Genomic DNA, 72,089 nt, shown 5'->3' on the forward strand with positions numbered 1-72,089 from the left:
GTTGTCGTCACAGATCACAGATAGCTCTATGGTTTTTGTTACAAGGTTTGTAGACCTAAAAAAATCTTTCTTGCTGCTGTAGGTTGCTAAATAGCCCTTTTTGCTATCGTAGATCACAAACAGGCTTTGTAGCCACTGTCATAGGTCTCTAAAGGCACCCTAGGTGTTGTTGCACACCTCCACAGGCTACAGTACTACTACCGCAGACAAAAAAGGGACCCAACAATCTAGCCAATAGGCTAACGATGAACAAACTAGGGCATGAAACACAATGCATAAAGTTATCGCAGCATATGATCAAAACCCTAGCAAAAAGAGGGAAAAAAAGAACCCCCTGAAGGGGAGACTACTTAACGATGTTATTTTATATTAGTTGATTTTTCTATAGAATGGAGGAGAAAAGAAGAGAAAAAGAAAGATGAATGAGATCGAAAGAAAACCAAGAAATGGATTCTAATGGCTCTGATACCAAGAAGAATTGTCAAGTCTCTAATTAAGAGCTTGACAGATATTTATAATAATAAAAAATGTGAATGGACAAAAATGCCGTTACATAGGTGAATGAACCTAAATGCCCTTACACAAAAAGAACATAGAAATAACAGAATTAGACTACTATTATCTATTATTTTCCAATAGATTAGACATGTTAGAAATTGTTTACCAGATAAATAGTTCCCTTGTACCCTTAGGCATACTTTAAAGTGCAATAAATATACTTTGAAAATTAAAATCTAAGGGTATTTTGTAAAAACAAACTTTTTAAAGGATATTTTCCGTACGAAATTTAAATTCCAAAGTGTATTTAATGCACTTTAATGTGTGCTTTAAGGGCATATGTTGACAAGACCCATAGTTTAATTATGAAAGATTCTTACCTTTGTTTTCAAAATGATAGATTTATGTAGAAAATTCAAAGATTTTCAATAATACATTGAAAACAAGTCTGGATGAGTTAATAGTAATTTATCTAACAAAAATTAAGAGGACGAATTTTCTAGAAGAAAAATTTAGGGATTTTTTGTTAATCCCTTAATGATTCCAAACAAATTTGATTAATTCAAAGTTTTTTCCAAAGGACCTGGGAGACAAAGCCATCTTCCAATGAGTTCAACTTTGAAATGGGTAACTCGCTTCAAATTTTGAAGAAACCCTCATCTTTACAAGACACATGCTAAAAAGTTTGTTGCTTGACCAACCTCTCTTCCCTCCATGGGGGGGGGGGGGGGGGGCGGTACACTTTCCCTTGATGCACTTAATAGCCACCTTGGAATCTGCTCTAACCTGCAGGTGCTAGATATTCTCTTATGCCGCCATATTAAAACCCTTTAGGAATGCTTGAAGCTCGTGGAAAAGGATGGACTTACAAATAGTTTAAGGGTCTTGTTAACGTGTGGCAATAAATACACTTGGGGACTTGAATTTTGTTTCAAAAGTACCCTTAATTATTATTTTTTACCAAAATATCCCCATTCCAATTTCCCATGTGTATTTATTGCTCTTTCATCATGTGTCTTAAATTAATTAGATTACTTGAACAATAAATATCTTGCAATTTAGTAATGCTTTTTTTTTTAAATAACTTTTACTGTCTAAATCTCACCAGTTATAGAATCCATCCAAGAAGACTATCTAAATCTCACCATTTCTAGAATCCATCTAATAATTCTTCTTCCACACTAGCTTAGTAACTTCCAAACATATTATCCCTAATTTGTAGCCAATGAGAATAGGATTGTCCATGGATAAGCTTGATCGGACATTAGCTAAGCCCAAACCAAGTCCACGCAATCTCTAGAAGTTTTGTAGATGGGTATTGTGATCTTCCGAAACTCAAAGTAAAGAAATTTGTTTTCTCACATGACAAGGATGGGTAGTTTCAGCACAATATAGTATTAGGGTCCTTTGGAAGCACCAACACTAATGGGTAAGGTCGATTTGTTTCCTATTGGGTAGCCGCACCACCACCATCACTAGGAGGTATTATTGAAAATTTGAAATGTTGTCGTGGGGGCAACAAAATTCCACATGAACGCCTTACTAATGGAACCTCGATATATTTGTATAATAAAAAACAATTTTAGGGCCTACTTTGTTATAGTTAGGTGGGGTAAATGTTCCATCCGCACCAGTTTTGTGTGGGATAAACAACCCACTAAGTTACAATTTTGTGGGGCCCATTTTATTTTATTTACAATTCACGTCTTCTAACTTTACTATATTTCATTTTTTACCTCTTTAATCACTTTATTGATTTTCATCTTTTACCCCTTAACCTGAAAAACTTTTAGTAATACCCTTCCAACTTTTTACCCCCTTATCATAACTTTACTAGACTTTTTTATTTACACCTTTAACCTACTTTAATTTTGTTCATCTTTTACCTTTTTAACCTCAATTTTTTTCTGACACCCCTCAACTTTTTTTTTTCATTTTTACCCTATTAACCCCAAAAGCATGTCTGTGCCATACTCTAGTCTTTATAATTAAACACAATAGTGGGATTCACAATTGTTATAGTTTTGTAAGGATAAAAGTCCCTTTAGCTACAGTTTTGTGGAAGGTAACCCTCTCATCCAACCATTTTATGAACTATCTCACGTTATTATTTTCCTTTTCAACCCCTTCAACTTCATCTAATCCAATTGTTTGTTGTCATAGATTATCGAATAAAATAACATAGAACAAATAAAAATAAAATCTTGGCAAGCAAGTGTGGCGCCCCGCCAAACGCTAACACAAATCCCCATGTCAGATCTCGAGGTACTAGGTGGCACCTCAAAATTTCGGCATGGTCTCATCTGTTTATGTTAGCATTCCAAGGCGTTCAATCTTCACCTGATAAACGACATACAATCCTGCATATAAACAAATAATATATAGTACTAGTGGAAGCCTATATACATCTAATAACGTACAAAAATCAGAGTATGGAAGAAGAAGTTCATATACACGGTTATACAGGAATTCCTCATTCTAACAAAATTCCTAACGCTCAAAATAGAATCCACAAAACTACCTGGAGGAACTGACACCACTAGGGGTAATAACCCCAATACTCATCAGGTAATGGACTCTGGTCGTCTATCTAACCCACCAGATGGTCCTCACTCGCTGGTTCTATGCCTGTCTCGCCAACTGCAGGCTCTGAAGCTAAAAAAAATAGGAAGGAATTGGTAAGTAACAATGGTTACCCAGTAAAGAAACAAAAAATTTCTGCCAATAACCTCTTCTAGCATGAACGAGTAAGCATACTAACTCATTTTAACACATGCAAAGTTTTATAGAATAAACTACAATTAATTGGTACATATAGCCAGGGATGAGCAACTAAACATTTTAAAACTGACATCACATAAATCAACAGTACTTACTATAGCATTTTCTTTATATACCAATCTAATTGATCAAATGGAAACAGTAAACATGGATTTCATTTTGTATATCAAAGTAAAGCAACAGATACATAATACACAATGGTGGAGTATTGGAATTAGAGAGTTGGGATTCACGACTGGATTGCTCTCAGTCAGGACATGATGTTACAATTCTTCTCTGGTTTTTAGTTCCTGATTTTGTGGTCGGTCGCTGCACTTACCACGCTTGGTTGACCATTTATCCGGCTCAGGCTGGCCGTTTGATGTGACCTTAAGCAATGGGTCTCTTTTCGATGTGTCAGAACGTTCGACTACTATAGATTGTTAGTGATCACTGATTAATCATCTTTGTCTATGCCTATCAGGCGTGCATGTGATTCCCAAATATACAAACCATTCGTATACGCCCACCTTTACATTACAAGTTCACTGGTGAAGATAGAGAGGAATAAACCCGGATTCCAGTTGTGACTCCATTCTCATACGTGTCCCATACCACGTATGAGCTTGGTGGTCCCTACCGTACATCCGAGGATAGTACACCACTCCGGATGATATGACGCACTATCCCTTCAGGCATTCATAAACTCTTTAACAGCTCACAAAATAGCTACATATATATTATTTTCATTTGAAAACAAAAGATAAATTAACAATACAAGGTTGAGAATGGATATCCAGTTTCCTACTATGCAAGTGTGGCCACCCGGTCTAAAATAAATAACATAACAGAAAAATAAACAGCGCCTCGCGTTAATAGAAATTTAAATAAACATGCAACCATTAACATTATTCCTAGATATCTGTTCACCAACCTACACACAACACAACAACGTAAAATGCAGACACCACCCCTCGGGTGTGACTCTGACATTTTACCGTTTCATACATTTTTCCTTTTTTCCGATTTTTATAGTTTTCAATCTCTTCAATAAAATATCCATTTTCTGATATTCATCAACTCAATATGAGTTCATTGAATATTAAATCACATTTTTCAACTATAGAATTTATTTTTTTATCAATAATATTGAAAAAGAATACAAATTTTATATCAAAACAGAGTCCGAGCAGTGCACAAGACTTAATTGATGGAAATAACCCGTTAAAATACCCTACCACGTATAATTTGTTAAAAATTACAATTAAACATATCAAACATGCAATTTCTGCGTGAATTTTTAAATAACAAAAGAATTCTATATTTTGGAAATACATCAAAATTTTTTCAATAAAATCCTAAATGCAATTTTCACAATCTACGATTACTAATAAAAATTGAAAGTTCCTTACAATCACTAGGCGACGAAATTAAAGCACGTGCACGGAAATCGAGGTGAACGGTACGGAAATCGAGACGGATCGAACTTCGAAGCGGCTGATTTTCAAAATCGGCCCGGTGGCTTCGAAGATCTCGACGTGGTCGTCCTTTCTCCCTTCTACGATGGAGGACGATTTGACCCCGAAACGGATGAAATCCGAGGTCGAAGTTTTCGAAAGTTCCGTATATAAATACGACTGATTTTTGAAGATATTGGTTGAAATAGAAAGTGAAACGAAGAAAGGTTGGGTGGGTTTTGTAGATGTCGAGGCTGCGAACGTTTCTCCCTTCTACGTCGGTCGTCGACGGAGAGCCGTTTGCGAGAGATCTGAGGTTGAAGATCAGTTAAAAAAATAAAAGAATTTCGTTAATTATCGCGGCTTTGGACAGGTTGGGGAAGATGGTGATTAAAAAAAATATTAAAAAAAATAAAATTTTATTTATATAAACTTTGGGATGAAATCGGTATTTTGCCTATTGTTTCAATCGAAGATAACTTGACCATCCGGAATCCAAAACTGACAAATGAATACTCTATTTCGTCTAATTTTTCATTCCGGATCTAATGCTATAGTCAATTTCTACAAATTATCTCTCTATCAAAAGTTTACATTTTTGGCTTGAGGTGACCCCTAAGTTTGATGTCGTTTTCGTTTTTGACGATAATTCGACTTCCTAATCTCCAAAAATGACAAATAAATAGTCCATGTTTAATAATTTTTTGTTATGAACCCAATGGTATAATCAAATCTTAATAATTCTTATTCTAACAAAAAGTCACTATTTTAGCCTGGTCCGACTCGATAATCGAGAATTTTGCAACTTTTATATTCGGACTCGCATTTGAGCGTGCTTACAGGCTAAAGTATATTTTTTAATCATTTTGAATCTAATGGTGAGCTCAGGTTCTATTAAAAATGATTAGAAATATCCTAAAATTTTACCCCTAAATCCCACTTTCAAGATTTTCTCAAAATTCCACTATTTTTTTTTCTCGAGATACGAATTAAAAATCCGAGGTTTTACAGCAAGGGTCGATCCACAGAGACAACATTGATTTAGATTTCCAACTTAAAATAAGAAGGGATAAAGAAATCAATTAAAATTGATTTATAATGATCAAAACTATTGAAAATAGTAAAAGATGGAATCAACAATGTAAAAAGAACTTAGATTAGTCGAATCCACACAAAAAATCAATCTTATCAGCTTGTCTATGTTTAATCCTTTTTACGTCAATCCAATCAACAATATAATGTTATTAGATCGGAAGATGAATTTTATAAAAAATACAAATATAAACCTAAAACTTGTGATTAATCCTAGACATACAAAATCATAAGAACTACCTTTAATTACCATTAATAAAATATGATTTAAATTGAACTAATCTAAGTCTAAACCATCAAATCTAAGGTAACCCAAGATAGTTTCAATGATTAACTACTAAAAAGTGATCACATGTAAACATTAAGCATAAACAACACAAAACATAGATTATCCAAATATGATTATCTTGCTCCTGGCTTCCTCGACCTCTCTAATCGAGGGTCTAGCCATAGATTATTGCATGTTAATGAAAAAATATAAAATGAAAGAGAAAATAGAAAAAAAAAGAAAAAAAAGAAAAAAAAGAAACAATGCTTCTTATTAATTTTATCTGAAAACTGGTTATTTGCTCCTTCTAATTAAAAAGCTTAAAAGCTTGAAAGAGAAGAAAACTATAGAAGAAAGAAAAAAGATAAGCTAAGATGTCTTTTGGCTCTGATTTGGTCTCTATTTATAGAGATAATTAAGGTTATCTCTAAGTTTCTAATATATTCCCCGTATCTTCAACGTAAGAATCAAGAAATCCTAATTTATAGTGTAACGAGCAAGTTAGAGCCGTCTCAATAATTATTTTTCTGTCTCCACTACGCCATGTGGTCACTTTATCGCGCCACGATAAATGTGGGCCAAAAAAGCCTAAAACTTGGATTGGGCCTTTAACATGGACTTTGGATTGTAATTGAAGCCCGAAGTTCGCCTAATTTGTCTAGTAAATTCTTGTATCTTTGACCTATCAAAAATAAATAACTCAAATTAGGTCCAAATAAAGATTAACAAAAAATAATCAATAATCAAAGACTATGCAATGCATTATGTCAATTTAGGAGAATTGTCGAATAATTTTTCTTAAAGTTTTTGTAAATTGGGCCTTAAAGATGACTTTCTAGGCTCTGATCACACCTCCAAACCTAGATTGTACTACTCTCGAGCAAAAGCAAAATACAAGTCACTTTTATAGGTTACTTGACTGCATTTAACAAATGCAACAAGCCCTTAAACCCTTAGGTTACCCCTAATGGATGAGTTTGACTCGTGAGTCTTTATAGTGAATTTACCCATAAAATTCAAACAACTTTATTAAATATTAAGGTTGAGATCAAGATACATAGTGAAACACATAGAAAAATTTCATCAATCAATTAATTGGTTGTTATATTTGACAAGAGTCCTAATCATTATTCCTCATCTTAGAAAATCCTAGAAGTTAATTAACCTTGAGTATTTGTGCAATTTTTTTGACTAAGAAACCAAAAATGTCAATTTCTAGAATAAGGTTTAACTCCTACCTACTCAAAGTGGTCGGTTCAACCTAAGTTCCAACTCTAAACTAAGCAATTATGTTGAGGTAGTGAGAGGTATAGATGTTCACTTTAATACCTCTAAAGGACCTTATTTGTGATATTCCTGCTTACTCAAGTTTTTACCATTGACGGCTTTCACCCTATTGAAATATTCTCATGTGACCTCATTGGGCTCTCTTTTACACTTTTGTCTTTTCTTTTCTTCACTTTCACCATTTTTCATTTATCAACATTGTTTTCTCTTAAAAAAATAGGTAGTCTTGTTCAAGATACCCAGTTTAATCCTATGGTGCTGTTCAAAACATCATAAATCTCAATTCTATTTTTCTTCTAACCAACCAACCAAAGGACAAGGAATTCAAAGTTCACTAGACTTAGTTTTCCCTAATACTGTAAACAAATAAGAGGGTCAACACTTATTCAGTTAAGCTTCGATTTCTAATGACTCAATTAGAAGTGTCATAAATTTTTTTAAAAGCAATCATATTCTGTAATTTTCTAACAAGAAATACTAAAAAGGACTCAACATCAGAATTTTTAAAACATGACACTGATTATTGAAATTCAAATGTTGAAAGTACATACTTAGATCTTGAAAATAATATTTTCGAAAGTATATATGTTTTTTAAATGAAACTAATTAATCCTAACATTATGCAATGAAATTAACTCATATCCCTAAATCTAAACTAAATATTGTCTTCAATATGTAATGTAATGCAGAAAAAGGTCAAATCACACTTAAACTCGAATTGGCATTAAGTTCAAATTTTTGTTACAACTATATCTGAGAATATCACAAATTATAACAAGCATAATATCCAACAAATTCCTTAAACTACATACAAGAAAATGTAGAAATCCTAAATGCTGAAAAAAGTATCCTAATCTGAATCAAAGCTTTGAGTTGTTCTCATTCTCGTACAAGCCTGTTTATCCTAGATGCAGGCCAAAATTTGCCCCTGCTTCTCTATTAGTTGTTGGCCCGTCTGCATCTCTTTGTAGTGCTCAGTGATCTTGTGCACCCCTTGAAAAGTTTCCCAAAGACATTGCGATGCCCCTATTGTGGGATCTGATTGAGCCAGGCCTTTTTGGTAAAATCTGGGCTCGGTGTATGCTCGTCCTCAAAAGGAGGCTCATCAAACTCCTTATTGAGTCTCGCATAGTCATAGGGGTTATCATATTCCTCCATGTGTAGAGGGATATGACTTTAGAGTCCTTGCTCACATGTGGTGAATAATCGCTTCCCTTTGAAGGGTTGGATCCTCTCAATATGACCATGCAGAGCCATGGTAGTGAGATGTACCCCTATCCATTATTGAAAAATGCGACAAACGAGATGGGGCATAGCTAACAAACGGTTCTTACCCAATGGGTTCACCAATGAGTCAGGGAGGGTGTCAATCAAAAGACGAGACACGTAGAAACTCTAGTCTCGGGTCTAGATAACATAGAAAAGGTAGAGATGCTTGGTGTATATCAGGATGGAGTTCTAAGTACCTAAAGTGTTGGTTGTAAGTCGCCACCAACATAGTAATTGGTTCTCAAAAATACTTTTTGACTTCAAGCTTCCTTCTTCAATCCTTATAGCTTGAGTCTTGAGGCCCAAATGTGTAGCATAGTAGTCAAAGGAGAAGGACGACATGCAACACCCGTTCTCAACCAACCCGATCCCCAATAATGCCTCAATGTCTCCAGTATCAATGGTTAAGGTGATGCCTCGAAAAGTGATGGTAAAAAAATGGCACGAAGAGTTAGACGAAGACCAAAGAAGCATAAAACCACGTACGAGCTCTTCAATGTATGTCTCGTCACTATTGTAGAATAAACTACCCCAACCTCATGCAAATATCTCATCGCAAAACCACACTCCTTGATTGGAGTCGAAAATGTCTTCTAAAATGACTTTGGGAAAATGGTGCAAGCTTTGGGTGCCATGAAAGCAAAAACGTGAAGAAATGAAGTTTTTGGAAGAAAATGGGCTGTGTCGAAGCTCTTGTTGTTGCGACACAGTAACTTGTTCAAGCGGCACGGTGGATATGATGAGTGTGGAACTCAATTTGGCTACAATTTGGTTGCAACACTTCAAATGTTGGAATGCAGTAGTGGAATTAGAGAAGTTGGTAGAGAGAAAATGGGCAACCGAACAAGGTTGAGAGAGAGGATGAGGTTTGGCGAAGATGAAGTAGAGTGTTAGGGTTTAAAAGATGTATTTATTTTTAGGAAAATAAAATTTCCAACATTAAGTGATCTAGAAAATAAAATTTTCAAGAAAATATCAATTGGAAAATAAATTTTTCAGGAGAATATCAATTGGAAAATAAATTTTCTCAAAACAAAATTAAAAACTTTTCCCTTAAATCCTTACAACACTTTTCCTTCCCTCGTTGGGTTCGAAAATGAAAAGGATGAGAAATAGTCCTATTTGATGTTCCAAAATTAAATTGGAAGGCACCCAAAAGTGTCAAGTTTATTATTTTTAGCCAGACAGAGGCATAATCTAATCTTGATACATAGGATAGATAAGAAATAATCTCATTCCTAAGATGTGGGAAGATCAAGATATGGTTTAAACCGTTGGCATCGACTTGAGAAATGTTGCCATCAATGGGATTAAGAATCTCAATGGCACCATGTGGGTGTATATGATGAATAATGAAAGGTCCAATCCTTCAAGATTTCAATTTTCTTGGGAATATGTGCAATCTAGAATTCTAAAACAGCACCTTTGAACCGAAGTAGAAATTTTTTCCTTAGAATGTGCTTATCATGATAGGTTTTGGTATGATCTTTATAGTCATATGCATCGTTCGTTAATTCTTCCAACTCATCAAATTGGAGCCTCCTCGTTTCACCTAGCTCAGGATAATTAATTTAAATCAATTTATTTTAAAAAAATTTGGATAACTTAAATCAAGAAAACTGCCAAAGCTTCTTGATTCATAAAGTTTACACTAAAACCCATTTTTTTTAAAATCTAAGAATAGGCTAAGATTTTTTTCCCTTTAAAAGTTTTATCGTTTAAAGATCCTACATCATTGCAAGCATATGATATAATGTATTCTCCCCAATAATAACAGATCACGCCTAAGAGGAGAGATAAGGAGAAATAAATAACAAAATTTTAGAAACAAAGTTCGTTGAAGAGAAATCTAGTAAGTACTTTGAAAAATAAGTAAAAACTTTAAAAATAAAAACTAAAATTAATTAAACATATTGGCTTCATCAATCTCTCTAGATTGGGAGATTAGCCAAGACTCATTCTAAAAAAGCAATAGATAAACATATGGAAAATAACTTATCTTTATTGATCTCTGAAATAAATCTTGAACAAATACTTATTTTCCAAATTTAAAAAAATAATAAAAGAAACCTAAATTTAAAAAAGAAGAAAAAAATATTAGGAAAGAGAGAGAGAGACACAGGAGTAAGAGCCAAGAGAGAACCTCAAAACTTAGATAATTAATATATTTTTATAGATAAAAACTACTTTTGGCAACACATTTTCACCATTTCGTCTAAGTTTGATTTTATACGTGAAATAGAATTATCTTTCCCTCTTAATTACAGTTCTAATCCTACTAACATTGCTCCATTTTAATAACTGAGTCAAAAATTACGTCCAAAATGATAAAACTTAATATAGACTTGGAATCTGACTTATAATGCATTTTTGGTTAATTCAAAGTCTAAATTAACTTTGTTACGTGAAATACAAACTTGTTCTCTTCTGAATCTATTTTCTAACCTTAAAATCTCATCTTATTTCGAGAAGTTAATCAAAATTTATGAGTAAAATGGTATGACATGGTAGATTCAGAACTTTTTCCCAATCTTTGATTCTTCAATTCCCATTTGGTACGATTTTGGCAAAATTTTAATATATTTCTGATCTCCATTTGGAACGCATCGTCGATTATTTGGTCAGGATAGTACTTGAACAAGTACATGTCATCCCAAAAATACCATTTGGATTTGGCGAAAAATCGCATTCTCTTTTGTTTGCTTCATGAGACAGGTGTTTGTCATGTCACAAGGTAATTGCCGATGTGATCATACCAAGGGGTGTTAGGACTGGAGATTGATTGATTTACTCATCAAAAAAATTCTTAATAATGGGTAATAAATCTGAGCTCGTCTCAACTATCAATCTGGACAAGTGGTCTACAATCACATTCTTAGTTCTTTTCTTATCTCGAATTTCGAGATCAAATTCTTGTAACAACATAATCTAACGGATTAACCATGCTTTGGCAAGAAGGTATATCAACACAACATGGTCTGTGAAAATCACAATCTTGGATCCGATTAAATATGAATGGAATTTATCCAACACGAAAACAGCTGCTAACAGTTCTTTTTCGGTGGTTAAATAGTTGAATTGAACATTAGTTAACGTTTTGCTTGCATATTGAATCACATGGGGGAACTTGCTACCCCAATACGACACCTATGGCATAGTTGGATGAATCACAGATGACCTCAAAAAGAACAATCCAATTGGGTGGTTCGATGATATGTGTAATGGTTTAATTCAATTTTGAACTTCTTAAAAACTTTGAACATGGTAAAAAGAAGTCAAAAGTGTTGTCTTTGGCTAATAAGTCACACAAAGGTTTTGAGACTTTCCCAAAATTCTTTATGAAACATCGATAAAATCTCGTATGTCCTAAGAATGAACGAACTTCCTTGACTATCTTGGTGGCAGTAGATTCGCAATTAGATCAATCTTTGTCTTATCTACCCCAATTCCCTTTTTGGAGATAATGTGTCCCAAGACAATTCCAGAGGTAACTATAAAATGACATTTCTCCCAATTAAGCACCAGGTATTTTTCTTTATATCTAGTCAAGATTTGCTTGAGGTGGGTTAACCAATCGTCAAAATTAAATTCAAACACTGATAAATCATCCATGAAGACTTCTAAGAATTTTTCTATCATATCAGGGAAAATACTTAGCATGCACAATTGAAATGTAGCGGGTGCATTGCATAGCCCAAAGGGCATGCGATGATATGTGAATATCCCAAAGGAACATGTTAATGTTGTATTTTTCTAGTCTTCAAGAGTAATAAGGATTTGATTATATCCTGAATATCCATCAAAGAAAAATAGTAGGCATGCCTGACTATTATTTCAAACATTTGATCAATGAATAAGAAAGGGAAGTGGACTTTTCGAGTCATTGAGTTCAACTTCCTATAGTCTATACAAACTTGCCAACTAGTTTGGATGCGAGTTGGAATTAGTTCATTGTTTTGATTTGTCGCAATCATGACACTTGATTTCTTTCGAAAAACCTGAACTTGACTAACCCATTTGTTATATGAGATTAGTATATAATACATGCATCTAGTAGTTTGAGGACCTCCATATGGACTACATCTGTTAAAATCAGATTTAGCCTCCTTTGTAGCTCTCTTGATGGTTTATAATTATTCTCGAGGTAGATTTGATGCATAATCACAAAGGGGATGATACCTTTGATGTCAGTTATGGTCCAACCTATAAATTTACAGTGTTCTCGTAGGACATCAAGTAATTATTTCTTTTTAAATTTTTTTAGGTTCAATGAAATGATGACTGAAAAGGTTCGTGTCTCTCCTAAGAATATGTACTTAACGATAACTGGCAACTATTTCAACTCCAATTTTGGAGCTTACTAACTAGTGGAGATGGAGAAGTTGGGGAGTATGGAGACTCTCAACTTTTGGTTATCACCATTGATAATCCATCACAAGGACAAATTCAAGTAGGAAGTTGACCTCCCTATGGATTTATTTACACAAAAATCTAGGCCCGATTTGCCCGAGTACTCTTCTAGCATTCCTTGATTTTTCAAATGTATTGCTAACCAACACATCAATCATATTGATTTCTTCCAAATCATCCATATTGGTGGATTGGAATTTGTTGTGGAAGACATTGAAGTTCACTTTCAAGTCTCCAAAGGCCAAGGCCATTATTTTGTTTTGGCATCAAATGTTGTCAAAAACAGTATGTCTAGGATGACGAGAACATGACTATTAGGGTTAGCGCCATGTTCATTATCGAGAACTACAAGGCCCACTAGAAAGTAAAAGTCCTTTACCTTTATTATAACATCCTCCACTATTCTCTTAGGAACCTTTATTGATATGTCTACTAGACTCAATGTTATATTTGTGAGTTTAAGCTCTCCCTAACTCAATTGTTTATAGATAGACAACGGTAACAAGTTCACACTAGCCCCCAAGTTTAACAAACATTTTCATCATTATTGTGTTGCATATGTTCATAGAAATTGTTGGACATCCAGGGTCCTTGACCTTTGGAACAATTGTTTCTTCAATCAAACAAGATGATTGGGATATCATAACAACCTTTCTTGGCTCAACGGGTTTTCCTTTTCACTATAGTTAGATCTTTGAGAAATTTGGCGTAGGAAAGGATTTGTCTGATCACATCTAAGAAGGAAATATTGATATGAACATTCTTAAAGACTTCAAGGATACCTTCTAACTACTTCTCTTTCCTATTGTCTGTCAACCTATGTGAAAGTGGGGCTTTAAGAATGGATTTTTGTGGCGCATTTAATGGAGGACTTTCCTTTGCTTGGTTTTCTCTTTTGTCTCATGCTTTTTAGAGACATGATTTTCCACTTATTTTGGAGAATCTTTCTCCTCTTAAGGGGCATGAACACGGTTGTTCACAAGTTTCCCAAAGCTAAGTGTATTGATTGTTTGGACAGAGTCATTGGATATACTTGAATGACTTCTTATTTTGTACTATCCTTTTGGAATATTTTGATCTTGGATATGACCTCTTGGATTTTGGACTATTTGATTAGGGAACTGCCTTTATTCCTCTCACCAATAGATGGGGTTAACTGACCAAATTGAACCCTTAAATTTAAAAATGGCTTGAGTATTCACTTGACTGATTTGAGATTGAGTTTGGTTGGTCTGTTGATGCTATTGTATGAGTTGTTGTTACTTTAGTAATTCTGTCATCATTGCCTCTAATAACGAGTTCTTTTGTGCAACTAAAAGAGAATAATTTGTTGTTGGGTTGACTATGATTGTTCTTTGATCTAAATTCTCGGAGGAGTATGATTGTTGTGGAACCAATGCTTGGTTCATAATAGGATAAGGCTGTTAAACATAGTTATTTTGGAAACCTGGTGCACCACCTAATTGGATATGTTCATTTTGTCTGTAAGAAAAGTTTGGATGGAACCTATTATTCAGATGATAAGTTTGACTGAAAGAATTGGGGGTGGGTTTCCTATAAATGCTATATGAATCAATTGCATTGGCTTGCTCAGCCTTTACTACTAGTAAGCTAAGATAGTTCTTTATCTGGTGATCACAACTTTTGCATTTGAGATATGCATTATTCGTCTCAGTTGCGACACACATTACTGGATATTTCTTGTGGTGGTTTATTTTTACAATAAAAATGTAGTTATGTGATTTTCAAGTCTGAAGATCTCCACTACATGGATTTGGAGTCACCGCCATTCTTTTTTAGAATAGGGTGTGAATGGGCACCCGAAATAATTTTATTTTGAAAATTTTATTTCCAGTGACTCTCGTACAAATTCAGTATTAGCCTACCTAAGATCTAGGTAAGGGTTTAGTTAAAAAATAGGTAAGGTATTAACTACTTTATTTTTTCCACCTTAGGTGGTAACTTATGAAATAGTCATTTTTTTAAAGAAAATGTAAGAGAAATTTTGTGGAAATAAAACTTGTACCCTCAATCTTTAAGGGGTTTTATTTTAAACATAAATCATAGGGGTTGCCTTGTTAAGAGAATGACCCCATGGTGTCTGGGCCTCTAAAGATCAAATTTTTAATGAAGCTGGATCTTCAAAATAATAAAAAATAAAGAAGTGAAAAAAAGAGATAGGAGAGAGAGATGGAGAGGAGAGAAAGGGAGAATTACAACCTACACCCACCTTGAAGCTTGAGTGTCCTTCTCCTTCTTATTTTCTTCTTTCTTTGAATTTTTATGAATTACTTCGATAAAATCCTTTTTTTGTCTTTTGAAAAGAGAATGAGCTAGAGAGATGAGTAGACATATTAGTAGAGTTCTTAGGGGGCTTGATAGCATGAGTTGTATTGAAAAAAAATGTGGGGCTTATATAGTGTTGGAGGATGAATTTTGGGGGTAAAAAATTCTAATCCTAAAAATTCTTGGGGGGCTTGATAGCATGAGTTGTCCATTTTGTTTTATTTATTTTGGATTTTTCTAATTGTATGATGATAGAAATGAAATTTGTCTTAGGATTTTGGAAGAGTGATTGTGTGACTGACATGTGGAATGGGTACTTGGTAGTGTGGGATAAGGATGTGTTTTAGATTATTCTAATGAGGAGATGAAAAGCATGTGGAACATTCAGTCATAGGGTAAAGAATATTGGTGTATTTTAATGAAGAAATTGGAAGCATGGGAGACATAAGGTGATGGGAAATGAAATTTGGAATATTTTATTGAAAATATGAAAAACATGAGGATCATGAGGTCATGGGGTATTGCAATGATAGGGAATATTGGTGTTTTTTATGAGAATGTGGGGATATAGGGTGATGAGTTGAGATGCAAATAAATTAGGTTTGGGAGGTAAATTATGGTGGTGACATGTGGCAATCTTTTGAGCATGGGTTATATAAGGGCTTGTGGAACTTGACCTTGGTCAATGGATCTTGAATTGAGTGAAGTTGGGTTTGACAGTAAGTGGGCTTTGGGATGAGATTGAATTTGACAAGGATTTGGGCTTAGAATTGATTTGGGGTTAAGTTAAGACTTGAGTTAAGGATTGGGTTAGAATGATGGCGGGCTTAGAAATTAGGCAAGCCTTATTGTGGGTCCGTGGGACTATTGGAATCCTGTGGCCCTTATTTTGGATAAAAAGTTAATTTTTTCAGAATTTGCGCTCTTAGGCCCGTTGATAGTTTTTTGGTAGAAATTTTTTTATAAACCTTTTTCGAGTGAGACTGTTAAAATTGGGGTGTCTATAACTGCCCCTCTTTGCAGGAGTTGTGTGCAAAGAATAGACTTAGCCCATTGTTGTATGGGTCTGAAAAAATTCGTTAACACATGATTTTGAAACACTACATAAGTTAATGTGTTATTTTTTAGAAAGTGGCTACTCAACCACGAGGTTTGATAGGGTGGGCCTTTGAATTCCTCGATTTCATGGTACAAATCTTGTTTGAACTCTTGGATGAAAATTGGATGATTCTTGAAATTTTGGTGCTTTTAATCGTATTCCGACAAACTGAATTTAAAATACAACTTGAAAAGGATTTATTTATTTATTTTATTGATTTTTTTAATTATATGTTTTTTAAAGCATGAATTTATTGATATGCCAATTGCATAATACAATGAATTGATTGGAACCCTAAAACTAGATAAAATACCAAAAGGAGTATAAGACAACGAATCATTCTCGAGGGGCCCGTGGTTCATCACGGTTCTGTTGCCTTTGAATACACTCCAACAATATGCGTTGGTTGCATAGAATTTCCTCGTTTGAGACTCAATCACTTGGGTTTTTTTTTTCTCAAGTCGTAGATATGTTTCATGGCATCTATTCAGGCCTTCGAAGATTCTTATAAAAATGATCCAAACAATTGAATTGGCTATGCGGTCGAGCCATGTAAGATCATCCTCAAGATTCTAATCGAGGACTTGATCAAATGACTTGGTTGACTTGTTAAAATGATTCCACGACTTGTTGATGCACTTGGGTGTCCTAAAAATTGATCGATTGATGGTTGCCAAAAACCCTTAACACAATTGTGAAATGCGAGACTTGAATATTCTCACGATTAGTAACTTTGAAGCAAATTCATCTCAGGCAATCTTCTCTGAAGAATATAGTAGATTAAGTGCGGGATGACCATATTTTGACGATTTGAGCCGATGTTTTGAACAACATCAGTGAGGGTCCTCATAAGTAGCCTAGACATGCAGAATGCGTGATTTTGCTCTTGGAATGCAAGAAGAACTTGAAAGTGGTGGGGGTAGAAGTATGTAAAGGTTATTAGCCCGAACACATTTGAAGCAATCCATCACCAAACAAGCATCTGATTTGGAAACAAGCAATGGTACAAGACACTTTGAAAGCATCTCGACACTTTTTATGATTGAAAATAAAAAGTATCTGGTGATAATTGGGGGATTTTTAGGGAATAAGGAGTCGCCACCTAGTTTAGGTCTAGGAACCAAAGATAACTCCAATGATGGAATCGAGTTGGTCTACGTATAAGAGATAGGGCAAGGGATCGGATTTTGAAAGGTGTTAGGCATCGAATCCGCCCGATCGAGGTGATTGTTCTCTACTATGATCCAAGAAAATCCTAAGGTCGAATGGGGAAGACTAGGATCAAGGCTACCTAGGTCAAAGGTTAATCATCATCAAATTATGGTTGATTGGCCAATCGAATCTTACAGCGATGATCTTCGTAAATATCACACAATTCCTTAAATTTCACACACAAGGGGGGAAATAAACCATTTGAAAAAGTCTAAATCATATCAAATGCCTTAAGGCTCACGTGATAAGTTTTTATAAAAATAAAATTCAATTAAAGTTCCATATGCACAAATAATTATAAAAAGGTCAAATATCACCATATATACAAATAATTATAAAAAAGTCGAATATCACCATACCCACAAATATTATGAAAATGGGTGAATTCCATATGCACCAATACTTACTAAAAAGGTCAAAATTCCAAATGAATTAAATCTTAACACATGCATATATAATTTTTCAAATTAATTAAATATATATGCATTCATAATTTTCAAATTGGTAAAAAAAAATGTCACGTGTATAAAATTTCCAAATAAATAAAAATGTCACATGTATAAAATTTTCGAATAGGTAGAAATATCACATGCAAAAAATTTCTATTTAGTAAATTTCGTAACATGCATGAATAATTACCAAATTGTGAAGTAACGTGATATAGAATGAAGATCGAGGAAATCCTTACCTTGATTCCAACGAGGCATTTGGAACGATGCCAACAATATCGACTTCTTAGATCATCAAACGACAACCTTGAGTCTGACGAGGTGATTAAGCCGATACCTACAATATCGACCCCCTTATATCATTAAGCGGTGACCTAAAAAAATAAAAAATAAAACTAAAAAAGTGTATTATGTGGTTGCTATGTATCCCCTCAAGGTGTTTGAACACGAAAGAGAGTTGTCATTTGGGCGTGAGTAAGGTAGTGAATGAGAGAGGGGTTGACGAGGGGAGCTTTAATGGAGACAATATATGTTATGTGGGCTGTTAAACCCGAGATGAATGGAGGTGGTTTAATGGCTGGAACGAAGTGTATGGAGATGGGTTTATGGCTTCAAAACGTGGGTAATGGGATTGGTTTCTTGGTGCTAAAACATGATGTGGGGCTATTGTTAAGGAGAAGACAATGAATGTGGGAAGGAAGTGAGAGAGAGATAGGGATGGGTTGTGTAGTAGGTTGGTTGTGCGTCTGTGAAGGGGAGGAAGTGTGAGAGAGAAATAAGTTTGAGGGAGAGGAAGGTGGAGAGGGAAAAAGTGAGAGAGGATTTGTTGGGGGGTGACTAAATCGAGAGGTGAAAGGGAGATGGAGAAGAGCTATATAGGGTGCTGCAATGTGGGGGTGGCTGACCCGAGAGGTGAAGAGGAAGATGGAGAGGGATTGTAGAGGGTATTGGCTGCAAAAATCATAAGGTAGAGAAGGGATGTTTCGGTTGGACTGAGGAAAAAAGAGGAAGAAAACATCAAAGAGAGGGGGTGTTCGGTGTGTCTGTACGTGTACAGAAGAATGAGAAGAGGTTGGGGGTAGATTGGTTAGGCTACTAAACTAATATGAAGAGGGTGGTTGTGTTTGGTTGGGTGATGAAGATGATAGATAATGAGGTAAGTCCAACCCTTCTTTTCTTGTCTTTCCTTTTCTATTTTTTTCTTCTTCTTCTTTTGTTGTTGTCGTAAGCCCCCCACTTTGCTACGCGAGAAATACCAATGGTTGGCACTTATGGAGGAGATTAGTTGGAAACAGAAATCCAGAATTAGGTAGCTTAAAGAAGGGGACGGCAACACAAATTTTTTTCATTGCATGGCTAATGCCTGGAATAGGAACAATCGCATCACAAGAATAAATGTGAACGGGGAGTGGTTAGAGAGGGAAGAGGCAGTTGCTAAAGGTGTTGTAGATTTCTACACGAAGTTGTATACCGATGATATCCTTATCAGACCAAATTTGGAATTGTTGCAGTTTAATTGAGTTTCTGATCTTCAACGTGATTGGCTGGAAAGACCTGTGGAAGAAGATGAGATTTGGGATATTATTTCAAGCATGAAGAATGATAAAGCTCCTGGGCCGGATGGTTTTCCTGTGGAATTTTATAAAACTTGTTAGAAAATTATCAAGGGTGATTTTATGGTTGTAATAGAGGAATTCTTCAGAGATGGAGTGCTTGACATCAGTTCTAATTGAACATTCATTGCTTTAATTCCAAAGGTGGTGGGAACCAAAGATGTCAAAAATTTGAGACCTATCAGCTTGGTGAATACTAGCTACAAAATTATCACGAGCCTCCTTATTAGAAGACTAAAAGGTGTCATACAAGGGCTCATAGGGCGTAATCAGAGTGCATTCATCAAAGGGAGGCAGATTCTGGATGGGGTTTTAATAGTAAATGAGTGTATTGATTTTAGAGTGAGATCTGGTAAAGCGGGGGTGGTTTGTAAGATGGATCTTGAAAAGGCCTATGATCATGTCAATTGGCTTGGTGAATACTAGCTACAAAATTATCACGAGCCTCCTTACTAGAAGACTGAAAGATGTCATACAAGGGCTCATAGGGTGTAATCAAAGTGCATTCATCAAAGGGAGGCAGATTCTGGATGGTGTTTTAATAGCAAATGAGTGTATTGATTTTAGAGTGAGATCTGGTAAAGCGGGGGTGGTTTGTAAGGTGGATCTTGAAAAGGCTTATGATCACGTCAATTGGCAATTCTTAGAATACATGATGGGTAGAATGGGATTTGGTCAGAGATGGATCTCCTGGCTCATGGCGTGCGTTTCTTCCCCATCCTTCTCGATTTTGATGAATAGGACATCCCATGATTTTTTTAGGAGCACAAGAGGTCTCAGGCAAGGGGATCCCCTTTCTCCATTCTTGTTTATCATTGTGGCAGAAACACTTGGGAAGATGATGGAGAGAGGGGTGACAAATGGTTATTTCTCGAGGTTCGAAGTAGGAGAAGGCATTATTTCTATTTCACACCTTCAATTCGCAGATGATACACTAATCTTCTTAGACGATTCTATAGATCAAACAAGGAGATTAGGTGTTTTATTATGTTGTTTTGAAACGGTGTCTAGTATCCCGGTAAACATGAGGAAAAACAAGATATTTTTGGTGGGTATGGTTAGATGCGTCACTCTTCTTGCGGCTTCGTTGGGATGGAAGGTTGGTAGACTACCTTTTTCTTATTTGGGGATTCCGTTGGGGGCCCCATATAGGAGGGTGGCAGTTTGGGATTCGATAATAGAAAAAATCGAAAGGAAACTAGTATCGTGGCAAGCTAACTATCTCTCCAAAGGGGGTAAATTGACTTTGATTAAAAGTGTACTATCTAGTATCCCAGTCTATTTTCTCTCTGTACTCTCGATGCCTTGAAGTATGAAAATAAGAGTAGATAAGATTCTTCGTAATTTCCTATGGCATGATAGGAAAGGGAGTAGAAAACATCACTTAGTCAATTGGAAACAAGTGTGCTCAGATAAGGAACATGGCGGTCTCGGTATTAGGAGACTCGGGACAATGAACATGGCTTTGAAGGGGAAGTGGCTTTGGAAGTTTGGGACTGACGTGAATAGTTTGTGGAGAAAAGTTGTAGAGAGCAAGTACGGCTCAAATCAGACAGGGTGGAAAAGTAAGCCAGTTAGACATTCACATGGATGCGGGATGTGGAAAGGCATCATGAAGATCATTCCATTATTCAAGATGAGAATCAAGTTCAAAGTGGGTCAAGGCAACCGGGAGATTCTGGGAAAATATCTGGTGTGGCAACCGTCCCCTTATAGAGGTATTTCCAACTCTGTACTCCATATCCTCGAAAAAGGGCTCCCAATCACATCTTTCCGATGTTTGATAAAGGGAGAATGGGCATTGGACTTTGGCTTTCGGAAAGGCATCGATGAATTGGACATTGAAGAAGTTGGTAGATTAGTTGATGACGCTTTATGCATCGAATTGAGTGTGGGCAAAGAAGATGAGAGAGTGTGGACGGCTAGTAAGGATGGTAGATTCTCGGTTCGGTCCTTCTATCACTCTTTGTGCAACAATAGAGCTACCTCATTTCCTCATATCTCAATTTGGGGGCCGAAAGTGCCAAGTAAAATTGTTTTCTTCACATGGACGACGTCTTTAGGAAGGATTCAAACAGTGGACTTTTTGATGCGGTGTGGTCTGTACAGGGTGAGTTGTTGTGTGCTTTGTATGGATAATGGAGAATCATCGGATCATCTTCTCCTTCATTGTAAGTTTGCATATGGCATTTGGACTCACTTCTTTAAGCTTTATGAAGTACTAACTTGCCTACCTAGAATAGTAAAAGATCTATTCACATGTTGGTTGACAATTGGTTTCTCATTTGGTGGCTCGATAAGGTTGTTGTGGAGTATTACACCATTCGCAATTTGTTGGGGGGTGTGGCTCTAGAGAACTAGGCACATTTTTGAAGGGAAACAGAAAGATTGTACAGATACGATCATATCTATTTTGGGTCTTATTTTTTGTTGGTCCAAAGTCTATAAAGAGTTTAGAGAGATTTTCTTCGAGGATTTTCTTTATAATTAGGATGGGATTCGGTGTATTTCGCGTGAGTAATGTCTTATTTGTAAGGTTTTGCTAGGCTAGTCACCTCGACTGGCCTGGTGTTTTCTTTGAATGAAATATTATTTATCAAAAAAAAAAAAGTTTGAGAGGTCAAGAGAGAAAGCTCTCTTTATAGTTTTTTTTTTTTTTTTTTTTGAGTTGTGCTGGGGTGAGATGTGGACATGCATACATAACCATAGATGATTTTTACTCGTATTGCGAGAAAACACATCTATGATTATATGCACATCCCACGTCAGACTTGTGAGAATCGCAGTAAATGCTTCTTGTCATTTCAGCATTTTTTTTTCTCTTTCCTTTTTCTTTTTATTTTCTTTCCATTTTTCTTTCTCCTTTTATTCTCTTTCCATTTTCCTTTTTTTGCTCTTCTTTGATTGAACCAAAGAGATAATGGAGTTCATTACCTTTTTTTTTTTCTTCCAATTTTAGTATTCACATTTGTGGGTGTGAGAGTAAAAGGGGATGATCCCATGCTTTTTGCACTCGTCTTAATTTCAATTTCGGTTTCTTTGATTCGTTAAAAACCTTGTCTTTCAATTTAAGGTTTATAATTTAATTATGACAGGTCAAAATTGATGATTTAATTAATACCCGTGATCGATTGGTTGTATTTTTTATTATGTGGAATTGATGGGTTAAGATTTATGAAAAATTAAATTTTATTTTTCGAAGTCTGAATGATTTATGGATTTATTTGATGGTGATTAAGTTCTTAAGATTTAATTAAGGTTATGATATTTTTAGATTTCCTCCATGGACCTACTATGATCGAAAATCACCTACAATGTTTCCTCAGGACAAAATCATCCATATCTAATGCATGTTAAAACTAGTTACCCATAATACATAATGATCACAAAATCATGTTATTTTTATTATAAATTTTGGACTATACCAGATGGGTTCCGTTCAGCACCCTAAGCTTTACCCACATTTTAACAAACGCGTTTTGTCCTACATGGGTTAGAAGTTTTGGAATGGGCTGATTTTGGTGAGGATGATCTCTATGGTGAGGAGATCATCCTCACCAAAATCAGCTCATTCCAAAACTTCTAACCCCATCAAAAATGGTTTACAAAAAATGGACGGTCCCGATTTTTCAACTTGTAAACATGGGGCTAAAACATTTCGGATGGGCTGATTTTTGGGAGGATGATCTTCTAATCATAGAGATTATCCTCACCAAAAATCAGCCCCATTCCAAAACTTCTAACCCATGTAGGACAAAAAACGTTTGTTAAAGTGTGTGGTAAAGCTTAGGGTGCTGAACATTCCCATACCAGATATGATCAAGCCTTACTTTGTTTATGGATAAAAAAAATTATCTCAAAATACAATTGACTTGTATGAGCACAAAAATACTAACATTTTCGTTGTAGGATTTTCCAGTGGAATGTAAATGCATCAATTTTACACATCAAACTTCCTTTCAATTCCATTGTTAATTATGGTGGAGATATTGATAAATTATTTAGAATTCTTAAATTCTTTTTTAGAAAGGTGTTGTTCCTTGAAACAAGGGTTACCATGGCCTCCTTTACGACACACTTATTTTCCCAATTAGTTACTAATTTCATTCCTTTGATTGCACTTGTTGGATTGTTAGTAATGTTGTTGTCCTCTTGTAGGAAATGCTCTTTCAAGAGTTTAGATTGTTGGATGGTACTCATACTGACGTGAAATGGATGTTGGGTTATGGATAGTTACAACCCCAAACGATACTAGATTTGGGTAATGAAACACCTTTTCACACTACAATAACCATTCAAGATTAATGCTAAAGTTATTCATGAGTAAGTATGATACAATTCTTTTGAAAATTGCATACTTCAAATCTACACATATATTTGATGTGTTTTTTGATTTTTTTCCCTTGTGTTAGATCTTGATGAAATAAATGATAAGGTGTATGAAACAATTGGAAAAAGTGTTGTACTTACACAACAAAAATGATTCATTGGTGGGTCCTCATGAAAATTCATCTTCTAAGAGAATGAAAATATCATTTTAAAGATTCTAGTGATGCAACAATTTCAGTACTTGCCTTTGCAACTATGCGTATAACAACAACAATGGAGAGATTTGACATAGTTAGATTGCAAAAAGAGTTCAATGAAGGTCCTGATATTTCTCGAGAAATTATGCTAGAAACGATTGACTACTTGGACAAGCGTCAAAAATCAAAAGAGGGATTGGGTGTTTAGGCGGTTAGAAAAATTTATCATGTTTAGATTGTTGGATGCCATATTTTTTTAGGAGATGTATTTGCTATAGTTAAAAAATAAAAAATCATATTGATTTGCTATGATTATATTTTGCATTTTTTTGGAAAAATTGTCTTTATTATTATTATTATTATTTTTGGTATAGTTATTTTGTGTTAATCGTGTGTGACTTATTCATCATGGTTGTAAGTTCTTTGTAACATCAATGTTATATATTATGTTATTAGGAAGGAAATTTTTAGGATTTTTTTAAAAAGAGTTTTATTATGTAGGATTCATTTTATTTAATAATTAAAAATAATAAATAAATTATAATTAAAAAATATTATCATTTTCCAACTTGCAATCAAATAATATATTTGAAAAATAAACGGAAATGAATTTTCTCTTTGAAAATTTAAATTTCAAATCATTTTTTCATGAAAAATAAATTTTCATGCACAATCAAACACGCCCTAAAAATTATTTTTCATCATTGAATTTTAATTTTAATTTGAGAGTTATGTATTTTTAAAATATTATATCAACTTTAAAAGAAGTTGTTTATTTATTTACTTTTATCTGATTTTTTTTTAATGAAATTTGGACAGGTCTGGTATTGGATTGCTGATGTGGAATCGCTTGACAAAACCCCTCAGATATTGCCAAAAACAAGACTATAGATCACGCGGCGTTTGTGGATGGGTTTCTTCACCCTCAGGACACAATACATTCCCAAACCGTGTTGACTTTTGAAATTTCTTCTCCCGAACCAAAAATGGCAGATATCGTTGTATCCCCTCTTCTTCGATCACTGTCCGAAAAGTTGTTTTTTCTTCAATCAAGAACAAGTTCTGGGTTGCCCAGAGATTTAGTGAAACTCTGCCACATGTTTACAGAACTCCAGTCTGTGATTATGGAGACAGAGGAGAGCGAGTTTGCAATGAAGGCTTCTTGGCTTAAGATGGTTAAAGAACTAGCTTATGAGGTTGATGGATTGTTGGATGACTTGCTTTTGTTACTATCTTCATCATCATCATCAAATAATTCTTGTAATAAGGTACGAAACTTCTTCTCCATCTCAACAAAACAAATCAATTTTCCCTTTAAGAAGATGGAACTTGAACTTAAGGGAATTAAGGAGATATTGTATCAGAGTGAGGTCCATTTTCTTCCAGGATCTTTAGAGGAGGGAATGAGACCTACTGAAACAATTCGAACAACGTCGTCGTCTTTCGAAAATGAATCTGAAACTTATGGGAGTTCTGATGCAGAGAAGATAGTGGGTATGTTGCTTTCTTCTCCCAACAACATACAACTTGGAATTATTTCGATAGTTGGTATGGGTATGGGGAGTGATATTGGAATGAAGACAACAGTGGCTCTGCTGGCTTTCAACGATGAGAGGGTAGAACGTCATTTTGATTTAAAAGCATGGGTTGGTGTGAATGGAGTTTTCGATGAGGAAACGGTTATGAGGAAGATAGTAGAATATGCAACCCAGGACCAGGGTCCATTCTTGGAAACGGATTCTTTGTTATATCGCCTTTTTCAATTATTGCGGGGCAGGAGATTTTTTATTGTGTTGGATGATGTAAGGAATGTAGATGCTGAGAAATGGAATTATTTGAAACGTGTATTAAGTCCACAAGATTGTCAGGGATGCAAAATTATAGTAACTACCGGAAACGAGGAGGTCTCTAGGATGATGGACTCGAATAAGATATACCATTTGGGTAAGAGTAGGGTCCATTATCTTCCAAGATCATTGGAGGAGGGAATCAGACCCACTGAAGGAACTCAAACCTTGTCATCTTTCGTTAATGAATCGGAAATTTGTGGGAGAAATGATACAGATAAGATAGTGTCTATGCTGCTTTCTTCTTCCGTCGAGGAGGAACTTGGAATGATTTCAATAGTAGGCATGGCGGGGATTGGGAAGACAACACTCGCTCAGTTGGCTTTCAATGATGAGAGGGTTGAACGTCATTTTGATTTAAAAGTATGGGTGGGTGTGACTGGGGTTTTGAATTACCAAGCAATTATGAGTGAGATCATAAAACATGCAACCGAAAGCCAGGGACCTTTATTGGAATCTGATAGTTTGTTATATCGCATTTTTCAAGTATTACGGGGCAAGAGAATTTTAATTGTGTTGGATGATGTATGGAATGTAGATACCGAGAAATGGGAAATGTTAAAAAATGTATTGAGTCCACAACATTGTCTGGGATGTAAAATTTTAGTAACTACTCGAAATGAGGAGGTCGCTGGGATGTTGGACACAAATAGCATATACCATTTGGAGGTTTTATCAGATGATGATTGTTGGTTTCTGTTAAAGAATCGAGCACTTGATCTTGGGCAAGAAGAAGAGGTCACTCTGAAGGAAATTGCTGCAAAATGTAGAGGCTTGCCTCTTGCAGTAAAGGTTATTGGAGACCTACTGTTTCTCAATAGAGAGCAAAGCCAATGGTTGTTGGTCAGAGATACGGACATTTTCAATTTGCCAGAATATGAAGCGAAGATTTTACCTATTTTGATTTCGAGCTATTATCGTCTACCATTACATCTGAAGCAATGCTTTGCTTACTGTTCGATATTCCCAAAGGATTACAATATTGAGAGAGAGAAGCTGATCCAGCTATGGATGGCCGAGGGATTCATTGAATCATACCAAGAAGATGATACTTTGGAGGCTATTGGTAATAACTATTTCATGGAATTAGTGTGGAATTCATTTTTTAAAGTTGTAAAAGAAGATGCTTATGGTAATATAATAGAGTGCAAGCTGCATGATTTCATTCATTACTTGGCTCGTTCGGTTGCAAGGATTGGGTGCTCGATTGTGGTGGTTGGGAGGGCAGAAACAATATCTGAACGGGTTCGTCATTCTTCACTGCTTTGTGATTTTAGGATATCTGAAATTCCAGAATGCTTGCTTAAAGTGAAAAACCTACGTACGTTACTACTAATTTCTGCCACAAAATATTTCACTGGGGTCCCTTTCTCAAGCTTTAAGTGCTTGAGAGTGTTAGACATGAGCCGAACTGGCATTAAAAAGTTGCCTGTTTCCATTGGTGCTTTAAAACATTTGCGATACCTTGACCTCTCTCATTCATCTATTGAAAAGCTTCCTGATTCTATCACTGGCCTGAAGAATTTGCAGACGCTGAAACTCTCAGAGTGTTATCATCTTCTGGGTTTACCCAAAAACTTGAAAAGGCTGATCAACCTCAGACATCTTGATATTTGGGGGTGTCATTCATTGTCTCTCTTGCCATCTGGAATTGGGCAATTAACTTGTCTTCAAACATTGCCGATGTTCATTGTGGCAAAAAGCAAGGGATGTAGCATAAGAGAGTTAGGTTCGCTAAATCTTGGAGGTAAATTAGAGATTAAGAATCTTGAGCATGTGAGAAATGCCATGGATGCCCTTGAAGCAATTCTGAGGTTCAAGCAAAACCTTAGCTCGTTGCAATTATCATGGGGCAGTGATGTTTCTACAAACTTAGGAGGATTTTCTGAATTATTTTCGGAAGTCTTCCCATCACATCCAGATCTACTTGTTTTGGAATGCCTCCTACCGCATCCAAATCTAAGGGAATTGACCATAACAGGGTACATGGGAAACAATTTGCCAAGATGGCTGTGGTGGTGGCGTTTGGAAAATCTAGTAAAAATTTCTATTACCGATTGCAGAGGTTGTGAGCATCTCCCAGCATTTGGGCAGCTACCCAACCTTGAGATTCTCTATGTGAAAGGCATGGATGCAGTGAAGTACATTGGTAATGAATTTTACGGGGATAGTGAGTTCCCGTCATTGATGATACTCGAGATTTATAATATGCCTAATTTAGTGGAATGGTCAAATTTAACAGAAGCATTCCCTTGTCTTACCACACTTATAGTGGAAGGATGCCCCAAGTTGACCAGACTTCCGTTATTTCCGGTTCTTGAGGATTTGGCATTATGGAATAACAGTCAGATTCTCTTATGCTCACTGGCCAACCAAACCTCGCTTTCCTCCCTTGTCATTAATGATTTTCAAGAACTTGTCTCTTTGCCAGATGAGTTGGGAAACTTAAATTCTATTGAGAAATTGACAATTTATGATTGTAATGATCTTATTTATTTGCTTGATGAGGGCATGTGGGGATTAACCTCTCTTCGAAACTTACGTATTTTGTACTGTGGCAAGCTCAAGTCCTTATCTAGTGAGCTGGGGTACCTCATTTCTCTTGAAGAATTGACTATTGTGGGTTGTCCATACTTGGTTTCATTGCCTAGTGGGATGCGACATTTGACTTCCCTTCGGAAGTTGATAATTAAAGGATGCCCTAAGTTGGAGTATTTTCCCATGGAATTTGAACGCAACACTGCACTCCAGTTTCTGTCTATTGATGAATGTCCCCAATTGGAGAGAGGATTGCAGAGGGGAGGCAAGTACTGGCCTACGATAGCTCATGTCCCATCAATCGAAATTAATGGCTGTAAGATAAGCCCATCATCACTGGAATTAGAGAGAGACAGTGGAAGACAAGGAGAGGCATCATCAGCACTATCCAGACCTCATATTACACCAACCGCTGAGTCAGAAATTGTAGTGGCTGATTTTTGAATGAAGTTCTCCAAATCTGTATTATAAGGTTTGTTTCTTGCGGTTCCTTTTGCAAACTTAAATTTAATTTTTTAAATTATTTTGGTGATAGACTGAAAGAAGCATATGGATGAGATTAAGTTCTTCACATGGTCTCCTCAAAATTTTCATGTAAGGTCAGGGCTATGTAAAATTTCAATCGGTACAATATTTATGGTAACATATCTTATCTTTTCTTTACAGTTTCTAGTGTTGAACGATGGATAGTATCAAACCTCGATTCAGAAGGTCATCAAAGATATCAAGGCAAGAAAGTAATGCTATAAGCAAGATTGGATTGGTGGGCTTCGTACAGGCATCAGGTATTTCTTTGTTTTTGTTGGAACATAGTGGGAATCAAGTAATTTTTTCTTGGGATTTCTTAATTATGATTTTTTTCTTCTTCTTTAAATTTTGTTTACATCAGGATATTGGCTCCGACAACCTACATCTTGTTTGCTTCTGCTCTTCCTGTTATTGCCTTTGGAGAGCACAACTGAGTAGAGAAACAGGTTTCTCTTTCTTGATAGGATTTGCAAGTAGTGGAAATGAATCACCTGAATACAAGTTTTCAAATAAAGGATGAATTTGATGAGTAGATGGAAGCTTGAGTTGAAACTTTTGCTTCCACTGTAATTTGTCATATCATTCATACAGTCAATATTAGGTGGCCAGCCAATGTTTATATTATTAGGAGTCGCAGAGCCTACTTTCATAATGTACACTTATTTGTACAACTTCACCAAAGAAAGGGCAGATTTGGCTCAGGAACTTTTCTTGGCTTGAGCTGGATGGCTTCGAAGTTTCATTGCGGACAATGGAGTTCCTTTGATGGTTTTGTTGTGGACAGTGTCATCATTCATTGTACCAAGAACCAAGAGTACATATTTTCTGCCGTTATAAGATCGTTGTTGTTTTCAAGAAACAGCGTTGTCATTCATGGTTTTGATGAGGGTTTTACATTGAGAAGGGATTTCCAGGTAATGCGTCTAATCCTATATTTGGCCTCTGTTCTTTCAACATGAGAAAGAAATATGTGCTATTTTTCTAATTTTTAATATTTGGTTGATATATATATATATATTTGTATGATCCCAAGCATAAGAGCTTAATTTTCCATGCCATTATTGCTTAGATGCTTTTGGTGTATTGGTCAGGTTGTATAAAATAGTATCTGGGCCAGCGCCATGTCTTGGGTTCAAATCTCAGAGGACCTCGGGACCAAGAAAGAATGGTCCGACAAAGAAAATTTAACGAGAGTGAGCCATCGAAGATGTCAGTGGAAGGGGCAATATGGGTACCAAAGTGAAAGCCACCAAAGAGTGTGCTACCATGGACATCGGAATCGGAGTATGGGGTGTGTTGTGAATCCAAGAGAAATGGCTGAACTTTCTGCATCATTATTGCATAGGTACTTTGTTACTAATCTGTTACATTTAACAGTTTTATTTGATATTTTGATACATAGATGTCCGGTTTTTTTTATCGATTCCATTGTTCTGGTTCACGTACACCCTATTATGGATTCCATACTAATTTTTGGTCTTCTGTAATGTGTACTAGTTTTAGTCTTGGTTAAAGAAGAGAAGTTGGTTTCATTAAAGTTTGGATACAAGACCTGCACTTGAACCCTCTCTCTCTCTCTCAGTCGTTTTTTGCTCACAGACTCCTCAGTGCTTGCCACATCAAGCATACAAGGGTAGTTTTGTAACTAACAAGGGTACTTTTGCAAATTAGAAATGCCATTCAATACACGTAGATACATGTGATTGGTGGATCCCAGATTTCTGTGAGCAAACAAATTTCCTCTCTTTAACTTCCCTCGTGGATTTGAAATTGAGTTTTTTTTATTAGTCTCTGGCTTTTCTCTTTATTCTTGTTCTAGTTCTGTTTCTTGTCGATGGTGAACATTAAATCTATTAGGTGACTTAAGGGATCCTTATAGCACCTGTTCCAATAGTTTTAAGTCATGAATCTGAAGTCCCAACAGAAAGGGATAAAATTTGTTTTGTGAGTTTTGGTTGGTGCACTGTTTGCAATAATTTTTTTCTCTAATGATGCTATTGTGCTTGTTTTGTAACACTATTCACATTCTTGGTTCTCATGCAAGATTAATAGAAGCAGCACTGAAGATTTTGAAGCAAGGTGTGAGATGCCTCAGTGTGACTGAGTATGGTTTGGAAACACATGACAACCGTTTCTTGGGTAGACACAATGGGAAGTGGTTCAAGAACCTCCACTAGTCCTCAGGCTGCAATAACTCTTGACACAAGCAGCAAGTGCTCCTCCCTCTCCTTTCCTCTCCAGCAAGTGCTCCTCCTTTCCTAATGAGTTTACTTCTCATTAGGATTTCTTTCTATTATTTTCTATAAACCTATTTGGGCTCTTGTAATCACATTTACTAATAAATATAATTCAGTTTTTCTACAGAAGCATCTTGATCGTCAATCTTGGACTAGAAAGTCCACTTGTATTAGAATTTAAAGAATCCAAGTACTTTTAGGAATTATGTCATATGGTCAAGAGGTTAGAAAATATAACATTTTTTCTTTCAGTTGGCCTGTATGATCACAAAAAAAATCATTTTGTAGAACTTTGGAATTTTCAAAAAGTATTCTTGGATTCAACATTTTAAATGTTATGCTCATAGTAAACCAAGACCACTAATGAAATGTAAGTCATGGAGGGTATACATCAATAGGATGCCTCAACACTAAGATAAAGTTTTGTGATCATAATTATCTGATTTGTAGCCTCAAAGCATGCCATGATCTCTTTAGTCCCATGATGGATGAAAGATTACTTCACCCTTCTCCATGAGATGATCCCACCAACAATTGAGAAAAACATAATCAGATGTGGATTTCTTGGTATCAAAGCATCCTACAAAATCTGCACATGTATAAATGATGAGTCGCTCTAAATTGACTTCCTTCAACACTGCACTGGCATGGCAGTGGGCAGAGGCCATAGAATTTTTTCCTCATGATGCAAGGAAAAAAAAATCTATGATTCTCTGCCTACTGTCACATCAGTGCAGTGTTGAACACAGTGTCAAAAGAAGTCAGTTCAGCATTTTCCAATGACTTAAATATTGTTAAACATCCAGTTATGAGCATGTAATCCTCGGTCGCCTATCGGTACACCATCATTTTTCTTCGCAATTTTTCAATAATCCATCCTAGGATCGATTTGCAAAATTGATACCTGATCATCAACAGGTTTTGCTTTTATTTACATTTATTGGTGAGCTGCCAAATCATCAAAATCAAACTGTGGATCTGTGTAATCTTCGAAATCCAGTTTCAAATCCCTAACGCATGCCCACATCATCTCCCATCTTCTCTACCAAAAAAATATAATAAGAGCTGACTATTACCTCCGATAGTTAGCCCACAAGGCCAGCCCCATCACTACGAGTAAATTAGAGACCGCATCAGCTCCATGGCATAAAATGTTCATGTTAAAGGGATTGTCAGTGGTTACAAACTGTAACATGTGTAAAGGGCAATGTGACATAACAAACCAGTTCACTCCCCCTCCCAAGGCCAACCCCATCATAATGAGTACATTAGAGACCACATCGCTCCATCACATAAATTGCTCCCCATATTCCTTCTTGGTGGTTATATTGACAGTGGCAGCAAACTGAAACATGTACCAAGAGCGATGTGAAGGAACAAACCGGTTTACTCCCCATTCTTCTTGGTGGTGGTTGCATGTTTGTTCATTGGGGCCCAGTTACAAGGTGACATTGCAAATATGGAGCGTAATATTAACTTTATCCCTTCATTACGCATATCAACTTTCAAGACTATAATTTAAAACGAATTTTATATGCCTATCTGACAACACAAACACAAAAGGCCAGTCCCCACACTAGTTTAGTATGAACCAATGGATCATTAGTCGTTCGTCAAGCTTAAAACGACGCTGCTAAAATGGAACATAAACCATGTCACTCAAACGGAGCTGATCAAAAGTACAAGATAAAAAATTAAATAAAAATTTCTAGATTATCTTCCTTTCCCCTTTTTTGTTTTGTTTTTGTTTTTGATTTTGTTTTTTGTTTTTTGTTTTTTGTTTTTTGTTTTTTTGTTTCTGAAAGTTAACCTTTTGAAATCCCATGAGAACATCAAATGTAATTCCCTTTGCTAATAATGCCAGCAATGATTCTTCCTAGTTCTTCACCGCAATCCTCTTGTACGTGATGCCCTGCCTGCAAACCCCAATCTTTTTAATTACATTTGCGATAACCTTAACTAATAACTGGAAATTTTTTTTTAAAGAAAAGCAAATAACATGGTGTTTGCAACATTGAATACTTGAGATATAGATCCAATTCAACCCACCCACCCACCCTCGCCCACCCCGCACCCCAAAAAAAAAAAAAAATTCTCACAGGTAGTAGCTTCACTCACCCAATAAAACAAAAGATTCATTTCATAATTGTTTTCCCTCCTAAAATCTGTCATCTAAATCATTCTGAAGAAATTCATCATAATTCATTTGGTTTTCTTTCATAGGCCAAGTTCAATATCCAAACAGAAATAAGGTATTTTTCTTGTTTTAAGTATAGGAAATTAGAATGAATAGTAGGTACCGTGGGAAGCTCCACGAGTTTATGGTTCAAGCCCTTGCAGAAATCTTCAACACCCTCATAGCTCAACCAGCGATCTCTTTGACCCCAACATACAGTTGTGCGAACTTTCCATTCGTCACTGGATAGAATCGTCCTCATTGATTCAACATAGGCCTGAAAGGTCAAGGCAATTAGAAATTCTTCAATTTTTCCAGGGTAAAAATGGCTTGTTTTCTTCCAGTAAAAGAGTTGAATCAAAAACTTGTGGGAAAGGTAGATAATTCCCGAAACAGTATTGCCACTGAGTCCGACTTTGAAGCAGGCAGGCCACTTCAAAATGTCGATAGAACCCTCTTCGCAACATTACACGTGGCTTTCTTTATTTATTTCTCACCCCCCCCAACTTTTTTCATTAATATTTGGGATGCCTCCTTGGAGACACCATGTGTAATCCAAAGAGGAGGGTTCTACCGAAATTTTGAAGCGGACTCACTTTGGCATAAGGGACATATATAGACAAGGAAAACGATGAAGTGAAATTAAAATTCACATTGTTTCACACATTGCTGACGTGGATGTGTGTACAGAACCATACTGTTTTCGTTGAGATACGAGGGAAAAGCATCTATGGTTATGTGTGCACCTCCACGTCAGAAATGTGTGAAACGATGTGAATTTTAATGTCACTCCAGCATGACTCTATAAACAATTCTAAACAATATAGGATGGGTGCTAATAGCAGCTCTCAAATTTAAAGGAAAAAAGAAAAAAAGAAAGGAAAAAAATATTCTTGGAGTGAGAAAAATCTAAAGCAGCACACCATTTAATGTGGCATAACCAAAATGTTTCCTATAGTTAAAATACAATTTGTTCATATAACCTCTAACCAGCAGTTCCATGGTCATGTTTTAGACTGATAAAAATTATGAACTATTTGGTGTAGCAGATCTCCCAAGTGCATGGGATCTACCATTGAACCCACCCCTGCATGAGCAACAGTTATATTATGTCATTGGTCATCAATGTTGGAGGTTTACCAAATGGATAAGTTAGTTCTCATCAGTGCTTTCAAAACACCTAGATATAGTGTTGAAAGCTTTTGACATCAGTTTTCCAAAACGATAACATTCAAACTCATCTGTCAAAAACATTCTATGAATCCTCCACCCAAGTTTAATACAAGTACACCTACAAAACCTATGAACCTACAGCACCACAAGATTGCAGTCCACCAATGAACTTGACAATATTTGTGTTACGTGGACCGACTGCCCTTCTAAATGTCATTTCAATGAAATTTCAGTAGGATAAATAGGCTCATATTAATCAGATGTAGTATATAATTGAAGTAGCAAAGAATAATTCAAAATTTCCATTTGACCATGTTTAGACTGTTTAGGAAAAAGGATCGAGCAGTGATAACATAGACTAGAAAAAAAAAAAAAAAAAAACAAACAAAAAAACAAGCAAACTAGTAACTATATATATAAATTGCTTTTGAGGGGGTTCCAAACTCCAAATTTCTGTTTGATGTGTATGAGGAATGGCGAATCGGCTGATCATGCTCTCATCCATTGTGTGGTTACTCAACCAGTGTGGTCTCACTTTCTTGGTCTATTTGGGCTGTTTGGGTGATTTCCAAAGAGTTTTCGGGAGTTGTTTAAGATAAGGATGTATTGGGGCATTTCCTTCCAAGCTTCTAAGCATATTTTGTGGAGTCTATTACCTTTTGCCATATGTTGGGTCTATGGAAGGAAAGAAATAGGCGAACCTTTGAGGGGAAGCAATTCAATGAGCATGTTCTCTTCTTATCAATCTTGGCTCTTTGTTTATTACACTAATGAAGACCTAGAGGAGGGTGAATAGGTTCAAAAAAAAAAATATTTTGCCACTTTTTATTTCTTTTAAACATGTAAGGACACTAAACATCAATAAACTCAAGAATAACAATCACAGATATAAATCACACAAAGATAATAGTTTAGAGACATTAAAACCATCCATTGAGACAAAGATTTATATGTTTCGGTGACCTCGGTCCTTACTTCACTCTCATAAAGCTCATAACTAGAGCTGAATGTGATGCAGGACAACGAGGGGAGATAAAGGAAGATTTTGCCATTGGGGAAATAAATTGTAGTAATTTTCATCATCAGTTGCATTCCGCATTATAATGTCTTTACTCAATGTTTTTGGGTTACAACTGCTTACAATGAATGGCTAGCACGCCGTCACGACACAGTGCTTGAGACTTTCACCGGAGCCATTCGAGATCTCACAACAAGAAATCTCTACGAATCTTTTTTGGAACAAGAAAACAACCGTAGGTTGTGAGAAGTAAACCTATAGAAGGTAGATCTAAAAACTTTGCTATTTATCTCCTCTTTCACAACATAATCTCAAGTGAATAAATAAGGAGGTGAAAACAGATCTCTCAGGATAAAGTTTTCCAGTGAAGAAATAGGAGAGACAAAAATCTAACTAGCCCCTTTTAAATATTTGCTCAAAGAAGAATTGGTGAGTTTCTCTGTAGAAGACTCTTTAAATAGAGGCAAGGGATAAGGTTAGAGAACCCCTAACAAACTTAGATAAAATCCTATTCAAACGAACTAGAAAAACAATTCAAATGGAATAGGACTTTTACAAAATATTCACTCAAAACGGAAAAACAAACTAAAAAAACAGTTCAAATAGAATAGGATTTTTCCAAAATATTCACACAAAATGGAATAAGACTTCTTCAAAATCTGTTGAAACAACACCGCCCAATCGACCCAAGAAGGTTCGGTCAACCAATCAAGAAGCTGGGTCTGTAGCAACTTATCTAAGGTTTTAGAGAAGATGGAGAGAAAGGGAAGAAAAGAAATTTTGGAAAAAATTAAGTTGTTTATTTTTCCTTGTAACTTGTTTATATAATTACACAAATAAATAGGAAAAGACAGAAAAGGTCATGAACATGACTAAACATTAAAAAAAAAAAAAAAAACTAAATAAAGAAACATAAAACTATCACTGTTAACACTTCCCCTCAAGTTGGAGCAAAGATATCAGACATGCCCAGCTTGCCCATAAGACTATCAAAATTAGTATGATCCAAGGCTTTAGTGAGTACATCGGCTAACTGTTGTGTGGTAAGAACGAATATGATGCAGATGTCAGCGGAAGTAACTTTCTCCCTGATGAAATGACGGTCAACCTTAATGTGTTTGGTGCGATCATGTTGCACTAGATTATGAGTGATGCTAATGGCCGCCTTGTTATCACATTACAACTGAAAGGGCATAGGAGGTGAACAACCAAGTTCACGGAATAATAGTCATAATCAAAGTAACTCACATATGCCAAGAACCATGGCTCGGAACTCAGCTTCAACACTAAAATGAGCAACTACCGACTATTTCTTACTGTGTCAAATAACCAAATTTCCACCCACCATAGTACAATGCCCAGAAGTTGAACAACAATAAATAATAGAGCCCGTCCAATCAGCATCTGTCCATGCTGCAACACGCATATGACCATGGGAATGAAATAGTGAGCCTTTCCCCAGACATCCTTCCAGATTTCGAAGGATGTGTAGGGCAGCATCAAGATGTGTCGTGTGAGGGGCATGCATGAATTGGCTAACAACACTTACGACATAGGCAATGTTGGGTTGCGTAAGAGATAGGTAGATGAATTTAACTACCAAACGTTGATAACGACTAATATCTTCAAGGGCTTCACCGTCATTGTCACTCAATCAGTGATTGGGCTCAATTGGAGTATAAATAGGTTTAGCCCCAAGTTTATACACCTCCTAGAGCAGATCTAACACATACTTCTGTTGTGAGATAAAAATGCCTGTCTTGGATCGAACTACCCCAATACCCAAAAAATATCTCAGAAGTCCAAGGTCTTTTACTTCAAAGCGATTTCCAAGAAGATGCTTCAAAGTTTGGATCTCAATAGGTCAATTGCCTGTAATGACAATGTCATCGACATACACAATAGGAAATGTAGTCTGAAGTCCACTGTGTGATTAGCTTGACATTGCTTAAACCCACATCCTGCTTAACAAGGCGGAACCATTCAAACCACATGTGTGGGGATTGTTTGAGAGCATATAATGACTTCTTTAAGTGACATACTTTCGCATCAACATTAGAAAAAAGAACTCCTGGAAGAATATCCATGTATACTTCTTGCAAATCACCATGCAAGAAGACATTTTTCACATCTAGTTGGTGAAGCTCCCACGAGAAGTTGGTTGCCAAAGAGAGAAAGACATGGATAGAATTCATTTTTGCTACCGGGACAAAAATTTCTTGATAGTCAATGTCGTAAGTCTGAGCATAGCCCTTCGCAACCAAGATTTGTACCTGTCAATCGATCCATCTGACATGTACTTCACTATAAACACCCACTTGCACCCAACAGATTTTTTCCCCTGTGGTAAGGACACCAACTCCTAGGTATCATTCTTTGTTAAAGCTCGTATTTCCTCATCCATAGCCTATTTTCACTTAGAATTAGAGAGAACTCCTTTCACACTGGATGGAATGGAAATAGAAGACATAGTAATTACAAAGGAGTGATAGGATGGAAACACATTATGATAAAAAACAAACTGAGAAATAAGGTGAGAAGTTCAAGTACGTTTATCATTCCGAAGAGCAATGGAAATATTAGATTCTGAAGAAACTGGATTTGGCTCCTCAGTGGTGTCACATGGTGGATCCGCAGTGGCTTGTTTTCCCTTATGATGTAAATGCGTCCAAACCAATTAGGATTAGGTACTGAAATAATTGGTTCAACTTCTCTAGTAAAGTCGGAAATAATTGGCAAAGGTGGTGAAACTAGGAAAAAGGACTTCGGAAGTGACTTATGATTATTAGTAAATGGTAGAAACCACTCCCCTGAAGGGATTGTCAATCAAGGCTAAAAAAGTAACACTGATCTTCAAAGAATGTGATGTCCATTGTAACAAATCGATGACAAGTAGGTGGATGATAACACTTATAATCCTTCTGAGAATTAGAGTAACCAAGAAACACACTTCAACGCCTAAGGGTCAAGTTTAGTACGAGCAAGATTGAATACATGAGCAAAACATACACACCCCAAGACTCATGGAACCACAAGGAACAATGGACAATCAGTAGAAAAGAACAAAGGGGGTTGGAAGTTTACGACGTTGGAGGGAGTACGATTGATAATGTAACATGCAGTAAAAACTACTTCAGACCAGAAATGCTTAGCAACGTTCATCCAAATCAACAAAACTCTTCCTAATTCCAACGAATGACGATTTTTTCCTTTCGGCAATACCATTTTTTTGAGGTGTAAAAGCACATGAAATTTGTTGTTCTATCTCTTGAGTAGCACAAAATTTTTTAAAACCCCCATAGGTATACTCTCCTCCCTTATTTGAACGAAGTATTTTGATCTTTACTCCAAATTGCGTTAAAACCATCATATGAAAATCTTAGAATATGGAATAGATATCATCTTTTGCTTTCATTAAGTATACTCATGTACATCTACTATAGTCATCGATGAAGGTAACAAAATAGCAAAAATCCAACAAAGAAGTAATGAGAGATGTACCCCAAACATCAGAATGTACAAGAAAAAATAAAGATGAACTCCTTTTATTTAAACTTGTTGGATAAGAGGAATGACAATGTTTTGACAATTGATAAACTTCACACTATAATTATGACAATAACATAGACTGGAACAAAGAAGGAAATAGATGTTGTAAATACTAAAAAGAAACATGACCCAATCAAATATGCCACCGCATTATTCGAGATTTATTGACTACCTTATTACTACTATTCTGAGAAGCATAAGCATGTGGAATGTACAAAGGCGTTGGGAAGTTGACAAGGTACAAGTCATTTGCTTCACGACCACTGCCAATTACCCTCTTCCTTGTCAAATCCTGAAAGATACAATGATAGAGAAAAAAGGTAGCACTACAATTCAAATTTTTTGTAATACTACTAACAGACGCGAGATTAGTAGTGAGATTAAGAACATGTAAAACATAGGACAAAGGAAAACTATGAGGAATCTTGATGGTTCCTTTACTGACTATGGATGATAAGGAACCATCAGCTAGGCAGACCTTGTCCTTGTCTGAACATAGGCTATAAGACTGGAAAAAAGACGACATACTTTTCATATTATCTAAAGCTCCTAAATCAAGAATCCAGGAGTTGGAGTGAGATGAGGAAACATGATGAGCAATGGCAGGAGTATATGTGGGTGCAAAGGAAGAGGTAGTATGGGAACCATCCAATAAAACTCTCAAACGAGTAATATCCGCTGTAGAGAATGATGCATGTACTGCTAGAGAAGGTGTCTCAGAACTTGGGATATCTTCTAGCATGTCGGCATTAGAAGCATGATTAGCTGAGGAAGACCAACTCTTAAGCTGAAACGATTCAGGGCGACCTATCAAGTCCCAGCAGTTCGCTTGAATATGCCCAAATTTGCCACAGTGGTCACACTTTTGGCCCCTCTTTACTATTGGATGCCTAAGTAGGTTTATCAAACTTCTTCACTGTTGTCCGTCTCCCAGTCTACTAGCTGCCATGATAGATCTATCACTCAAAGAAATATCCAGATGTCCAATAGCCAAGCGTCGATTCTCTTCACTTTGAACATGAAAATACAGTGCTCAAAGGAGGTAGGGGATCTTTGTTCAAAATCTGAACTCTAACCATCTCAAGCTCGGGATTCAAATTAGTGAGGAACTAGAAGGTACAATGTGTCTCAACATGTTTGTTGAACTGTGCACAATCTTTAGGACTTTCCCAATTGATGGGTAAATAATGATCGAGCATTTCCCACATGCTGTGCAATTCAGAAAAGTAGCCTGACAATGTGTTTTCTCCCTATTTGAGATGTGATATATTTTGTTCCAACTGAAAGATTCTCGCACTATTTTGAGCCTAAGAGTAGGTTTGAGTCATTGATTTTCAAATCTGTTGTGCGGTCTTCAAGAAGAGGTATCCTCTATTAATATGAGGTTGCATTGGGTGCAACAAACATGACATAATTAAGACGTTCTCAGCGTCCCACTGGTTGTAGTTAGGATATGAGATATTAGGTTGTTTTTCTTTCCCATTCAAATAGCTTGCCTTCTATCTCCCATGGATGCCTAGCTTCTCAGACTAAGCCCACTCCAGGTAATTTATGCCGTCGAGTTTGACTATGGTGATTTGGATTTTCATCTCTAACTTGACTGTCCTAAAGTTACTTCTGACATGACTTCGAAGAGTCTAGATCACTAGAAATTACTCGAAAACACTAACAAACCACGTAGAACCTAAGAAAAGACCCTATCGTTGCATTCCTGATGAAAAAAGGGACCTAAGTGATTGGAAGCAAACCTAGGTGACTTATGGCAGATCCTAGGTGGGTTGGCTGATGTAATCTGTGGCAGAACCTAGGGTGGTTGTGATGGCCTGCGGCAGCACTTAGGGAAATTGCAATGACTTTCAGTCATAGCCACCAAGTTAGGGCTCGGGAATAAGTCGGCAAGGGAAAAAATCGAAAAAAACAAAAAATTGGAAAAAAAATTGAAATAGTGTTAAGATAATATATTTTTTTCTACTAAGTGATGTTATCATTTATATCATCAAATCCTATTCTAAACTTAAGAATAAACGATTTTTAAAAAAACTGTTTTAAAATAGTTTGCTCAGCTAAAAGAAAAAAAAAATCACATATTTTTTTGTTTAAATGGTGACTTTCGTTTAAATTTAGACTTTTTCAAAAAGTCGTGATTTAACTGCCAGTCTTTAAAATCGTGATTTAAACACGATTTTTCGAAAAAGTTGGTGACTTTGGTGACTATGCTTTTGGTGGCACCTATGGAGGTGGGCGACAACCCTAGAATGGTGGGGACTCTTCAATCTTCTCGGTCATCAGCAAAGCTTATAAGGAGGGAGACAAGGCAATGAATGTCCAATGTGGAACTAAACTCAACACACTCCCGCATGTGTGAGCTGGACTGGGACAAAGGACGTAGAGATATGAATTGGGTGACATGGAAGACAGAAAGGCCCGCTCTGATACCATGTAGAAACTTATTTAGGGTTTTAGAGGAGATAGAGAGAAAGAGAAGAAAAGAAATTTTGGAAAAAATTAACTTGTTTATTTTTCCTTGTAACTTGTTTATATAATTACACAAATAAATAAGAAAAGAAAAAAAAAGGAAATGAACATGACTAAACATAAAAAACTAAATAAATAAACATATAAACATAAAACTATCACTGTTAACAGGGTGACCTATGAAGAAGTGTAAAAATTTGTACTTTGCGGGGCTGGTCGACCGAGAAATACTCAGTCGCCCCATGAAGAAAAAAAGCTAGGTCGACCAACTTGCTGCCATATGAAGAAGTGCGAAAAAGTGTTCCTCGAGTTCGGTCGACTGGACCTATGTTGGTCGCCCAACCTTTTGTGAATCTCCAATTTTGGATTAATTATTTTTGGACACTCACACATCCCTTACCTTATTACTTAAATTGCCTGGATCTCCAATAAATGTAACTTTTTAAGGAGAAGCTTTACAACCTTCAAGCTTTGGACTTCGATACACCCCAATTGCATTGAATATTATAAATACAGGAACATACCTAATCCACTCATGGATTTTGATAAACAAACTTACAATGTTGTTGTAAGGTGGGATGATATTTGTAATTTAGAGGCTGACTAGAGGGGACTGTTTTTGTGCTCTTGTTTGATAAGTTTCTTCTGTATTCTTGGGGGGTCACCTTTACCCTCTTATCTTCCTTTTCAATAAAATTTTTAACTTCTCAAAATACAAGTATATAAAGGTAACTAACTCGATGTTTGAAAATTGTTGGAGTCCTATAAAACTAAGGAAAGTTCAATCTTAATTCTACAAGGCTCTACTTATTTTCATTAGGGAAGTGCACATGTGATGCACATACTCCTAAAGTAATGGCATTACTTGAGGGATTTTATATCTATATATAAGATAATAATATTTTATTTGAAAATTTAAATGAGTACTGGGAATAACTGTCGTATTTCATTTATTGTTATGTTATAAAGTTGATTTTTCAATAATAATAGAAGATTTTTGGGGAAAATAATAGATATTACTTTTGTACTTAAATAAAAATAGTTACTAATGGATATAAATGAGAAGAGCTGGGATACAGTTTTTGTTACAAACTGAGCCGTGGACACTAAGTTATGAACATTTGAAAAATCTAGAAAAAAAAGTGGAGACTACTAAAGAAGCATCAAGTTAGTTGTAAACAGAGAAAATATACTAAATACCTAAAATGTTTTTTGAGTAAATAAAGATAAGCATAGTTATGTATGGGTAACATTTCTAATCAAGCAGGGTACAATAGAGAAGAAAAAAGTGGACTTTGACTACAAAATAATAGTTGTGAATCCCACTTCACATGATAGTGCAGAAATCCAGAAAATAAAATTAATTAATTCTTGTCAAAGTTTGAAGTAAACCACTCGCAGTTCAGCAAAGCATGTGAAAAGAAAAGTTCACCTTCAGTTCCCTCTTCATGGACCTACTTAATGCATTTAATGCAAAGCCTGAAGAACCAGATGTGAGGTAAGGCCTTCTATAAACCATCGCATCTTCCTCCTTCATTTTGTAAGGCCCACAGCTGGTCAAGGTTTTATCACTGGCCCTGAGAGGATCCTAAAGTGTTGGGAAGCAACACAAAATCATCAAATATTGACCAAGTTACTTAATTTTTCAGTCATGAAGTATGAACAACCAACCAAAATACAGATCATAAACATGTAAAAAGTCTTCTAACCTGTGAAAAAATTTCACCGAGCAAAAAGTTGCTAAATATGGACAAGGCTGATGGGAGTTTTGCATGGTTGTCCGTCAACTTTAAAGTAAACATAAGAAACGTTAGTATTCATTCTTAAAGATCGATTTCTTACACATTTTTTTAAGGGTGATTTACCAAAACATGCAACGAAATTTGAAAAATTACCAAAATGGCACACTGCTCATTTTTTTCCAAAATCGGTAATTTTCCATTTCAGAATTAAAATATTTTCGTTGAAGTGGGGAAAAAATCACTATTTTATAAAACAAAACTTTTCTTAACTGTTTTACTGAAACTAAAACTCGGAAAGTATTTACTATTTTCTAGAATAGGGAAAAAAAAATTATTCCGAAAATGGTAATTTATCATTTTTGGAAATAAAATGAATAGTGTGCTGCTCTAATAATTTTTCAATTTTACTATGCCTTTTTGGTAATTCTCCTTTTTTTAACTTCCTGGCATAAATGTGCATCCTCTAAAACTTGGTAAGCATCAATCTTTTTTTTTTTGATAACCTTGGTGAGCATCAATCTTCTAGACACAAAATATAAACTACCAAAATTTTGTTTCGTGGGATGTTTTTCAATATGGAATAATCAATAAAATAGAATAAATGGCAGATATGCATATATGATCGGTAATTTGACAATCCTTACCGGAGGATTTAAAAGTATAAGATCATTCAGCTTTTCTTGATGATTGCTAGCATATTTGATAACAACTGGAGCAAAGTAGCCCTGAAAAATTATTTTACAAGTAAAAGTTCCTTATAGCATAAGAGAAGTTGCTTGTTTTCAATTCTACGTCACATACTAAGGCAGCTAGAAACATGCATCTTACAAGTTCTCACATTCAGCAATAGCTGCAATATACCTGAACAACAAGGGAAACCTTATCCAGGGGAAGCTCATTAATAAGAGATTCCAAGGATGACACATATTCTGTAGGCCATAACAAAAAGTGTATCCAAAAGAAAATTCAGATATATGGAGAAATTAGATCGATGTTCTCGTACACTAAAGTAAAATTACCATCCAAAGTGTAGTCAAAACCATATCTTGGTTGAGGCTTATCTGAAAATCCGAAACCTGAATGAGAATTAAGTGAAATTCTCTATCAGCTAGTAATCATATAGATCGTGAAGCACACAAACATAAGATATAATTCACATGAAGGGAAAAGTATCTATTTAAATAACTTACGTCACCACCAAAATAAGGCAAAAAAATCTGAAGGAAAAATATATCCATACAATTATAAACCAACTAAAACTGGCAAATAACCATTACTTTTGATTTATAATAATCAAGATAGTAAAGAAATGAAGTATAGTTCACAACAAGACCCATAATATTAGGATTTTATGACTATACATCATTGTATGAATGACTGGTTGAGCTTACCTAACCAATCAAAAGTGATGGTATGATGATCTTTCGAGAGTATAGGTAGAACTTTGCGATAAGAATATGCCTATTAAAAGATCACATGGAACACACATATTAACAAAAGGGAGTTTCTTCATTCACCTCCATCAAACCCAAGAAAAACAGAACTTCAACCTTCCATCTCTAACTAATTTACCTTGAATATAGATGAAAATAAGAACGTAAACTATAACAAGAACGACTCCTTTCAAATTAAAAATCCATTTGAGAAATTCTAATAGGTGATTTGTGTGGTTCAAGAAAAAGAAAGACCCTTGAAATCATTAGTAAGATATATTTATGTAAAATGAACAAACGAGAAAGGAAATTAATACTCTAGTCCCACTTAAAACCAACCCACTTTTGAAAAGAATGTTAATCTAAAGCCTTCAGACTAAAAACCCCTTATGAAACCCTTTCATCGAAATCAAGCAGATGCTCTTTCCAATGATTAGATAACTTGTACATGGAGAAAAACTTTAATTTTCTATAATAACAATAACAAGAACAGCATAAGCAGTATAGGTAGCAGCACCAATACTAGTACATTAATCTAAGTTCCAAGAGGAGTTGAATTGGAAATGGGGAAAGCATAACTAAAAGAAAGCAGCAAGTAATGACAAGATAATTATTAGAATTGTTAAAGGAAAATTGAATTCACAGCTTGGGGATTTGGTGCACCGGTTATTGCCTCAATCCCATATTTCACCAAAAATTATCCATGAAATTGTTAGCCTAACAAATAAATTGAGAGATCCAAACCATAGGCATTGTAAAAGGATTTTTACCTTTTGGATGGGTAAAAAGGCTTTGTAAAGGCGGGTTTCAATCCCAAGTTTATGATATTACTCACTTACAAGCCCCTTGATGAGAAGGATATCCAACCATCTACTATGAAACCAACAGTATTCCATAAGTGCCATCCTACAACAACACATACTAGCATTGAGGGAGTCCCTCTAGCCTAATAGTATCATTGAAGGCTTGTTGCATTTGTCTGAAAATCTTGTTCCAACATTCTAATATTTCAAGGACCATATACTCCGTTAGTAATTATGCTTCAAAATCATTTCCTGTTTTTAGAACTGCCAACTTGCCCCAATGCAATAATTCTCACAAGGTTTTATATTTAGGCTAGTCCTAGATGATGTATTCCCATCACTGTGTTTGGTTCGTAGGAAAATATTTTTGAAGAAAATGATTGCTTTAGAAAGTGTTTTCAAAGGATTCATTTGACTGGAATATGTTTTTCGGTTTTTTGGATGTGTTAGGTGTAATAAGTTATTATTAGTAGGGGTAGTATTGTCTTTTCCTTCTTTTGTTATTTTAGTTATGATATATAATACATTGTGCGGCTAGGGTTGGAGTCAATTTGACTCCTCCGACGTTTCTCCAATATCTTCTTCTATTCTCCTTCACAAACTCTTAATCTACATGGAATCAAAGCACATCCTAAGAGATCGAATCTTTTTTTTTTTCCCTTATTTTTATGTTTCTCGGTTGATTTGTAGGAAAATCAAATTCTTCTTGATTAAAGGTTAACGAAGAGTTCGTATTTAATCCTCCATGTGGAGGTACAATTGTGGTAGAGCGTAGATCCTTATGTGAGTAGATCTAAGAAGTTTTTTTTAATGATTGATATTGGTTTCTTTTTTCGGGTAAGTTTTGTGGCTCTTTGGTGTGGTGAAAGGTATTCGTAGTAGTGTCTGAGTTCTTTCTAGCCCTAAAATCAGTTCCTCAATTTATTCTGGTCTGTGCAATTTCATCAAGAGATTTTTCTGCAATTTTTTGGGTGGTGCAATTTCACTATGAGAGATTTCTCTCTAGTTTTTTGGACATTTCCCGCAGATCTTGGCTATAAGGAATCCATGACGGGGAGATGTTTTGACAGTAGAAAATTAGTCACAAATATTTGAAAACCCCTGAATCCCACTCGCAACGGACTTAAAAAATTTGTGTGGGAAGCATCGAAAAATTGTAGAGCAATTTTACCGTATTCTCGTGGTTGATTTATAGAGTAGAAAACGAATATGGGGATTTCTCAAGATCTTGTGGGGCTTCAAATGACTTCCATCAGATTTAATGGGAGCAATTACATTTAGTGGTCTAAAGCAGTAGAAGTGTTTTTGAAGGCAAAGGGAAAACGCAGTCACTTGCTGACAAATAAGCCTACTTCCAAAGATCCGAATGTGATAGATGTGTAGGAGCAAGAAGATGCTCAGATTGTGACATGGCTATAGAACAATATGGAACCGCAAATCAATGCACACTTTATGTTCCTTGACACTGCAAAATATGTATGGGAACGGATGAAACACATGTATTCTAGATCAAATAACATCATCTGGATTTATGAGCTCACACGAGTATTTTTCTCTGTAGAAGATGACAAGACCATAGAGCAAGTTTTTGCCTCTATGATGAGAATGCGTAAAGAACTTAACCAATACCAACTTATTACTAGTGATATCCACATGATGCAAAAAACAGAAGGAAAATATGGATGTCATTTGATTCCTCTCTTCTCTCCAACCAGAGTACGAGACAGTTAGATCTCAGATCCTGGGTAGTCAAGATCTTCCATCTCACACAAATATTTTCTCTCAACTTCAAAGAGCCACATTATCAGACATTAGCAATATTAGTGGTGATCAATCAGCTTTAATGGTTACTGGTGATCATGGAAACCATGGTCGTGGTGGTAAAGGTGGTAAGGGTGGTCGATGCAGGACGATGAGAGAAGATAAGAAAATAGAGGGGTTTAGGAAATTTGATTTAGGATTGAGTTAAGGATTTGGGCTAAGATAGGGTAAAACCAAAAATTATTTTCTTTTTCTCGCAATTACGATGGAATAGATTAAAAGGGTTAAAGGTTAAGGTTTATAGGGTAATGATTAAAGGATAAGAGAATGGAGAAAGGATTAAGGGTTGAGGTTTGTAGGTTTCAAGAATCAAGAAAGGGATTTCAAAAATCAAGAACAAGGAACTAAAAGAAAATCAAGAAAAAAAAAAAGAATAAAAAAGAAAAATAAAGATCAAAAGAAAAGAATATTATGTGGACTTTCTCTAAAATGGCCTCACACCACGCCCATTGTTGGTAAGATCAAACTCAACATTTTCCTTTATTCATCATCATTGTTCATTAATAAAAAAAATCTTAATACAGTCTATATAAAGAAAATAAATCAAGAATCCTAGTAAAACTAAAATACCAAATAAAGAAATCTAATTTTCGTAATTTTCTCTCTCCTAATTTTTAACTTAAATAAAAGACAAACTAAAGTTACTAAATTGCCCAAAATATTATACTCAAGCCATGGGCCAATAAAACATGAAAATAAACCCAAAAAATATAAAATTAAAGTCTTAAAACAAAAATCTAAATAAAAACTAAAATCTACTCTTCAAGATTTGATGTCCCCATCAAATTTCCTCAGCTAGGAAGATTTCGCCACTGGCGAAATAAAATTGTAGTAAGTCTCATCGGTTGCGTTTTGTATTAGTGGTGGTAGAGATTCAAGGGGGAAACCGTAGTGGAGGCCATAGAACCCGTAAGTGTACTCATTGTGGCCTTGATGGACATACAATAGACTAGTGCGGGGATTTACATGACAAACCCACTTCTCATCAAGTTTCATTATTAGTTGAAGATTCAAATCATACATTTATTTCTACTACTTTTGATCAACTTGTAGAGAATGAGTCCATTATTCTTTCCAGGGAAGAGTGAAAAACTCATTGCTAGATCTACTCAACCTTTTTCCTCCACTGTTATTTTAGTCCAAATAGGTATGGCACTCACTTGTTTACTGTCCACATCTAGTCCTTGGATCATTGACTCTGGTGCATCAGACCATATGATAGGTAACTCTAGTTTGTTGTCTTCTTTTCGTTCCTCTATCTATCCAAATGTTAAATTGGCTAATGGTTCATATTTAAAGTTGTTGGTTCGGTACATCTCAACCCCATCCTGAGCTTTCTTTGTCTTCAGTGTTCTATGTACCTAAATTTCCTTTAAGCCTTTTATCTGTTAGTCAACTGACAAAGAAATTACAATGCTCAGTAACCTTTTTCCCCGACCATTGTGTTTTTCAAGATCTAAAGATGAAGAAGACGATTGGTGGCATAAAGTAGGCGTGTTCTATATTTATCTAGATCATGCTCCTGCTAGTACAACACTTCATTCATCTTCCAGCTCTTTTCAGTGGCGTTTCAGGCTCGGTCACCCGTCTTCTCAAATTCTATGTAGTTTAATTCTTAGTTTGAGTAGTGAGTCTTTATTTGATTGTGAAGAGTGTTAGTTAAGTAAATATCATCGTGTTTATTTTTCATATAATGTAATTCTATGTAGTTTAATGCTAAAACTTTTGCCCCAGTGGCTAAGCTTGCTTCCGTTCGTGTTATTATCTCTTTAATTATTATGTCAGGGTGGTCCTTGTACCAACTTAATGTGAAAAATGCTCTTTTACATGGTGATTTGCAGGAAGAGGTGTATATGGAGCAATCACTTGGGTTTGTTGCTCAGGGGGAGGTTGGTAAAGTATGTAAGCTCAAAAAGGCGTTTTATGGTTTGAAACAGTTCCCCCGAGCATAGTTTGGAAAATTCAACAATGCGGTTCTTGAGTTTGGGATGTCCAAGTGTTAGACAGACCACTCCGTTTTTCATTCCCACTCCACTAGTGGGTATGTTCTTCTAGTTGCATATGTGGATGATATTGTATTGATAGGGAGTGATGTTGGGATTGAGAAGTTAAAGTCATTTTTACAACAAAAGTTTCATACTAAGGATTTTGGTAAGCTAAGATACTTTTTGAGTATTGAGGTTGTACATTCAGCTAGTAGTATTAGTCTTTCACAAAGAAAGGATACATGATTTCTGAAGAAAAACATATAAAAATCTTCTAGTTCACTTCCTTCTCCTTAAAAAAGAATAAGATCCACAATAGAGAGTCTCATAGGTCATGGAAGAGAAAAGCATTGGCTTAATTGTCCATTAGAGAAAGAAAGAGAAAAGGAGAAGTGGTTTCAAAGATGATGAGCATCAAGGGAAAACAACTTCAATTCTTTTAAAACAAAGTCCTTTTTGTCATTTTAATGTGCTAAAATATCATTTTCATATGAGCCCATACTTCAATAGAAAAAGCAAAATGAAACCGACACTTATCAAAACAATGATTAATTTTTGGAATAAAAAATATGTTTTAAGCAATTAAAATGTGATGGCCGAGGCACGCCCTTGCTAATTGGTTTTCTGTGAATGTATTAGTTAAGAGTAATGTGCTCTACTAATCTTACATTAACACTAAAGCCAAAGATTACAATAACACACTATACATCTCATAACTACTATACACACGCATATAGAATGAATGAGAAGTTCTTCCATGGCTGTTATTGTTGCGTACTTAAAAGGTGAAGCTCCTTCTATCAATTGGTACACTTCTAATCATCCGAAAATACATATTGTTTTTGTGTGACTACATTGTTCAGATTTTCCTAGGGATGCGCAACTCATATCCCCAAAAAAAACTTTCTTAAGAAAGAAATTCTGCTGTTTAGAATTTCATTTAAAAGATATATTTCATAAAACAAAAATTCTAAGCTTCAACCTGGCTTGACCTGTCAGTTCATTCGGTCATCCATAATTTGTAAGTTATTTTAGTAACACATAAGTAAAAACTACACCACAAAGAAGGATTGTTCAATCAAGGGATGATGAATAGCCTCATATCTAGTGTCAATGCAAGTAATAGAATTGTAACAATAACAAATTCCTGTGCTTGGTAAAATTAAAGTGGCAATCTTCAGGAAACTACCTACAATGAAGACAAGAGCATATAGAGAAATTCCTCTATATTATGTAAGAAACTATAACCACTCATGGAAAATCCTCACCTGCGAAGGGAAACCATGTATTAAAATAACCGAAGGATTAGCAGCACTTCCACTTTCAACGCAAAACCATCTATTGCACAACAGCATGGATATAGAGCATGTTTCAATTGGTAAACCCTGCAAATCATCCATTTTCATACTCTGTACAGCATGGCAACCTAAGACTAATAAATACAAACACTCCTAGCTTGTAAGTTCCTGAGTTTTACTCCAAATAAGTTGGGTAGTCTTCTAATCCATAAGACTCCTTAATTCACCTGAAAACATCAGCTGAAGCTTGAGAACTGGCACTCATTGTAAGTCCGAAAATTGGGTCTTTTGCTTTCTCACCAGTGCCAAGAACAGGATGAGCTTTCACCTAAACATCAAGGAGAACAAAGATTAAATTTTTTCGTATTTATAAATAAATTAAACTTGCTTATGCAAGTTATCATACATATTTACTATTATAATGACAGAAGGCGGTGTAGAAGGGGTTCAAAACCAAACTTTGGATTCCAAAAATGCCCCGATCATAACATTTGAACGTAATATAATCAGGGTCATTTTGGTCAAAAAATAAGAAAATTGCAATCCCATATCCCTAAAATCACGTTGATTAGTTTTCAAAATTGCAAAAATATATTTTTTATTATGTAATCTTCAAAACAACCCATTAATTATTATTTTAAATTACAAATAAGTCCTTCAGAGATGTGCGTTTGCACATGCCACCTTCTAGAAGGATATAACAAATATTAAGAGATGCATACAAGGAAAGAGAAAGAATGTTTGCGGAGTCTCTTTCATCTCATACAGATCCATTTGCACCTACAAACTACATTAGAAAGTTAAGGATGATGATTTAAATCCAGCACAGGTACGGATTTTCACTTTTGATTGACGAGCATGAAAGTACAATATGTCATATGTGGCAGCACATTTTTCTTACTATAACTGTATCTGCATGTTATAAGGTTATAATAATGGGATCTCGTAACAAGGACATTAAATTTTTTGATAACATTTTTTTTCTTTTAGTATTTAAATGATTTTTTGAAAACCTGGTAGTGTCACAGTCACTTATGACACACAACAAGCATATTGTTTTCAGCTATGACTATACATACTGCTCGGGTGATTCTAAAACTTCAATGCTAATATAAGCAATCTTTCAAATATTGAATAAACTGTAGAAGTATGTTGGTGTATTGGATCAGCAGAGGTTTCTGTAGCCAATCCTTTCTGGCAAAGTTTGATAATATACTTGTGCCCATGCCTAAGTTACATAGAAGGGACAAACAATGGATTATACATGTATCTCATGATAAGTACGTGCATAGATGTAAAGTTATATTTCCATAACAGTGTAGTCACTAAAAAGGGAAGAACTTAGGATTCAAGCACAATATGACGTGGGAAAATAAACCGACAACGCAACACCATATCCGTTGTGTGTCAAAAACCATCATGTGGAAACATAATAAGTTCACCCATCGTATGAGTATATGCAACTAGGATGTAGGCTTTAAGATGAGTCTGACTCTATGCTTCATACAGTACACTGAAAAAAAATCATCGGGAAGATATGGCAAATAATTCTTTTGAAGAACCTGCTCAAAACCATAAAATAAAAAAGAAATTTACAATGGAGCCCTTCAAGGAAAAAATTAAAAATTTGGCATTTTATCATAAATGATCAAAGAAGTTATGGATCCTTTATTATCTAGCACCATGGATAGGTGTTTGTACATGATGAGAATGACACAAAAAAATTAAAAAAATAAAAATTCAGGGCTATATTCTTTTTATACCAATTGATTTATAATGAGAATATTTCTTTGAAATGCAAGTAAACCACATGAAGGTGGTGGATCCACGAGAAAACTCTGTATTTGATACATTGCAAAAGAGGTACAGAGGTGTGGAATTGAAGAAGGAAATTAAGGTAAAATTATTTCACGGTAAATGTACAAAATCTTTTCCCTAGTGACTAAATTTTCTCAATCAACATGAAGAATTATCATCCTCCCAAATTCATCATAACCATGAACCTTGTCTAATCGGTAAGGAGAAACAAGAACACATGGAGAATTATCATCCTCCCAAATTCATCATAACCATGAACCTTGTCTCTATGATTCGACCTAAACAATAATGGGTAAGGAGAAACAAGAACATGGAGAATTATCATCCTCACAAATTCATCATAACCATGAACCTTGTCTCTCTAATTCGATGTGCTGCTAAATAATAATGGGTAAGGAGAAACAAGACTAGCCTCCCAAAGCAGCTTTTTGTAAATTTCCACAAGATTCCTTACCCTTTGAAAGTATTGTTAAACTCAATTTTCCTACAATCCTAAATGCCCAAACTACGAGATTTCAATCTCCAATGAAGTTTGTGTGATTTTTTGCATCATATTTACTCCCAATGATTTCAATCCAAAGTTCATTAGAAGCATTTAAGTTTCTCAATCACCATCTACCAAACAAAGCTAAACTAAAGAACATTTCAACCCTAATTTCCAAACCTTAGGGATCAGACAGTCAACCAATGGCCGTTATTTTCAAAACAATTTCAATTCCAAAGAAGTTTCTTTTTGGATTTTCACATTGATTGATTAACGATCAACTTTTATTTGTTCTATTTTTTCCCATCAATTGTTAGGTGGGCTATCCTTCCACAATTAAATTCAAGTTAGTCAGATCCCAACACCACCTGAAGCATGAAATAATTCTCGCTTCACTTCACTTTACAACTTCTTGATTATCTTGCTTATTCAACTATTCTATTAACATCAAAGGTTCGGCACATAAACCTTTAAACGACAAAAAGAAAATTCTTGGAAGTGCGGGGCCGGGTATTGTCTTCTAGATGAACATCATTTAGGTGCAAAATGACCATGATGCCTCTAAGTTTCCTTAAAGAAAATTAGCATTCTTGGTTTCTAAAGCAGTAATAATTGAGGAAAATTACAATAAAACACAACTGAATTGAAAGAACAACTAAGGGGACCACACTCCTTGTTGTGAGTTGTGGAACTCAGGTCTACTATAGCACAGCTCTAAGAATAACACTCACTATCTTTCCTTGCCGAAACCATTCATCAGATTGACTAGGCCCTTCTGAATACTTTCCTGTCCACAATAACAACAAGAATTTAAAAAGGGGGGGGGGGGGGGGATCTGAGCAAATTTCACAATGAAAATGTTGTGAATTTAAGTTTAAAAAAAAAAAAAAACAAAAACATCTTATTTATAAAATGGGTTTTCTAGACAGGATCCTAAACATGTCGTCAAGAGAGGCTTAGTTTTATTTATTGTTTTTCCTCGGTTGAATTTTTTTTTTTTTTTAATATAAAAAATTTATGCATGACATGAACCTTACATAAAATTTCTCAAAGTAATTTACCTCTACATATTAAAAAAATAAATAAACAAAAGAAAGAAAGAAAACCGCGCCACTCCAGTAAAGAGGTTTGGACTTTGGAGTGTCCTTCCAGAAACATATGTATATCAGAAGCTCACCTCCACTAAAAGAAAATCCATCACCGATAGAAACAGGGGCATCGATAAGAAATTCCTGCAAATTGAAGTATCAGAGAACTAAATTTGATCGAATTTCGGTTTCCGAGAAATCCATATATTCGAGTAGAACTAAATCTATTGATTAATACCTCATCGCCATCGCGACTCGATCTGGGACAGATATTGAACTTATTCCTCTCGAGATTGCTTCCTGTGGAGTTGAGCTTCGGATAAAGTGATGGACGCGCGAAACGAGAACCGAAAAGGAATTGAGACGGCTGAGATGGAAGAAAAGAGATGGTAGCTTGGATCGCCATGAAAGAGTGTGTGAGGAGCTCTTCGAATTCCAGAGATTAACAAAGTTGTTGAAACTGAAAATGGACTTCATGGTTACAGTTAGCGTTAGGTTTTCTAACCGTTTTTTAACGATAGGGTTTCTCTGGTTCTCAACTGTTTTCCAAATTTCAATGTTTCCTTTCTTTTCACAGGGCATCTATTGCCACACTAACTTTTGCTGACGCCACCCCAAGATGGGTACTTTTTTATGATGATTTAAATATGAATTGGGGTGTCATTAGCAAAAGTTGGTGTCACAATAGAATCTCTCAACCTTATAAGTTGAAGGGATTTTTCAAAAAAAAAAAAAAAAAAAGTGTGACACGTATGCCCAAACTCGGGCTGAGGTACATTGTTCATTCTATTTCCCCAAATATGTTTTTGAAGTGTAATCGTGACTTTTACATGTAGAATACCCGTGTGCCTAACTTAGCCTCACAAAATCAGCTTGTAAGGTAAGGATTGCCTCAGGTTCATATACAGCCTAAGGTCATGATACCTGACAATGTGGGATTATCCCTGACACTCCCCCTCACGTGTAATGTGTCTCCTACATTCAAGACTGACTTAAGCATTAAGTCATTTAAGTAGTCACCTAAGACCCCACAAAGATTGAAGATTCCCAAATTTTTATTTTTTTATATAATAACACACAGAAAAAACCTGAACCTATACGTCTTGTACACATTAGAATATTTAGGAAGTATTTTCATTTTTATTTTTATTTTTATTAAAATAGATATTTTCAAGTTAAAAATAATTAAAAATAAAACTAAAAAAATAGAAGATAAGATCTCCTAAATCCATGGCTAAGCATAAGCCCCTAAAAAATGTTGACTTTAATTGCCTTGGAAAATAGGTAGCTCCAACTTTCAAATATTAAAAAAAAATCAAAACAAAAAAAAAAAAAAAATCCCCAAAATCTCCTATTTCCTAGGATTTTTAGCATAAAGCCCCAAATAAATTTTTTTTTTTTTTTAAATCCTCAAAATCTCATATTTCATAGGATTTCTTAATTAGTTTCTAACAAATAATTAACAACTTAAATATTTTCTATCTCTTGGACGTTTTTAGTTTTTTCCAATTAAAATTTAAACTAAAATAATAATAATCGAAACCCACCCATGTTGTACACTTCCCAAAAAACAATTGTTAGTTCCCAAAAAATATTAAACAACCCTATCTCCAATTATTTTTAGCTCTTGTATGTTAGAAATTTTAAAATAAAAAAATAAATAAAAACTAAAACAAAATTATTTACTAAATACCTTTTAAAGAATAAAAGAATGACATCTACAAACTTCCTTTTACATTTTTCCTCATAAGTCACATCTCTCTACAATACTCCATCTCTCTGACTCTCAAATCTCTCTCTTATTCTTTTTCTCTCTTCCAAGTTCTAAGCTATCTTTCTTTCTCTTAACAAATCCTTGGAGGGATATGGATTTATTTTAAAGATCGTTAGTGAATTAGTGGTGAACAGTGGCTAATGTTGATTATTGATCGATCTATTGGCATTCAAAGTTTACTGAGATTCACCATTTCTCTCATTTTCATAGTCTATTGCTCTTTAAAATTATATTTTAATTTATTTAGTGGTCCATTAAAGTGATTGTGCTTATTTGTAAGGACATTTTTTAATTATAAACATGACCACTAGAAAATATGAATTTGGTTATGAAAAAAAAAATTAGAAAAATTAATTCAATTTCAAAGATGAGCCATGGATAGATTTGTTACTACGGCTCTGCTTAGTACCATGCAAATCATTTATAAATGCAAAAACTTTGTAGAACTTTTTGGGCTGCAAACTTTTTGTTGAAATTTGTAAGGGGTTTAAGAGGTTCTTACAAATAATTTGCAATGCAAAAAAATTTTAGAATGTAACAAAGCATCTGTAAATTAGATTCCAACAAATCATTTGCATTTGCAAACTATTTGCTTCGTACCAAGCAGGGTCTACAAATAAAATAAGAGAACTATTATTCCCACACCAATTCCTATATAAATCACCAAAGAATTGCACATAGTTGGTGTCGCATTAGTAAATATTGGTGTGGCAATAGCAACTCTCTAAAATAAATACAACAAATGTTTTTAAAAAGATTTATTAGATAAACAAAACGATAATTAGGAACAATTGCAAAATGAAAATCAAATATGTAATATGACAGTTCTTAATGAAGAAAAAAAAAATAGAAGAAACAAGAAAAAAAACTTAAAATATTAATGAACCTTATGATTATATTGCAATGAATATTTATGATCAGGACAATGAAAAAATATTGATATAAAATTGAAAGAATTAATAGTAGAAAAATAGACAATTATTAATATTTATAGTAAAAATAATAAATATAAAAAAAATGCCTCACATTGAGGTTTTGCCTAAGGCCTCAAATTGTATCGAGCCAACCTTGCCTGCATCCCTATCATTACCCACTCTAATACCATGTAGAAGAAGCCCATGGACCTAACTTATCCTCACAAAACTGACTTGTAAGGTGAGAATTGTCCCAAATTTATATACAGCCAAAGATCATGATACTCAGGCGATGTGGGACTATCTCTTACATTATAATCAACGAATTCACTATAAAAGTATGTTTTGGTAATTAAAATGAAAAGTGTAGCGAAAGCAAATTTCGTCATATTCAACGCACAAAATGGAGATTCACCCTAAGTTGAAATAGGGTATTGGCCATTTATATCCTTTAGCCTGCTCATTACTACTAGGGAACATCGTCTTTTGTTGTTCATACTACAGTGGTCCCACACCACATTTCTCACTCTTATTCTTTTAGAAACTTTCGAACTGGGCACATACCTCTCCATAGGATTATTAATAGATAGGTTTGGACCATGGTTTCAAATCTTGGTTTGACTTCTCGCTTTTGTTCATGGACGAGATCAAGTTGTTTCACACAAGATAAACGATTTAACTCAATTCACAAGAGTAATTAATATATTAGTATACAAATAATTATAAATCTATATAATAAAATAAAACAGATGATCCTACCACTACAGTAAAATAGGGCTATAGCGACGGTCGTGACCGTCGCTATAGGTACAAAATACCGTCGCAAAATCATCTAGCAACAATTAAGGGGGTCGTCGGTAGTCGTCGCTAATAGTCCCATCGCTAAATGTTATATCGACGGCCAACAATTCACAGAAACGTCGTTAGGTACATGACTTATAGCGACAGCCGATATTGGCCGTCGCTATAGAGTAGTCTTTTTTTAAAAAAAAAATTATCCTTCAGCTACGGTTTTGGCTTGGCCGTCGCTATAGAAGTTTTTGAAAAAAAAAATTTTAATTTTACACCAGCCCCCTCATTTATTGCTGAATATTGGAGATACCCCTATGTTTTGAAATAGATGACCTCAACCCCAACTATCATTATGAAAAGACCCTAATGCCCTCTCTTCTAGAGCTCATTGGGTTACTATTGCAGACTACTATAAATTCTCACAGAATCCAACTCACATACATAATAAGATGGCCACCGGAATCCAACTCACGCACAGGCACGCGCACACACACATACACTCCAACTCACACGCGCAAACATACACACACGGGCACACACATACACTCCAACTCACACACACAAGTGCGCACACATGCGCACAAACACACAGACACAAACGCACACACACACATATAAAATATTGTTCTTTTCTGTAGAAACACTTATTTATCAATAAATCCCTAAAAAATAGTGAAAAAGAGAGAGAGATACATAGAGTTAAAGATGCAGAAGGTACATGAAACTTTCAAATATTAATAAATTTAGCTCAACTAAAGTCCAAAAAGTTTCACAGACTGCTTATGAGATATAAACACGAAAAAATAAAAGAAAAATTTGAAAGAATTTGAGAAGTTGTTACAAAACAACATGTACTATTATTCTTAGAACAAAAGACAACCCATACAAAACAGAAAACAACACCATATGTGTAGAAACATAAATCTTCTATACATCTGCAATTTATGCCACACCATTTCCTTATTGCCTTCCACATTGCTTCCAATATGTTCCCCTATTGTCTTCAACATCTTTTATAAGCATATTGTTAGCAATTCTTTATATTAATGTTTGATAAATCCTCCAACCAAAATAATAATTCAATATCTCTTGTGGACTAAAACAAGAAATTATATGAATGAAACAAGAACAAATCATCTAGGTGTACTCCGTTCATCTAGGTGTACTCCGCAGTAAGAAAATTCATTCCCAACTCCAGAACCTGCAGAATGTTAATTGTTATTTGTGCTCATGGCTAGAAAGCACATACATTGTGGCCATTACCATATAGATACATTAACGGAATAGGTAAGTAATACCTAACAAGTGGTCATCATCAGAAGATCGTCTATGAAACCTTATGTCAGTAAATATAGGTGGGTTCCTCCCCAAGTACATGTGCTGAACATATTGACGTAAAAGTTAGAAACAAAGTGCATTAAGAATTGCACAACCTGATATTTCAGTATAGCAACATAGACAACATAGAACCAAAATCAGATAGAATATTCCATGAACGATTGTCAAATGTGTATTATTAGTAATACATAACAAATCAGCATACCCATTATTGAACATCTTATCAAATATGTATTATTAATAATATGAGTTGCAATTAATATAATATGGTGTTATCTACAAAGCTCTTATCCCTTGGATAGGAAACAAAGCCAAAAGAAAGAAATGTGCCATATGCTCTGCACATGACTTCCTTATCACCTTCCCCATATACATATATTGCAATAATGCAAGAATGGTGGACATTTCCTTCTCTCTCATCAATCTTTGTAAGCGATATTGTACAAGAACGAGACCAGCATATTATATAATGGGTTGGGATCCATAGACTCATGAAGGTGAACTCATATGTTCACACACAATCTCAATCGTGTATATATATGTATGAGATCCAATGATTGAGATTTATCTTAGAAATCTATAATATATTCTTGAAATGCATCTTTTATCCCAACCGTTGGATCTCAAATATACACGTTCAAGAATGTGTGTGAACATATGAGTTCACTTTTCATGAGTCTACAGATCCCGACCCTTCTATAAAGTAACAAAAAAATATATTGGGTTGTAACATAAAAATAATCTGTTATGAATATTTTATGAATTTCATAACATCACCATGCATTATGTCTAATCAGCTCACAAAGATTAGTAACATAAAAATAAACCCTTCAAAGAATATATTGGGTTGTATAATAATGGTAGTGATGTATATGACACTATGTATTCATGGGCCACATTACATAAAGTATCATAGTATAATTCGGACCACATGTTATTATAATTTAATGGTGTGAGATCATTAGCATTATTATTGTAAAATTATAATTATGTCTTATCATCTTATATCTATGAGATGAGAGTTATGATAATCATCATTAGGGGAATTCACAACTTTGCTCAAGTATAGCATTTTTGAGGTGTTCGTATTTTTTTCCTGATTTAATTTGGTATATTTTAAATCCATGCTTATTAGCAACCAACTATAATATATAAGAATCCAAATATAAAAGATTTGTTCACTAATCATTCAAACAAGGTTAGTAGAAAAACAAAATCAAAAAATCAAATTACAATAGTGTTCCTGTGGGCAAATATTATTCAACAACACACTTTAAGAAAAACTGAGTGAGTTCTCAGATTTGATAAGCAGAATTGGGGAATGGTAGTCACCTAAAATCTGATTTCATCCAAAAATTGAAGTAAAATTACAGAAATTGGGATTTTGATTTGAAATCGAACCAAAATCTGAATCAACGCTATAGAAATTAGGATTATACAGTAAAATCAACAAAATATGCAGAAAAATCTAGGGTTTAGAGATCGATTGGAGAGAAAACATACCTTAATTTTCGGAAGGCCGAGATCAGATTGGATCTGTTTAGATTGAACTCTCACACGTTTGAAAGACCAAGAGAGAGAGAGAGAGATTGATAGAAAGAGAGAGATCGACAACGAGGCAGAGAGGCTCCATGTCGAATAAATCCTTAATTTGAAGATTTGTTTCAAACAAAATCTTCGTATGAGATGAGAGACAGAAAGATCAGTGAGATCAGTGGAGAAAGATATTTTAGAGCTTGAGATCTGTTTCAAATGAAATCTTCGAGTATGAGACAGAGGTTTCGTTTTCGAGCTTAAGAAAGAGATTATTTTCGAGAGAGAGAGATCAGCGGAGATGAGACTTCGAGTTTCAGATGCGAGAGAGAGAGAGAGACTTCGAGTTTCAGACGAGTGAAAGAGTTGAGTGTGTAATAAATGACCCCAAAGCGACGGTCAAGCTTTGACCGTCACTAAAACTTGTTGCTGTAGCCGACTTTTCCTGTAGTGTACTCTCTTTTTCCCTCACATAAAAGGGGATAGAATTTAATCTTTTTATTTCATAAATTAAGATAGATTTGAAGATGTTAAGTATCTTGACGTGGATTTATTTTGCCAATTTTATTTATTTAATTTTATGTCTCATTAGAGATAATTAGAGATAAAAATAGGGTGAAATCCTTACTAACTTTGTAAGGCTAGTCGGACTCTTTTCAAAAGAAGCCAACTTGATTTCTGGGAATTGCAATTGCAATTTTCTGGTTTTTTACTAACATGACCCTATTTATATTAAATTTAAATTTTAAAAGCGGAGCATTTATGACCATTCAAAGTTAAAGCCACTTACGATAGAATCCCCACATTTTTTTTTTATATTTAAAATATAAAAAATACTACTTGAAATGACATTTTTTGTTGTCAATGTAAAGACGCCACTTCAAGTAGCATTTTTTTACGGATAATTATGTAAATGAATCAAAACACCATTTAGAGAGGCGTTTTGGGTTTCTATTAGTAATTTTGACAACATATTTACTTTTTGGATAATTATTTATTCTCGCAGGGGTTTTATATATATATATATATATATATTTCCCTAGAATTTAATCTCGTTTTTTCATAAAATAAGATAAATTAAAAGATGTTGTGTCATGAGCTAGATTTATTTTGCCCATATATTTATTTAATTTTATTATCATTAGATATTATGAATTTTTTATTAGGAATAATAAGTATATAGGAACCTGTTGGTTATAACAAGTGACAACACGTTTTTTTGACCACTGTAGACAGGACATTTTCATTAAGAAAATCTCAATACAATGTGGTTTGAAGCCACCATGATTGTTTTTGGAAAATGGGTGTGAATGAGTATCAGAAATAATTTTTTGAAAATCAATCTTTTCATGGCATTTGTAGTGACTCTCGTTTATGAAAAATGGGTATGGTCTACCTAAAATCTAGGTAAGGAGATTCGGTTAAAGAGTAGGGAAGGTGCTAGGTACCCTACTTTCTCCATCCATCACCTTTGAAACTTGACCATTTTGAAAAAAAGAAATTAAGAAAAGAAAAAAACTCAAATGCAATGAATGAGATGCATGAGGAGGTAGGTGTGTGCAATAAGTGAATAAATATGGCTCTTTAGATAATGGTTTAATGTTGGTAAGAGACAAAAGGGGTTGTCTTATGGAGTAGTAGTTGTATGGTGCATTTGACCAACAACGTTTAGAGTCTAAATTAGACATAATTTTGGTCAAAGAATGGTGTACAAGTAAGAGAGGAACAAAATGGGGAACAAAATTGGTAAAACAGCAGAGAACTCAAAACAAGTTGGAATCAAGACACAAAAATTAATATCATTCGCTTAGATAGTGAATAACCATTCGCTATACCCAAGAGAATGCTCATTCGCTATGCATAGCGAATGACAAGCATTTTTAATTCTTTTAATAGGATCTTTTTTGTAATTTCATTTATATTTTTAAAACTTACTCCCCTATGAACCGATAAATAGGGGAGTCACGTAGAGCGGAGAGAAAGATTCTTGGTGTGGCTAAAAGTTTGTGAAAACTCTATGAATTTTTAACTTCATCTTGATGAGTAGTTTAAGTTTATTTATCTTTTATAATTTATTTCCGTGAGTTAAATGGATCTAAAGTTATTAGAATGTTTGTTGCATTTTCTTTGATTCTTTATAAAATTGAATTAAAGTCACCTCATCACTTGTGAGGATGGATCTAATTGGATCCATCATCCTTGTGATGGAAACAAGGGATGAGAAGTCAAGATAAAAATTCTCTTCCTCTCTTTGTCCTTCTTTTGCGATCTAGTTGTTTTGATGAAAAGCATCACCCCAAAGTTGTAGTAAGACTCTCAACTAAGAAGGAACCCAAGAATTACACGAAGAACTAAATCTATATCATAGAAGGCCTAGAGAGGGATAACAAAATGGTGCTTTCATTGTTCCTCTTGGTCATGATTGGATTTATATTTCTTATTATTTCAGATCTGGATATTTTCTCCACTTCATTTCATTTTTTCTTTAGATTTATTTTTGTTTCATTTTATGAAACTTTCGCTCATTTTCAATGGCACTGCACAAATTCCCTTGGATCTAGGTTCCACTACGTGTTTTCTTTGCGTTAGTTCTAATTTTCTACAATTTTTGATAAGTCTATAATTTTTCAGATTTCAAAATTATTACCAGCAATTGCTCTCTATTTTATTGGTTCGCTATATGCAATGCACATAGCCAACACGCTGAAGTGAATGACTAGTACTCCTCAAAGCAAATGCTTTTGCTATAGGCAAATCCAATATTTCATTAAGTATGGATAGCGAATGCACATTAGCTATGCATCACCCCACATGCTTTGAAACCGAACATTATTCGCTTATGTAGCGAGCAAAATTGGTTGTAAGTCAGGAACACGAGTTAGTGACGTTTGTAAGGGAATTTCAGTAATTTACAAGTTTTAAGGATATTTTGAGAATTTTTAATTTTGGTTGAGTTATGAGACTTGCGTGTAGGTGTTCCCAGGATTTTTGGGCGTTCTAAGTCCAAATTTGAAATTGGATTTTTCCAAAAGTGTCTTTTCATGGTGGGTAGAAATTCGGGTTCAGAGAGTCAACTCTCTCACTTCAAATTCTTCATTTTTCCTCTAAATTATCCAATTTTATCTCACATTTCTTTATGATCAACACTATTCTCTTCCTTGAACTCTTTGGATTTTGGATTCTAATTAAGGTAATGCGATTTTGGGTGTCTGCCGTAAGATTTTATGGATAGTGTTATCGTTGGTGTTTCCACACTTTCATTAGTTACATTGTATTTTATTTTGTTGTGCTATTTATCTCTCTAATGAATCAATTGTTGTGCTATTTATCTCTCTAATAAATCAATTGTCTATTATTATATGTTAAAATTGGATGGCGTAATTTATCACACCTTGGGATATAATATATGAATCCTAGGGATTCATGTTGGATATTCATAGGGAAATTTTCAAAACATATCATTAGAAATCTACTAACAGGGGTGACAATTTGATATGTCAAACATATGTAGAATGTGGTGTTTACAAGTACCAATATTCGGGGATAACTGATTGTGGTTAACATTCTTGGGATTAAAACTCGGTATCATTGCTCAATCACATGAATAAATTTCTCCCACACTTTCTTTATTATATCATATATGTATTTAGTTGACAAACAATCTCTTTGCCTCGTCACTTATAAATAATCTTTAGACTTGAGAATGTGTGATCTTTTGAATTGGGGGCTTGATCTTGGATATTTTGATCTTAGGATGAGGATTGCCTTCTTGGAACTTGTTTAGATTCTTTACTCTCATTCCTCATATGTATGTATATATCTGGGTAGCATTCGGCTGACAATCTTAGGATGACAAAACACTGTCAAAACGTTTGTCCTATGTGGGTTAGAAATTTCGGATTGAGCTGATTTTTTGTGCTCGCCAAATATTAGCCAATTCTAAAACTTCTAATCCCATCAAATTTATTTTAAAATTGTGAAGTTTCGATTTTTACCAAAAATTTGTAAACCACTTTTGATGGACTTAGAAGTTTCATATTCGACTGATTTTTGGTGAGGATGGTCTCCTCACCATAGAGATCATCCTCACAAAAAATCAATCAAATCCGAAACTTTTAAGCAACATAAGACAAAAATTTTGTCAACATTTAATCATCCTAAGATTGTTAGCCGAACACTCCTATATATATATATATATTGAGGTAAGGTCTGGTTCATGTGAATTTCTTTTACTCCTACAACATTTCAATAATTCCTCCTAGTGGTGGCAATGATGGCTCAATATAAGTTGAGGCCTAAGGAAAAAGTTTGACATGAGGGCCTTTTTATCTGTAATATAGAGAGTTATTATTGCTACAATAACTTTTACTAACACCACACCAACTTTGTGTAATTCTTTGGTGATTTACATAGGAATTGGTGTGGCATTAGTAAAGTTGATGTGGCAATATCAACTCTCTAAATGAATTATATAAATAAATAAATTAATTAATTAATTTTTATATAATGATAAATTAATTTTTTTAAATCTACTCTTCTGTTTTGAAATGCAAATATGGATGATGCAGCCCCAAAATTTACATTTAATAGCAACCCACAAAAAGATGTAGAACTGAAAGCGTCCTCGATCCGCGGGGTGTGCGGATCCTCTTTTGATTTTGAGGTTTAGGAGTCGTCACCTAGTTATTACGGTCTAGGAATCGAGCATTGACTCAAAATGGATAAAAATAACTAATCTACAAAAAGAAACTAAGTTCAGGGATCACGTTACGAGGTTTGAAGGTGATAGGCACCAATCCCGCTCGGTAAACGCCGTTTTCTACTATTTTCCAAAAAAAAAACTACATTGCTAAAAGACATGAAACAAATAAATAAAATAAATAGAAGAAAAATGTACCTAGACGTTCACGACAATTTGTTCCTTCCTATCTAGTGGAGAGATTCCTCGTATGAGATTCCTTGCTTCGTTCCCGTCACTGAATCCGCTTCTGATCTCCAAGACGAAGTATCTGCTTCCTAGATCTGTGTGTTTTCTAATTTTTTTGATAGATTTCTAGGTGTTTTTGAAGGGTCTCTTGGTGTTTTTGAGCAAAAGTTAGGGTTTGGATGATAAGTAAGGAGTTAGGGCTTCAAAATCAGGATTTTGGGAAGGTTGGGGAGGCTTTTTGACCTGCTTTTTCTAGGATTTTCTTTAACCTACGAAATTAGGTTCTGGATGCTCTATATTTATAGAGTTTTTGGAAGAATTAGGGTTTGACTAAGTCTCTTTTTAGATAAGATAAATTAGGATTTTGACTTTAGTCTTATGAGATTGACTTGGTCTTTTTAGATTAGGGTTTTGACTTTAGTCTTATGAGATTAACTTAATCTTTTTAGATTAGGGTTTTTATTTAGGATTTTGACTTAAGTCTTATGAGATTGACTTGGTTTCTTTAGATTAGGGTTTTGACATAAGTCTTACGAGATTGACTTGATTTCTTCAGATTAAGTTTTAATTAAGATTTTGACTTAAGTCTTATGAGATTGACTTGGTTTAGATTTTTAAATTAATTTTATTAAGGTATGACTTTACGTTAAGTAATATTTTATTCATTAATTTTGAAATTAAAATTTTTTTTAAATTGAAAATTTATCATTTTGCCCCCGAAGAGAACTTTTGCGTTTTCAAGTTGGTTTTCGATGTTCCGGGATGTTTCAGAATCAATTTATCGTAAGAAATTTAATGAGATTATGGATTTGTGTCACTTATGAAATTTTTTGACGTGAAATGATTATCAACCCTTATGAAGGGCATTTTCATAATTTTATCGAATTTGGTGAAAATTGGTGAAATAGTTTATTTGATTTCATTTCATTGTTTTATGTGTTCGAATGAGTTTTCCTAAGCATAAGGGGGCTCTAAGGATGTTTTGATGTTAGGGGTATTTTGGTAATTTGGTCTTTTTTAGTGATTTTATCGTTATGCTTCTTTTTATCTGCAAAATGATGATTTCTAAGTTTTTGAGATTATATTTTTCTAACGTGGCGTAGTTTCTACAGTTTTGTTAGTTTGAGATACTTCATCCGAATTTTTGAAACATATTTAGTAACAAAATAGAGCATTGGAATAATCATCCATCACTATGAATCGTCACAATCTGGTTGACAAGTTGATTAATAAAGTAAATGTAAAAATGGGGTGTCTACAGATGCCCCTCTTTGGTAGAGGGTTGAAGCAAACTAGATAGCAAATCTATTTTGGTAGATAGTGCGATATCTGAATGCCAAAACTAATGACAATTCATTTTGCAGCCTAATTTAGCAATTCGTCGAGGCATTCGGATCCTTGAGGGTAAAATTCTCCTCGAACTAAAAGAATGTCAGGTCCTAGAGATCTTCTCTTACTGACAATGATGATTCAAATTGAAATGCACATACGTATTGAAAACAATCACACAATATTGAATTATGATAAGTTTGAATAACGAGATAGGTGATGTATAAACTTCATTAAATCCTATCAAAATTCTTTTTTAGAGTCCGAAAAAATTTGAGTCTCATTTATTGAACTCTACCTAAGGTTTACGGGAACTTAAACAATCCTGTCAATTTATTCTATGATTCAAAAAGTTGGAGTCTCGTTTCTCGGACACGAACTTAGGTTTGTAGGCACTTCAAAAAAATCTACTCATTCTATGATTCAAAAAGTTGGAGTCTCGTTTATTGGACTCGAACTTAGGTTTATAGGCACTTCAAAAAGCATACTCATTCTATGATTCAAAAAGTTTGAGTCTCGTTTCTCAGATTCAAACTTAGGTTTGTAGGCACTTCAAAAAACCTACTCATCTATGATTCAAAAAGTTGGAGTCTTATTTCTCGGACTCGACCTTAGGTTTGTAGGCACTTCAAAAAACCTGCTCATTCTATGATTTAAAAAGTTGGAGTCTCGCTTCTCGGACTCGAACTTAGGTTTGTAGGCACTTCAAAAAGCATACTCATTCTATGATTCAAAAAGTTTGAGTCTCGTTTCTAGGACTCGAACTTAGGTTTGTAGGCACTTCAAAAAACCTACTCATTCTATGATTCAAAAAGTTTGAGTCTCGTTTCTCAGACTTAAACTTAGGTTTGTAAGTACCTCAAAAAACCTACTCATTCTATGATTCAAAAAGTTGGAGTCTCATTTATTGGACTCGAACTCAGGTTTGTAGGCACTTCAAAAAGCCTATTCATTCTATGATTCAAAAAGTTGGAGTCTCATTTCTCGGACTCGAACTTATATTTGTAGGCACTTGAAAAAAAACCTACTCATTCTATGATTCAAAAAGTTGGAGTCTCGTTTATTGGACTCGAACTCAGGTTTGTATGCACTTCAAAAATCGTACTCATTATATGATTCAAAAAGAGTCGGAGTCTCAATTCTTAGACTCGAACTTATTGGAGCTACGCTTCTCAGGCTTGAATTAGTTAAAGACTCGGTATTATCGAGTTCAAAGTTTGAAAGATTGGGCCTTTATTGACTTATCATACATCTGGATTCATAATTATCATTAGGCTTCGTCGAACTTTTAAGCTTTTGCAAGATTTTCTTTTTATCATGTGATCAAGAATGAAAACTTTAGAATCACAATTATTCTAAGAAAATGCCCCTAGTTTTAAGGTTGGTTTATAACTGGAAATTGACTATGAAACTGATGAAATGGATTGCACTTGAAAAATATGAAGGAACAACTATGAACTCTGATATATGATATACAGAAGAATCGACATTCCTTTAAATTCAAGACTCTTAAGATTATCATATGTGCAATAAGGAATTTGATCAATTTCTTTTGAGAAATGTTGAACTTAAAATCTTGATGATTATTGGATAGAAAATCTTTTTTTTCAAACTGGTCGATGATTCTACATTTTTCTTTGGTGAACACTTGAACAAGTAAACATACTCTTAAATATCCTACAATGTTCAAGATGACTTCTGAGTTTCTTTGACTTCAACGCTATCTTCATCAGATGTGAGCCTTCAGCTGAAAATGAATGTTGTGGTTTGAATAATTTTCTACATTCTCGAGTAAACTTCATTATGGATTTTTCTTCTTGATGGGACATTTCCTCCCATTTGATGATGCTCTAATTTTTGCTTAGATCGCCTCTTAAGGTTTTCAATCTAGTAGGGTTTGTTTTTCTTCTTTTGATGATGCCTTGATTTTTACTTAAGTCGCCTTTTTAGGTTTTCAACCTAGCAGGCCTTTTTTTTATGGTTATGCCCTAACTTTTGCCTAAGTCGGCCTTTCGTATTTTCAACTTAGCAGGCTTTTTTCTTCTTGATGATCTTGAATATTCAACTCAACAACTTCTTGGTTCCTTGGACCTTAATCGAGTCAATTAGTATTCAAGATGACTTAATAGGTGGACTTAGGACATGGTTTAGAAAGAAAAGATATAAGACTCAACTTCCCAAAATGCCCCTAGTTTGGCATTTTTTTTTGTAAATTCTTTTGACTTTTTTTTAATGTCCTTAGTTTGGCATTTTTTTTGTACCTTTTCAAAAGGGGATTTTCCTTTTGGATGACACTTTTCTTAAGAGAATACATTTTTTTTGTGACTGGACCTAAAGTAACTTCTTAGGTTGCCTACGTATCCCAAATATTTCTTTTCTCTTTTGGGATCAGGTCAAAATGTAGTTCATACAAAACTTCCCTCCCGAGGTTGGTCGGTGTGGTTTAGAAGGAAGAGGTTATTAATTTTTTTTAAAGTTGCGAGGGGCTAAAGAATGTTATCTTTTATTGGAAAGATAGGAAAATGGATCGACCAAAGAAAGTCTCCTTGGGTGAAATAATACTTGATTTGGTCAAGATTCTAGAATCTCGATGTTTGAATTGCTTTGTTAAGTACAGTCTTCTTTTGAGAAGGAGTAATCTTCAGTCTTCTTCTATGAAATTGAATGTGATTGAATTCTTTGTATTTGACATTGGCTCGTTCTACATTTTCAGAATTTTAAAAAATCTTTTATTCTTTTGTGAATGAGAACTCTCCTCATGATGGATCCCTTCGTACGGATCTTAACACTTTTGTCGATTGTCTCAACTGCATTATTCTTGATCGATGAACTTTGATTTTGAAAATCACCATTGACTTTATATCTTCATGAGACCATGTAGGAACGTTGTTGGATTTTTCAAGTGAGTTTATTATTATCTCATATTCCCCTGAGGATAATGTTGTACTAATTTGCATTTCTTGAGTGTACTCTTTAACTCTAATATTCATCAAATTTAATTAGTGAGCTTTGAGGCATTCCTCACGTCAAATTTTATGTTCACATCATTATTACACGCATGATAATCCAAAGCTTCTTTATTTATTGGAATTAAAAAAATATAAACTGACAAACCTGATTAAAAGTTAAAAATTAATAAATCCTTACATAAAGGAATTGACCGACTGACGCAACTGATGCTTAAAAGAAAAATCAAAATGGGGACATGATTCTGAATAAGAGGACACAATATTTTCGTTATTTTTTCAGTTCTGCCACTACCTCAAGGTATATGGGTTCATTCTTGCATGGTGAGAATGTACTATTAAGACCAATCGATCGGGTCAATGGATTCGGGTATGCTTATGGATATTAGGTTCAGAGTAGGAGGGGGTTGATTTTGAAATGTAGGCAAAGGGTTAGTTTTAACATTGGACGTAATAGGAGTTGGTATAGTGACCTTTCCTTGCTTAATAAAGTCTTAAATAGTATGGTGGAGACTAAGGCATCTATCAAGAATATGATCGGGCATCTGATGGAATTCACAAAATTGCCCATTGTCCATGTTTGGAGGAAGATGATTGGACAAAGGCTTAGGTTGTAATGGTGTCAGCAATATTTTTTTTATCAACTTTTGATAGGCAACATTAAGGGACATTCCAAAATTAGCGAATTGTCTCCGAGGTTTGACTTGTAAAGGCTGAATGGCTTGAGGGGTTAGTGTGAAAGAGGTATTGGCTACTTGTAAAGAATTGGCACTGGGTTTGAAATGTTTGGGTTTTGACTCAAACGAGTTACCAAAAAGTCTCGAAGAGTAGGTATCCTCAACTTGATTTCCAACCTCAAGGAGGGATTGAAAAGTGGGTAGGTACTGAGGCATCAAGTACTTGGCATAATTTAGAGTGAGATTCCTGAGGATGATCTTGACTTATTCCTTCTCCTAAGGTCGGTTCCACAATTGAGCAATTTTAACTCTCCATCGAGCAATGAACTTAGTGAAAGTTTCTCCTGACTTCTGTTTAGTAATTTCTAGATCTCTTCTTGTGAATTCAAATTTATCCGTGTTGAATGAATACCGACCAATAAACTCCTTCATCAATTCATGCTATTTTCTTACCCGAGATGAATCCAATGACATTAGCCAGCGTAGGGCAGGACTTGTAAGGGTTTTTTGAAAAAGTTGTGCCATCTGTTCTTTACTCAAACCCTGAGATTGCATGATGTCGACATATATTTTTAAGTGAGTCCTAGGGCATCCAATCCCATCAAATTTCTCCATGTTTGGCATTGTGAACTTCTCTGGCAAACGGACCATAGGAAATAACGTCATTGCCCCTAATTTGACAGTAAGATCATCGGGATCTTTGATATTCTTCAAAGCAGTTTTAACCTGAGTTATTCGATGAATTAAGATAGGGTCGACGTGTAATTGATCATCTTCTTGGTCTTCGACGAGGTCAAACACATCATGAGATTCTATAGCTTTATCTCTTTTTTTTTCTGTCTTCAGGGCTTCAATTTGTGTCTGGACATAAGTTCTAATTTGTGCTTGAAAATATTTTAAAATTTGACGGAACGTTGCTTCATCCATGGTACTTATTTTTTCTTGTAGCAAGGACTGACTACTTGACAATAATACTTTGGAAAGACGATTTTTTTTCACGGACGCAAAATGGTACAAATGGAGGTTTAGAACGTTTAGGACCAATTATCACCTGAGTGGAAATACACAAAGATTAACCATTAATTCTGAAAGTTAGATTTTTAACCATATTACTAAAATTTTGAGATTAACCTAAGTCCGGTGGGAAATATTGAATCCAATTGCATAGGGACTAAGAAGGTAAGAAAGATTAGTCACGAGTCTACCCCTAATTGGGATAGAACCTTTGATCAGACAAAATAATTTAACTCTAAGATCGAATCCTTTGGGTATAAAATAGTCTGAGTCTTTGAAAGTAAAACCAATTGGTCCAACTGGTTTGGTGTTGATCAGTTTGGTCCATTTGTTTATTGGGCCAATTGATTTACATTTCACACATTAGGTCGGATTGATATTGCGGGTCTACTTTGAATGGTCTAGATCAGTCCGCCCACTTACCTGTTGGTTGGATTGATTAGAGCAACCCGGGAACACCCATAATCAGTTCGGGTCGTGACCTATAGGGAAGTTCTTAAACTCTAGGTTTACTACGTACAATGCAATTTATCTGGTCACCTTTGCCTAAGTGCACATATATACCTCTCAAACGTACTCAATCAGA

The 72,089-nt window shown here is 34.9% G+C and overlaps 2 protein-coding genes across 3 annotated transcripts; one reads left to right on the forward strand and one right to left on the reverse strand.

Moving 5' to 3' along the window:
• Positions 1-25,147: 25,147 nt before the first annotated feature.
• On the forward strand, positions 25,148-31,505 carry LOC147382446 (disease resistance protein RGA2-like). The gene is made up of 5 exons (XM_086429180.1): positions 25,148-29,083; positions 29,278-29,396; positions 29,501-30,053; positions 30,231-30,484; positions 31,184-31,505. Exon 1 carries the CDS (start codon positions 25,213-25,215, stop codon positions 29,053-29,055), a length of 3,843 nt encoding a protein of 1,280 aa, XP_086285306.1. The 5' UTR covers positions 25,148-25,212; the 3' UTR covers positions 29,056-29,083; positions 29,278-29,396; positions 29,501-30,053; positions 30,231-30,484; positions 31,184-31,505.
• A 1,374-nt stretch (positions 31,506-32,879) lies between these two features.
• Positions 32,880-54,794, reverse strand: LOC147382447 (alpha/beta-Hydrolases superfamily protein). 2 transcript variants are annotated; one of them, XM_086429182.1, is made up of 14 exons: positions 54,478-54,794; positions 54,329-54,383; positions 53,883-53,938; positions 51,077-51,177; positions 50,820-50,889; positions 44,901-44,970; positions 44,529-44,585; positions 44,371-44,438; positions 44,154-44,234; positions 43,477-43,554; positions 43,200-43,355; positions 39,465-39,584; positions 33,677-33,829; positions 32,880-33,292 (listed from the first exon to the last, which is right to left on the reverse strand). In XM_086429182.1, the coding sequence occupies exons 1-14, from the start codon at positions 54,643-54,645 to the stop codon at positions 33,209-33,211; spliced, it is 1,317 nt and encodes a 438-aa protein (XP_086285308.1). In that variant the 5' UTR covers positions 54,646-54,794; the 3' UTR covers positions 32,880-33,208. The 2 variants fall into 2 exon arrangements, with proteins under 2 accessions (XP_086285308.1, XP_086285309.1); XM_086429183.1 differs by lacking the exon at positions 39,465-39,584 and having other exon boundaries at positions 54,478-54,792.
• Between the last annotated feature and the right edge of the window lie 17,295 nt (positions 54,795-72,089).

This window comes from Akebia trifoliata, chromosome 16 (assembly GCF_017979445.1).
Source record: "Akebia trifoliata isolate Shusen 1 chromosome 16, ASM1797944v1, whole genome shotgun sequence".
NCBI lineage: Eukaryota > Viridiplantae > Streptophyta > Magnoliopsida > Ranunculales > Lardizabalaceae > Akebia > Akebia trifoliata.

Bases quoted from the DNA above. Each gene is read 5' to 3' on its own strand.
- LOC147382447 (XM_086429182.1), bottom strand. From the start codon at position 54,645: ATGGCGATCCAAGCTACCATCTCTTTTCTTCCATCTCAGCCGTCTCAA. The intron at 54,384-54,477 runs GTATTAATCAAT...TTCAATTTGCAG, and splicing joins CGAGTCGCGATGGCGATGAG to GAATTTCTTATCGATGCCCC. The intron at 39,585-43,199 runs GTGAACTTTTCT...TGTATCTTTCAG, and splicing joins CCATGAAGAGGGAACTGAAG to GATTTGACAAGGAAGAGGGT.
- LOC147382446 (XM_086429180.1), top strand. From the start codon at position 25,213: ATGGCAGATATCGTTGTATCCCCTCTTCTTCGATCACTGTCCGAAAAG.